Source organism: Camellia sinensis, chromosome 1 (assembly GCF_055761805.1).
Source record: "Camellia sinensis isolate YWXY chromosome 1, ASM5576180v1, whole genome shotgun sequence".
In the NCBI taxonomy this organism is placed as follows: Eukaryota; Viridiplantae; Streptophyta; class Magnoliopsida; order Ericales; family Theaceae; genus Camellia; species Camellia sinensis.
This window is the reverse complement of record NC_138961.1, coordinates 49,054,555-49,126,643: the sequence shown is the minus strand read 5'-3', so window position 1 is coordinate 49,126,643 and position 72,089 is coordinate 49,054,555. Positions and strand designations below refer to the sequence as shown.

At 40.1% G+C, this 72,089-nt stretch overlaps 1 protein-coding gene and 1 long non-coding RNA gene across 2 annotated transcripts; one reads left to right on the top strand and one right to left on the bottom strand.

The window, feature by feature from the left end:
* Positions 1–29,495: 29,495 nt before the first annotated feature.
* LOC145795478 (uncharacterized) lies at positions 29,496–32,911 on the top strand. Its single transcript, XM_082880017.1, has 5 exons — positions 29,496–30,447; positions 30,553–30,818; positions 30,904–31,293; positions 31,729–31,955; positions 32,422–32,911. The coding sequence occupies exons 1-5, from the start codon at positions 29,496–29,498 to the stop codon at positions 32,909–32,911; spliced, it is 2,325 nt and encodes a 774-aa protein (XP_082736143.1).
* Positions 32,912–46,705: 13,794 nt separating this feature from the next.
* On the bottom strand, positions 46,706–57,407 carry LOC114290441 (uncharacterized). The gene is made up of 4 exons (XR_003639007.2): positions 56,740–57,407; positions 49,578–49,609; positions 47,547–47,667; positions 46,706–47,006 (listed from the first exon to the last, which is right to left on the bottom strand). It is a non-coding gene; the product is annotated as an uncharacterized LOC114290441 (long non-coding RNA).
* Positions 57,408–72,089: the final 14,682 nt, after the last annotated feature.

Here is a 72,089-nt window from a genome sequence, read left to right as displayed (position 1 = left end):
TATGCCCACTTCATTAAGTGGCAAAATCAAACCCTTTTTTTTGAAAAACAAACATGAAATTGAAATGTTCCAATTCTTGCAATTTTAGTCTATACTTGAGTGCGCACCATATAGTAATGCTAGCTTAATAAACTAGAACAAGAGCATATAATGTAGATAAGAATCATGTCATGATTAGTAGAGGCCGATCTTTGATCGGGCGAGTGGGGTTGCCCAAATATATTCATGACCTTCCCCCCTCATTCCTAAGTTCCTGAGCCGAGACAATCTTGGTGATGACGGACATGTGGCCTTTGGCACAAGTCATGAGTTTCTTAAATTTTCCCAAGATAAAATATTTAGGTGGCGACTCTGTATCTAGCAAAACAGTCCAATTTTGACATTTTTTGATTCAAAACCAATTTTCCAAATGATTTGCCAAATTTGAACTCTTTGGTGTTTATCTATTTCACATTGCGCTTGTGAGATTAGATTTAGAACCGCGGGAGTCCGAACTGTAGGGCTTATTTCAAGTTTCCGAAAGGGGGCGCGAAAAAGGAGAGCTACAGTTTTTTGCAACTCTGCTAAGAAAAAAAGTGAACTTGACTCAAACTCATGATATGAAATTTTATTTACACTTATATGTGTCTTTGCATTGCATTTGCATTGGTGCGCCTTAGTCACTATGTTTGTCGTCTACTATTCCTGGACGGTTGCCAGAGGCTTGCTTGGAAAAGCTTGCCAAAAGGCTGATCGGTCGCAGGCTCTACCACGATGGGAACACAACCCTTAGATCTGGACTACCGTTGAACCGTTTGATCCTCATTTCACTTCTCGGTGTTAGGTGTGAGGGGTATATTAGGTAGTCTTGCTGAGGTACCCTTTTTGACCAATCGGCCTAGTTGCATATCGAAAGCCATAGAGACTGTTCCAAACTAGGACAGGTTGCTCACTTGAATGCAGTATTGTGTGAAACCACTTTGCTTGAATAACCAACCCTAGTTCCTGACAAAACTAGGGCAGGGTTACCCTACCCCCCCAATAGGGGTGTTTTGGCTCTCACTTAGCTGGTATGTGCTTTTTAAGTAGAACTCTACAGGAATGTGCGTACCACTTGCAAGTTTGTGTATCAGATTTTGGGGCAGAAATCAGTGCTGAGTGCAGTTCTACAGCTTTTGATTACAACTGTGTGTTGTTAATATCTGAGCTGAGGTCCTATGCGGTTTTTGATTATTGCTTTCCTTTTTGCTTTATTTCTTTTTGCAAGGTAGTTTATCACAATAGCTTCAGACAGTTTGGACACCCCCTAAGCACCCTGGACCCGTGTAAGGAGACTTTGCAGATCTGGAGATCTTGTTAGGGGACAACCTTTGTTTGCTTCGCTCCCACCGGTTACTAGACGGAGGAGAGTTAGGCACAATTCACCAGTTCAGCAATCACCTGCATCTAGTCGGGCTCAATCTTCTACACCTTGGCCAGCAAGAGATCACTCGCATATTCAGATGACTCAGTACCCTGCAGTTAGTATGGAAGACTTGTTGTCATCTCCAGCAAATAGTGGAAACCATGCAACAAGATACTGCTTGCCAAGCTGAAGTTATAGCCCACCAAGTTGAAGTGATAAACAGGCCGCAACAATAGCAATCACAGCCGGCAGCGGCTTCTACTTCCCATGCACCTCCTACGGTATCCCAACACCCGGAATCACTACTAATGTCCAAGAGAATCTGGGCAATCCGGTGGACCCGATTCCACCGCAATCCTTCAAGGCACCAGTGTACCAAACCGAGCCTCCATTTGAATTCGAAGTTGACCCGACTGTACTTAAGGTCAACTAGCTGGAGAAACTTTTCAAGCAGGCACTGCGCGTGAAGTCTATCCCCGACATCGAAGATGGATATACTAACTTTGTAGTAACCTTGCCAGACCAGTTTAAAATGCTACACATAGATCGATTCGATGGTTCTGGAGAGCCCATGGTTCATCTACAGTTGTTCTCTGATATCTTGTGACCAATGGGCCTCACCAGACTTCAAAAGCTGTCACTTTTAGGCCGGACCTTGTCAGGAATAGCGGCTATGTGGTATGCAAAACTGGAGGATTCAGTAAAGCGGAACTGGGAGGAAATGGCTGAGGCCTTTATTGCACAATACTCATACAATACGTAGATCGAGGTCACAACCCATGATCTTGAGGCCACTCATTAGGAGCCAAAGGAGGGTTTCTTAGACTTGTAATGAGGTGAAGCGCCAAGGCTTCGATGATGACTACTAGGCCGTTAGAGAGAGATCAAATCAGGATGGTGGTCTGCAATCTATAAGGAAAATTATTGCAGAAGATGATCGTCTTACCGTTGTTCACATTCACTGAGCTCCATGAGGTATGGGTTCAGATTGAAGATGCAATGAAACAAGGGTTGATAACCAATGAGAAGGAGCAGGCCAAGAGGCCTTTTGTGCTCAGTTCCAATGTAACCACTAGTGGAAGCACAACTGCGCGGCCGTCTGATGTGAGTGTTTTCACCACCACAGCCAAGACTACCAACCCTTTCGCTAGCACAACTCCATAAACCTTAAACAACAGGCTCGATCCCAAAGGGTCTTTGCCTCACTTTACATGCATTTATCCCAAGCTATGAAGGTGCTGATCAAAAAAGGGCAACTTAAGCCATTAAAGCCTCGCCCACTACCCTATCCTCTCCCACCTAAACACAACCCAGCCAAATACTGCGATTTTCACTAGTAGCATGGTCACGACACCGACCAATGCTTCAGGCTGCATCATGAGATTTAAGATCTCATCGACAACAAGGTGACAGCACCACCCCAAAAGCCAAATGTAACCACTAACCCTCTTCCAGCCCACAATCAAGTCCTTCCACCCTGGCACTTAAATCTAATACATACACTGGCCATCCCTATGACCCCAGCGTATATATTGCCCCGTCCTATCTACCCAAACCGACGCTGTTCATCCCTGAAAGCACGGCCTTGTTCATGATGGGTGTAGACACCCCATTTTTTACCGTCCTCAAGACTTAGACGTCATCGTTTGAATACTCGATGATCATCCATGCTCGTGTCAATTTTGAGTTTCTGAAGGTCTCGGCTACGTGCCTTGCCTTGGAGCCTCTCAACTTGTCTATTTTGTGCTTAGTTGTGGACCAAGAGCTTGTGGCTTTGTTTCTGAGGGAAGGGGGTGGCTTGTTGGCTAACCCTACAACCCATCGGCCAGGCCTCATGCCTATCGGCCTTTCCTTCTTTCAATCGGCCATTAGTGGTGGCCGGTCGGCACCTTTGATGGCCGGTCGGCACCTTTAATGGCCGGTCGGCCATTTTTTTGGCCGAGGCCCCTTTTTCTGCTTTTGCAGATATTTTTCTTCCAGCTGGTGCCAGTTGTTGATCACTTGGTGTGTCCTCCATACTCGTGTATGGAGGGATTTTAACAAGCCCTTAGCTTGTTCGACAAGCTTGGGACTTGATTTTCTATAAGAAGGGAGGTCCCTCTTCCTTTTCAGAGGTTCTGAAAAATGGAGATAAAAGCATATATCTCTCTCTATATTTCTTCCTCTCTCTCTATATTTGTGCTTGTTTGTGCTCAAAAGTGTCATTTCTTCACACTTTTGCACACAAACACCTAGTGAAACACCTTCCTTACGGAGCTGAGGTTCTTGGAGGTTGCATTTTGAGTGGTTTAAGCTTGGTTTTAGCCTCTGAAGTTGCTGTTCTAAAGAGGTTCTTCAAGGGTGAGTCTATTACCTCTTTAAAGCTTTGTTTTCATAGCTTATTTGGACCCTATTTGAATGCTTCTTTTGGCTTAACTTTCAACTGTAAAAAGCTTCATTTTTAAGTGCTTAAAATGTATGTTTGGGACCTCTTTGGTGTTGGGGGTAGTCTACCCCGTTTTGTGCCTTATTTGGCCTTGTTTTGAGCCATCTCTTTTAGGCCTTTGGATCACCCTTGTTTGGCCTCTTCACCACTGAATTCCAGAGGCATTTTAGTGGTGGAAAGTGAGTTTTGAGGCCTCAAATGAGAGGGGGTTGTCTCCTTTCCTCCTCTCTTGTTTGCTTGTGTTGATGGCTCATCAAAGTAGCATGTCTTTCTAGCATGTTTTGGCTCCATCTCAGCATATCTTAGGCCTTATTTCAGTATGCCTTAGCTCTGTTTTGGGTTGGTTTGGTTACCCCTTGCATGCTCCTTGCACTTGTAGTGCAATTCCACTCACTAGCCTAACATGCATCATGCTTTGGACCGTCATTCTAGCATGATTTTGGCTCCACACCAGCAAGCTTTTAATCATATTTTGCCATGCTTAAGCTCTATTTTAAGTGTTTTGAGTCATACATGCCTTGCTTTGTATAGCCATAGTGCAATCTTTCTCACTAGCTTTGAGTTTCCAAGTCACTAGCATGCATTGCTTAGGCTATTTGCATGATTTAGCATCATTTGGTATGTGATTTCAGTGTGTGTAGTGTGGTCATGTTCTCTCATGCTTCACTCTTTCAATGCTTTTGGAGAGTCATGCTTTATGCCCTAAACATAAGCCAATATGTATGCGATCTTGCCTAAGCTTTTGGGCTGCCATTTCAGTGTGCTTTGGGTGTTATTTTGCCATAATACAATTCTGATTTTTGTTGGTGAAGTCATCTCATGCTTGGTTTTGGTAGGTGTAGTGTAATCCTCCTCATTGGCCTTGTATGCTCCATGCTTCATGCCTCTAATTCCAGCATATGTTGGCTATGTTTAAGCAGGTTTCAAGCGTTGTTTTGACCTATCTTGGGACTATTTTGAGTCATCTTGGCTCTTTGGGGTTTGATTGATATGGCCATGGTGCGAGTCCTTCGCCATGCTCATGTTGTTTGCATGTTATTGCATTGCATTGTTGTTTGCATGTTGTTGCATTGCATTGTGTTTTCATGTCATTGCATTGCATTATGTTTGCATGTTATCGCATTGCATTGTGTTAGCATGTTGTCTGTGTTGCATCGTGTTTGGGTTGGACGTCAATCCAAACACGAGGTATGTCGCACGTTTCATACTCAAAGTGATGAAACGTGCCTTGTTCCTTAGGTCACCGACACCTTTGATCATGTGATAAGGTGGAGGTTCATCGCGTCTTATGTGTTATTTGTGTGCATTCATTGACATTGATTTGTGCAACTCGGCCTCTTTGGCCATCATGCATTAAGATGTGTGATTGGTGGCTCGAGAGCCGAGCACTACACTCCTTTAAGCTTAAGACATGATAAGGAGTGTAGTTGCACACACATTTTATTGCAAATACACTGCCATGCCTCTGTTAGTGCTCTGTTGCAGCAAAAGGAGAAGTTGCAGGAAGCAGTGGCCGACCGGCCATCAGAGCTGCCGACCGGCTATCTAATCTGCCGACCGGCTATCACAATTGGCCGATAGCCATTAACTTTGGCCGATGGCCATTCCTCTTGGCCGACTACTCCTTAGAATGTCCATAAGGCGGATCAGAAGCATCTTGGAAGTTGGCACAATTTTCAGAAGTCCAAAACAGTGCAAACAGAGGCATCATGAGGCACGACAGTGGATTTCCGAGCGAAGCCGACCGAGCATCCATCTCTTCCTTGCCCGCAAGGCCATTTCACTGTTTATGATTAGTTTGCGTGATTAGTCATTCAATTTGTTGTGTAATATCTCAACTAGCTCAGTATAGCTATTTCTTTCAATTCGGTTGTGTAATAATTAATTATCTAAGTTAGTTAATTAATTTGGTTTGTAATAATTATTTTAATTAGCATAGCTAGTTAGCTTATTATTCGGACCCTCCGTCGAGAGGGCACATTGTTGTAATAAGTGTGCGTGTGTGTGTGAATGTCTTCCAACCCCACGTCTTTCTCCCTTTTACTTATCCGCTTTCAGTGGTTAGATTAGGGCATATTTCAATTAGCATACTTATGCTTGCATGCGTGCATCGTTCATTTTGTCTTGCATGCACCGGGCTCGGCGCATCAATCAAACTGCATTGTATTTCAGTACACTTACTTGAATACGTGTTTCAAAGCATGTATCAAATGTCGCATTCATATGCCATCTTAGATAGCCAAGCCTATTTTAGTTGCATTTTTGCATGTGTTGCATTAGGCATCTTAACATAGCTAGGATCATGCATGATTACTAACTAGATTTTGTTTTGGCTTGGAGTACACTGTAAGTGTTTACGCTTTAGCATCTTGCATGTGTGTAAGTGTTGCCATGATAGCATGCTTGCCATGAGGCTATTTGCTTAAATGATATAACTGCATGAATGTCTGTGGATGAAGGCTTGATTGCCTGAATTGGAACAATTCATCAAAATGTGTGTTTTAAGCCCACTTGAAGTGGCAAAATCATGCTTTTCTAAGCCCACTTGAGAGTGGCATATCCGCGTCTTAGCCTACTTGCGAGTAGCACTTTCAAACCATTTTCGAAAAGAATAAACATGAGATGTTTTGTTCCAAATTAAGTGATTTAGTCTATACTTGTATGCTGCGTGCATCACATAGTAAGCTAGCTAATAAATCAGAATAAGAACACATGTGTTTTCAAAACAACATATCATGTTAGTAAAGGCCGATCTTTGATCGAGCGAGCGGGGGTACTCATTTCAGGACCTTCCCCTCTCGTACCCAAGTTCCTGAGCCGAGGCAACTTTGGTGATGACGGACACGTGACCTTAGGCACGAGTCAAGGTTTCCTAAATTTCCCAAAAACAAAATATTTAGGTGGCAACTCTGAAATCTGGCAAAACAGTCTATGTTTGGCTCTTTGGTGATTTATCAGTCTTACATTGAACTTTGTGAGATTAGATTCAGAACTGTAGTAGTTAGAACTACAATTCGCGCCCTCGCGCGTAGAGCGCAGTTCGGGCGGTCTACAATGGGCACGTCCACACTCCAACCTGAACCCGTGGTGGTGACAATAGCAGAAAGAGAGAAGTTGGCCTTGGAGGAAAATGCCAGTCCATTGCTTGAGAGCTCTGCGGACTTATCTAAGGGAGTGTATGACCCGTGCTGTTATATTGTGCCGACCGATCAAGCCAAACCAAAAGTGGTATTGCCAACAGCAGTGAAGGTTAATGTGGTTAGAAAGGATGGCCCAAGTCAGGGACTAGATGATCTAGCAGTGCTAAAAGAGGACTTAGACAATCTGTAGTTCTTTGATGAGCAAGATCAGGGAGACGTGCAGATTGACTGGTTTGATCTGAATAGGTCGACAGACAACTCTAGGTGGTTTAGTGACGAGCCTAACATAGAGGAAGAAACAGAAACACAACTAGAGGAACAGGGAGCAAGAATTGCTGCAATGGCCGGAATAGCCAAAGACAAGGGAAAACTACCGGAGAATAACGGTGTGGAACAATCATCTCAGGAACTGGGCATTGTTAGTACCGTGGATACAGAGCAAGAAACTGCACTGAAACAGTTTGAACAAGAAAGGGGTGAAAACAACCAGAAAGCTGGAACAACCCAACTCCAAAAGACGAATTTCCAACACTGGATGGATAGACAAATTCCCAAAAACAATAGCCTGTAGACACCCCATTTTTGACCGACCTCAAGACTTAGACGTCATCGTTTGTGCACTTGATGATTGTGCTTGTTTGAGCACCTGAATTTCTCGGCAGAACGCCTTGTCTCTGGGCCTCTAAATCCTTTTGTTTTGTGCTTGTTTTTGGCCAAACCTTGGTGCCTCTTGCCTGGAAGGGGAAGGGGCCTTGTCGGCCACTTTTTGGCCTTGTCGGCTACTTTTCCCTCTTATTGACCACTTAAAATGGTCGATCGGCTAGTTAAGGTGGCCGGTCAGCCACCTAAAGTGGCCGATGGCCATTTTTCTCTTTTTTCAGATATTTATTTGCCAGCTATGCCGGCTATTGTTCACTGATGCTCATCTCCATACACATGTATGGAGGGATGAATACAAGCCTTTAGCTTGATTTTCTATATATAAAGGGGTCTCTCCCCCATTTTAGAGGGTTAGATAATTTTGAGCAAATTTCTTCCTCTCTCTCTAGAATTCTCTCTCTCTCTCTCTCTCTCTCCTCTTGTTTTATGCTTGATAGTTAGAATTCTCTACACATTTGCACACTAGCCCTTAACCAAATTGGACCACCTTGGAGCTGAGGTCTCTTGGAACCTATTTTAGGCTGTTAGAAGGTTATTTGAGCCAAAAGGAGGGCATGTTTTGTGCTGAGCTTCAAGAGGTATAAGTTTTATCTTGTAGGCTTAGTTTAAATCACTTGCTTGGCCATCTTTTTATACTATCTTGGGCCTAGTTTCAACTACAAAAAGTTTTGATTTTTGGGCCTTAACATGTTGGTTTGAAGCCATTTTGTGCTAAAGGGGTTGTCTACCCTTCTTGTTGCTTATTTGTGTGAGTCTTTATACCATCTTTTAGCATATTAAAGTCACACTTTTTGGGCCTTTAAACTACTGAAATTCAGAGTTATTTTAGTGGTAAAAATCATGTTTTAAAGTCCAAAAATGGAGGGGGTAACCTCCCCTCCTTGTGTCTCACTTCCATGCCTAGTTACCCTCACATGGTAGCATGTTTTTGTAGCCTAACTTAGCTTATTTCCAGCATGTGTTTGCCTCTGATTTGGCATGATTGAACTCTGTTTTGGGCTGCTTTGGTCATATGAGTCTTGTTTTGCATAGTTATAGTGCAAATGGCTTCACTAGTTTAGTGTTTTAGACCTCTAAACATGTTTTCTTTTGAATGATTGCATGTTGTAGTGTCTTTTAACATGTAATTTCAGTGTATATAGCTTTGTCACATGCTCATTTGTTTCACTCTTTCATTGCTTTTGAGAGTTGCTCTTGAGTCTTGTTTGCAAGCTAACATGTGAGCATGTTTTTCAAGCCTTTTGTGCCTTAATTTCAGCATGTTTTAGCCACTGTTTTGGCCTATTTTAAGTCTATTTTGAGTTGGTTTGGTCAGTTGAGGCTTATGTTACATGGCTATAGTGTAATGGTCTTCACTAGCTTAATGAGTTAGGCTCTTAAACATGACTTGCATGTGTTGCTTGCATGATGTAATGTCATTTTACATGCCATGTCTGCACTAAAATATCTGCAACCTCCCTCTATTCTTCACTCTTTACTTTGTTTTGAAAGTGGCTTTGAGCCTCTTGTTGGCTTGAGTGTGGAATTGAAACCCTCATGCCTAACGGTTTAATTCCTTTGGGAGTTCATTACCAACAACATGAGGCCTCTTTCATGCTCAAAGTACTTGTGGTTTAAGCCCTCTTTCCATTAGAGGACATTCACCTTTTGGACTAATCGATTAAAGGACTAATCGGTAATGTAAAATGTGTAAACAAAATGAACAAAGTAAAAGAGGCAAGATAAACATCTTTGTGTTGCATTGCATGTGTTCGGATTGGACGGTAATCCGAACACAAGAAATTTGGGACGTTTCATACTCGAAGTGATGAAATGTGCCACCTTTCTTAGTCACCGTCATCCTTGATCATGCATGATAGGGTGGTGGTCCTTCGAGTCTTATTTGTGCACTCATTAAGCTCGTACAAGCTTGGTTCTCTAGCCATCATGCATTGAAAATGCTTGGTTGGTGGCTTGAGAACCAAGAACTACACTCCTTTGAGCTTGAGAGATGCTAAGGAGGGTAGCAGTACACACATTCCTTGAAAATGTATTGCTTTGCCTCTGTTGCTCTCTGTTGCAGCAAAAGCAGAAGTCCAAAAAAAAGGGTGGCCGATAACCAATTTTTGTGGCCGACCGGCCACAGTCAATTTTTCCACAAATGTGTTCCTGAGTTGGAGCAGAGGCAATCTGGAAGTTGGTATAATGTTCAGTGATCAAATGAATGCAAACGGAGGCATCCGATGGCAAGGCAAGGGCATTTTCGGGTGGAGCAACCGAGCATGCATGCATCGCTCGGCCTTAAGGCCATTTAGTCGCTTTTTTTAACTTAGAATAAGTTAGCTAATTCATTCGTACATGTGTTGTAATTAATTAGCTTAATTTGTTTTGTAATATTTTAGCTAGCTTAGAATAGTTAGTTAATTTATTTCAACTGTGTTGTAATAATTAGCTAGAATAGTTAATTAGTTATGTTGTAATAGTTAGCTTAATTAGCGTAACTAGTTAGCTTATTCATTCGGACCCTCCTTCGCGAGGGCATAATGTTGCAATAAGTGTGCGTGCGTGTGTGCATGTCTTCCAACCCCACGTCTTTCTCCATTTTATTTATCTGCTTTCGATGGTTAGATTAGGGACATTTTCGATTAGCATATCTTATGCTTGCATCATTCATTTGTCTTGCATGCACCGAGGCTCGGCGCATCATTCAAATTGCATCATAATTTCAATACTTATTTGAATACATGTTTCAAAGCATGCTATCAAGGTGTTGCATATACCATGATTAGATAGCCGAGCCTGTTTAATTACATCATTGCATGTGTTGTATTAGTCATTTAACATAGTTAGGAATCATGTATTTTTCAAACTTTGTTTGCTTTCTTGGCTTGGAGTACTCGGTAAGCTTTTACGCTTTAGCATACTTGCATAAGTGTGAATGTTGCCATGTTATCGCATGCTTGTCATGAGGCTATGTGCTTAAATGCTAAATTGCATGAATGCCTATGGATGAAGGCTTTGTTGCTTGAATTGGAATAATTCAACAAGTGTGAGTTTTAAGCCCACTTTGCGAAGTGGCAAATCATGTTTTAAACCCATCATGTTTGATGGAAAATCCGCGTTTTCGCCCACTTGAGGGTGGCAAATTCAAACCATTTTCAAAAGCAAACATGAGTTGAATTCGTTCCAAATCTTGCAACTTAGTCTATACTTGCTTGTGTGTGCCACATAGTAAAGTTAGCTAATAACCGGAACAAGAACACGTAATGTTTATAAAAGAACATATCATGATTAGTAGAGGCCGATTTTTGATCGGGTGAGCGGGGTTGCTCATTTCAGGACCTTCCCCTCTCGTACCCAAGTTCCTGAGCCGAGGCAACTTTAGTGATGATGGACACGTGGCCTTTGGCATGAGTCACGGTTTCCTAAATTTTCCAAAAATAAAATATTTAGGGGGCGACTCTATAATCTGGCAAAGTAGTCCAATTTTGGCATTATTTGATTCAAAATCTGATTTTTCAAAATGATTTTCCGGATTGGACTCTTTGGTGTTTATCAATTTCACATTGCACTTGTGAGACTAGATTCAGAACCGTGACAGGAGTCTAAACTGTAGGACCAATTCAAGCTCTCCGAAAGGGGGGCGCGAAAAAGTCGAGCTACATAGCCACTTCCTTCCCATGAGGGTATTTCAGCATTTGGTAGAGGGTAGAAGAGACAGTTGGGTGTGAACCCATCTAGCAGCATTTTGGATACATCTGAAACACCATCTCTCATTTGGCAGTTGGAGGAGGGCTACCTGTCTAGTAGTTTTGAGTCGGGTAGTTAACCAGAATCTGATTCCACAGCGTCTGTGGAGTCGGAATCAGATTCCAGTTCTTTTGAGTCTGAGTTCGGTATTCCTAGGGGTGATGACCCGGATGCCAAAGTCTTTTCCAGGTCCTCTTCTTCTTTTGCATTCGAGTCAGTTATAACCGAAGAGTTGGATGAGTTGGACCTTATGAATGAGAATGATGCTGTTGATTCAGAGTGTTTCTCTATGCCGCTTGTTTATTGCATTGACCAAGATTTTAAGAATTTTAATGAAAACGATGAGGAAGAAATTTCTCTAGTTTTGAAATTTTTGATTAATCGAGAGAATGAGAGGTTTGCCAAACCCCTTGCTGATAAAATCATTGCTTTTAATGTGGGTATTGAGAAGGATGCACGTATGGTCCAGATCGGGTCCACGTTGTCTTCGGAGGAGCGCAAGTGCTTAGTCGCTTTATTAAAAGATTTCAAAGATCTTTTCGCGTGGTCCTACGTAGACATGCCTGGAATCGATCTTGATATTGTACAACATCGGATCCCTCTTGACCCCGAGGCCCGACCCATCAAACAGAAGCTGCGAAGAATACGCTCGAATTGGGCTTTGAAGATCAAGGAAGAAGTTACCAAATAGATTAAGGCAAGATTCTTGCTTGTATCTGAGTATCCAAAGTGGTTGGCTAGCATTGTTCTAGTCCCAAAGCAGGATGGCAAAATCAGAGTTTGTGTCGACTTCAGGGATCTGAATAAGGCTAGTCCGAATGATGATTTTCCCCTACCACATATTGATGAGTTGGTAGACTTCACCCCGTGTCATGCATTGCTCTCCTTTATGGATGGATTTTCCGAGTATAACTAGATTCTGATGGCGCCCGAGGATAGAGAGAAAACTGCATTTACTACGTCATGGGGAACATACTCTATCGGGTGATGTCGTTTGGGCCGAAGAATGCTGGGGCTACCTATCAAAGGGCTGCAACCACTATTCTGCATGATATGGTCCACAAAAAGGTCAAGGTATACGTGGACGACATGATTGTCAAGTCCAAAGAAAGAGAGGGCCACTATACCGCCTTGAAGAAATTCTTTCAACGGATTAGAGAATACAGACTGAGGTTGAATATGCAAAAATGTACTTTCGGCTTAACAGTAGGGAAAATACTGGGCTTCTTGATCACACAGAGGGGTATCGAGGTAGATCCTTCCAAAATCAAGGCCATCCTAGAAATGCCACTACCAAGGACTGAAAAGGAGGTGCGAGGCTTTCTGGGTAAAGTGCAATTCATAAAACAGTTTATCCCCAAATTAGCATTGACTTGTGAACCACTATTTGGTCTTCTAAAGAAAGGAAAGAAATTCTGATGGGATGATCGACGTCAATTCGCTTTTGAGCAGGTCAAGCAGTATCTTTAGAATCCGCCTGTGTTGTCGCCGCCAAAGCCGGGGAAGCCTTTGATTCTGTATCTGTTAGTAACAGACACAACCATGAGATGCATGCTTGTTCAGGAATCTGAGGATAAGGTGGAGAAGGCCATCTACTATTTGAGCAAGAAAATGCCGGATTACGAGGCCCGTTACACTCCGTTGGAGAAAGCTTGCTTAGCCTTGGTATAGGCTACCCGGAAGTTGAGGCACTATTTGTTAGCTCACTCCGTAATTCTGGTTTCGAGATTAGATCCTATCAAATATCTTTTTGAGAAACCAGCGCTTACAGGTAGGCTAGCTCGTTGGTTGCTTCTTCTCTCTGAATTTGATCTGAAGTATGTTACTCGCAAATCGGTCAAAGGAAGAATTGTAGAAGAATTCCTGGCAGGTCACCCAGTGAAAGGGGATGAAGCAATAGAATACATGTTCCCAAATAAAGCCATTCTGCAAGTTGAGGAGGAGATTTGGACAATGTACTTTGACGGAGCGTCTAACCAATATGGTTATGGGATAGGTGTGTTGCTGATAGTACCCGACTACTCCCATATACCTCTAACCTTCAAACTCGGGTTCAAGGTGTCCAACAACGAAGCAGAGTATGAAGCATGCATCGTTGGTTTAGAAGTTTCCCTAGAACTAGGGGCAAAAAGGTTGGATGTCATCGGGGACTCGAACCTAGTTGTTTCTTAAGCAAATAGAGATTGGAAGGTCAAAGAAAAAAAGATAAAGATTTATCACCAAAACCCTGGACGTTCTGATTCCTAGGTTTGAGAAATTGACTTTCACGCATCTACTGAGAAAGAACAACAGGTTTGCTGATACTTTATCAACTCTATCTTCTATGATAGACATCCCACTAGGAGTCCATATGTGTCCAATTATCATTGAGCAGTGATACATGCCAACTTATGAAACCCTTGCCGCAATGGATGAACTGCAAGACAAGAACCCTTGGTACCACGATATCTGGAACTTCTTAGACAAAGAGGTTTATCCACCAGGGACAAATGCCAAGGACAAAATGGGCATACGGCGAATAGCCATTCAATTTATCATCTACAGAGGTAAATTGTACAAGAGAGGTCATCTGGGAATGCACAAGTTGTGTATCGAAAAAGAGGAGTCAAAGCGTCTGATGGAGGCCATCCGTGGGGGAGAGTACGGAGTGCACATGAACAGAGTAATGTTAGCCCGAAAGATTCTCAAGTAAGGTTACTACTGGTCTATCATGGAGAAGGATTGTATTGGTTTTGTTCGGTGATACCACAAATGCCAAATTCATGCCAATCACATAAATATCCCGCCGTCGAAGCTATACAACATGACTTCACCATAGCCTTTCTCAGTCTGGGGAATTGACGTCATTGGAGCAGTCACACCGAAAGGATCGAATGGGCATGAATACATTCTGGTGGCAATTGATTACTTCACAAAGTGGGTGGAGGCTCAATCTTATGCATTGTTGAAAGCAGCGCATGTGGCTAAGTTCGTCTGAAACAACATCATTTGCCAATATAGAGTCCCAAACGAGATCATTTCAGATAATGGCTCCCACTTCAAGAAAGAGGTGATCGACTTGTTAGAGAAATACAATATGGCTTTTCACAAGTTATCTGCATACCGGTCACAAACCAACGAAGTTGTTGAAGCTGCCAACAAGAACATCAAGAATATTTTGCAAAAGATGGTTGAGACCTACAGGGACAGTCCAGACAAAATGCCATTCACACTCTAGGGTTATAGAACTTTAATCCGGACGTCTACAGGGACAACTCCTTATTCTCTTGTCTACGATGTGGAGGTTGTTCTGCCAATTGAAATAGAAGTTTCGTTGCTGTGAGTTATGGCTGAGTGTCAGATAGCAGAGGCGGACTGGCAACATAGTAGGTTTGAAGAATTGATGTTGTTTGATGAAAGAAGGCTGAAAGCATTGTACCATGTTTAGGGTTATCAGCGCAGGATTGTTAGGGCTTTTAACAAGAAGGTTAAGTCCCGGAATCTCAAAGAGGGGGATTTGGTGTTGAAAGACAACCAAGCTCCCATCCATGATCCCAAGGGCAAGTTCAGACCCAATTGGACTGGTCCTTATATCATCAAAACTATCTGGTCGGGTGGAGTTGTTATTCTCATGCACCTAGATGGCCTAGAATTTTTCCAACCGATCAACATGGACAAGTTAAAGAATTACTATCCCTGAGAGGCTTGCTAGGCCGAAAACCCGGAAGGGTGACCTAGGCAAAAGTTAGAGCACAAAAAATTAAAAACAAAGAAAAAATGAGCTCGCAAGGTTGAAAAGCCTAAAGAGCGTCCTTGGCAAAAGTTAGAGCGCAAAAGGAGAGAGTTAATACTCAAGTGAACCTGAACCGAACTACGTAAGGCCTGATTCCCATCTTCGGGATACATAGGTAACTTCATCCTGAAGTCCGATTGTAATCACCTCCAACTCAACTATCCTGTCCATGTGTTTGATCAGGTCATCTTTGTCTATGTTATACCTGAGGGTTTGGTTATGATCTTTACTCCAAGAGAAGAGGTGGTTACAATGTTGAACAGTGATATTCAATCAAGGGGCAATTTGTGATCTTTAGATTCAGGGTTATACATCTTGAGGATTGATTCTGTGTGTGTCCGGTGGTGATCCTTTTCGAAAATGGTTTTGGAAAGTTTAAATAAAAGTTGATTTTGTTCAAATTTTACCTTTTACAACTTAGACCATTTTTGGACCAAAAAGGAAAAATTTCAGGGCACACAACTTTAATTTCATTGATTTCAACATGAAGTTCTCTAACTATCTGATATAAATCAAAGTTATTTTTATTACATCATAAAAACTTGAAAAGTAAGGTCAAAGTCATAAACTAGGGGCATAGATAAATCAGGTGATCCAGCGTCCCCTACTTGTGCTTGTGGAAGCTCCTAATGCCAAAGTGGGCCCGAATTATGCCTCATCCTCGAGCCAAGCCAAACACTTGCCAGAAAAGGCACAATTGAAACTAGGGGAAGGGGCCAGAAGCTCTCTCGTCCTCCAAGCAGTGAGGTACCTAGCCAAGTGTGAACCTCGGATGGGGAATGAAACTAGGTACTCTACCCCTTCATCTGGGCAGGTCTGGTCATGCCCGAACTAATGTCTGAACCGGAAAGGGAAATAGAATACACAGTGTGTAAGGCCGATCAGCTGTATGCCAGGTTGCCGAATCATGCTGTAGGTCATTTTGGTCAGGTTAAGCTAGGGGCAACACCAAGTAATATCAACAGTAGACCTATTGCATATCTAGTGGAACCACCATCCCTTGTTAGGGAAATCTACTAGCTATTGGCGAAAGAAGTACGCTGAAGCTGAGCATGCAGGGCAAGAGTCCACTACCTTCAGCTCATCCATTAGCCACACTTGGGGAGGGATGAAAGAAAAGGAAGATTAAAGAATAGAGAGAAGTATGTTGAGAGAAAAGTGAGAAAAGGGCTTTTAAAGAAAAATAGAGCATGGGTGTCGAGTGATGTGAGAAACACATATGAGAAAGGGCCGGAAACATTATCTAAAGAAGTAGAAGACTCCCCGCGAATTTGGTAGTCTCTCGCCGATGGAAGGCGTCTAAGCCCATCAAAGGCTCGGCCAGCACCAAGCCAATGCAACTCTTGTCTTCTTTCAAACTTTTGACCAACCGAATGTTGGAACCACCGAAATTAGGGGTGAGAAGGAAATGAGCCAGCATACATAAGCAAAGGGCGTGTTGCCGAAAACCCCACCAAAAAAGGTTGCCTCGGTCACTGACGTCAGAAAATCGATGAATCAAGCTGGAATGTCCAACTCTCCGTTGTGAACCAAAGAACGAGCCTCATGTGGAGTGAGCCTACACATTCATCCCAAAGCTTGGATGTGGCTGAAATGGGGTTGATGTATGATTTTCTCATCGCGCCGGGATTCCATTAGTGCCTGAAATTTTTCGATTGTTGGGCATATCTCTTGTCCCCCGAAGCTAAAGACATGTGTAAATGGGTTCTAACATCTAGCTGCAACATGAAGGAACGGAAAACAGAGCAAAGAATGGCTCAGCAGGAAAAGTGCATTTATGCTGAAATCCCCAAAATTCACCTTTTCTGATCCGCCTAAAGTCGCAATCCAATCCGAGAGTTTTTAGGTGAAAAATGGCTCCATTTGTGAAGAATTTGCAACTGAAATGAAGAAATCACGAAAGCTCAACCTTTTGTAGAAGATAAGGCAGTGAGTGGAAGCCAGGTGTCAACAATCTAGAGGTCCTTCATATTGATGGCCGGCAGGTAGCCGACAAGCCACGTTGGTGGCCAACAAGAGACACTGGTGGCCAGTAGACCACCTCTTATGGTCGGCATGTGGCCGGCAACCTCTATTTATGGTCGGCACTCTCTCACTCTGACCTGCTGTCCACCTGTGTGTTGGGCAGTGCTGGAAGCATATGTTTTGTTTTGATTTTTGAGTGTTTTAAGGTCTTATTTTGAGTCTTTTCGACTTTAGCAAGTTTGTTATTTTGTATTTAAGTTGTTGTTGCGTTGTTTTTTGCTATATCAAGTTGTATATTGTTTTGTTTATCGAGTTGTATATTACTTATTGTATTTCAGTTGTTGGTCGGTTCATTACCTGATTAAGATTTTGTTTCAATCAAGAGTGTTATCTTGGCCAATTCGTTTCTATGTCCTTTTCATGCTATATGGTGCTCATGATGTAAAATACAACACTTTTTTCAAAAAAAAAAAACTACAAGGTTTTATTCCAATCATGTTTTTAAAAAAGAGGAGTACAGGTTTTTAAAGCAAATAGAACCTATCTAAAGCTATACAGTGTGCTAATGCTACCAACAAAAGAAACTAAGCAAAAGTACAAAAAATTAGCGCCAGTAGCCTCATGCTCTAGAGGCCCTCTTCATCCTCTTCCTCGGGCAAGAGGACTCTGGGGCACAGTTTCCATCAGCGCCGTTATTTAAAGCAGACTCTGAGCCAGAACTAGAACTAGAACTAGAACCAGCATTGTCTCCGCTCTCTGCCCCGGAACCCTCCTCAGCATCGTCGCCTCCACTCTCGGAACTTGAGCCGGTGATATCGTCTCCACTCTCGGACGACTCAGAATGCTGACTCGCTGCCTCCTCCGAGCCACTGGTCTCAACATCGTCGTCCCTCAAAATGGGCTCGGAAGGACTACTCCGGCCTTGAGCACCTCTACCTCTGCCTCTTCTCCCTACTACTGAAGAAGGTACTGTTGGTCTTGGTGCTGCTGCCGTCGCTGGTGCTGCCGATACAGCTGGAATTTGGAAAAGACAGTTGTCAACATATCAGTTATAGCGTGTATATCAGATGCCAGCATGATATGCAGAATGAGTATATGCAGAAATCAGATACAGTATGAGTACAGTATGAATACAATGTGTAAATGCAGTGTATCAAATTAGTGCAGTTTGGAACAGACTACAGTTGAAATGCCAATGTATCGGTGGAAAATTGATAGCATGAAGCTTAAATTGAAGAAAATTACCTGGATACCGTAGAGACTGAGCAGCGCCTCTCTCCTCTATACCATGCCCATCAGGAAGGCTATCAGCGCAAGAGCCCTCCCCATGTACTCTGTGGAGACCTGTAAATGCATTTGGGTGATCAGTGTCTGCAATGAACATATCTAAAATGAAATGTGGGGTGCAAACGTAAAGAATGGTCCATACTTGAGTCGAGTCTCGAACCCCGACAAACTCGTGACCAGCCACTGCAGGCTCAATCGTAACTTGGTAAGCATGTCCAGTATGCCACCAGTATGTTAGCGCGGTCAGAAGCTCTGGCCAACCGGTCCTCTGCCTCACCTGGGAAGCCTCTCTAGCACGGGCCCTAGTCGCCTTGGTCACTCTAGGCATCTCTCTCATAACAGGAGCTCTCGCCTCCTCACCTCCACGAGTACCGGTCAGAAGTGGCATCAGATCTGTCTAAATGAAGGTCGTGTAGTCACCCTCTACTCGGAAGTAGTTAGCATCCAAGTCCATCATAAACTGAGTGACCTCATCAATGGATAGGTTATTTACTGAGCGCATGGACTCTAGCGGAGCCATCGGGACGATTGGGTCAGGTAGGCCCACAGTTTGGTGTATGAACCGCTCGCTCAGGAACCAGGCCCTACAGACTAGGCCCTCAAGTAGAATGTGAAAGCGAGAAATGGCCCAGGCCCCAACATACTGGTCTCGAATCCCCGCTGGCATCATGGCCCATGGCTGTCACAAGATCTGCAAATAGAAATTGTACAGTTAATTAATTGATGTCAGTTTTAATGTATATCAGAACAGTGTTAAAGCAAAAATGACAGTGTTTTGAGTTACCTCATGGACAGCTATCGTGTCAAAGTAATGCCAAAAAAATGTGGAGGTCTCACGGGTCCTACGTTGGAGCTGGCCGTCATACCTCCATAAGTAGGGGACTGCCAGTGGAAGCTCCTCTATGGGCTATGGGGCTAGAGTCAGAAAATATGCATAGACCCACAGCTGTAGAGAAAATGCAGTGATATGTGACCAATACAGGTGTTGAACAAATATAAAAAGTGCAAAGCAGAAAGCACAGGTGTTGAACAGATGTAAAGCAGGAACTATAAAGCAGAAAATGTAAAGTGCTAGGAGGGAACTGAGATGTGTACCTCCCAGGCTCGCCAGTAGCCTCCAATCAAGTCTCCTCACAAACGGGAGGTTGAGCTCATGTAGCCATATAGGGTGGCGAGGCTAGCTCCGCCCCAGTCATAGAAGTGAACCCGAGGAAGGGTCACTAGGGCGCTCAGCAGATATAGGCCTACGATGTTCCACCTATTCGAAAACAAGGTTGTACCCAAGATGAACATCAGAAAGCCCTTGGCGTACTGCTTTATCCCCTTTATCATCTCGGGCTTGGTCCCTTTAAACTGCTCCACAAACTAGGTATATCTGACTGTGTCTATCTAGTATAGAGGTGGATGCGCTCCCAGTAGCTCAATCCAGGCCGCCTTCCACTCTCCTATGTCTGTATCAAGAGGGATCGGATCGCCCCCTACTCCTAAGCCAGTGATCATGGCAAAGTCATAGGGAGTCATCGTCATCTCTCCGGTAGTGGAGAAGTGGAAGGAGTTGGTGGTGTCCCACCACCTCTTCACAAGTGCTCCTAACAGGGGACGGCTAGCGATGACCCACGTTAGTCCGGAGCAAAAGAGGCCGAAGCTAACCTCATCTACAATGTCCCGGACTCCAGCGAGGAGCTCGTCATACCAATCTTGTGCGGTGGTAGCACCGTACCCTCTAAAGGCACGAAACTCGCTCTATGGCAGAGAACAAATGCAATAGATAAAGAACAGATGGATCAGATAAACAGTGATAATAGGATAGTCAAGTAAAAGACCGTACAAGAAATGCAAGTAAAGAAGGGCAGGAATGCATGAAAACAGAGTTCATACCTCAACAACAATGGCTGACAGGTGAGAAGCTGGCTCCCTCAGTAGGAGGTCCTCCAATGCACCGCAAGCAAACTCAGTGAAGCGTCTGATGCCTTCGGCAGGCAAGATATGTGTCTAGGGATGGTATCTCTCTAGATCGAAAGGTCGTACCCTCAACGGTAGCGACTTTGGCTCGGCCTCAGGCTAGAACTCTGCCTCAAGGTCGGCCTCAAGGTCCGCTGCTGGCTCTACTACCTCAGGAATAAGTGGAAATATGGGAGGGAATCTCTGGAAGAGCCCCGTCATATGGTAAATCATCCGCCATCTGAAAATGGGTACGAAGTAGGTGAAAGAGTGAAGAAAATGCTAAAAAGAGGGTAAACTTGCAAAAAGTCAACCCTAAGAGAGAGAAAATGGAAGAAAAAATCAAAGCCTGGGAAAGTTCACCAAACCCGAGAGAAACTCGAGGAGAACAAGCCTAGAAGGGTGAAAATGAGGAAAAAAGGGTCGAAATCAAATTTCAATCGATTCAAAGTGAAGAGAACCAAGAGGGTTTAGCGAATCAACTTCGCGTGGGGTGTTGGAAAACACGTAGAAAGTGCAAATTTAGAGAGAAGGAGCACCTAGAGAGAGAGAGGAAGCAATTTTGACTTTAGGGTTGTGAGGAAATGAAGTGTTGAATTGCATATTTGAAGACCCGTGGTGAAAAGACAAAAAAAGGCCCCGAACTGCCATCGGTGGCCAGGATGGGTCTGGCAAGGCCTATCCGTGGCCGGCACCCTCCTCCTGTGGCCGGTGGCCTCCCTTGGAGTCCTAATGCTATTTTGTGTCCTTGGTTTCCAAGAACTGTAGGGATGGTTCACTGTTGGGTTCAGATTGTCTCTACGGAAGCTCAAAACTGTATTTTCGGTGCACAATGTTCGTCACTTGTCAACATGAACGAGGTGTATCCTTTAAACATATTATAACTCTTTCGAGAGGTAAATCGGAAGTTGTTATTGAATTTGTTTTTGTCAAATTATGCTTTTGTACCTTGCGTAGAATATGCATTTCACTTTGTTGCATAAAACATGCATGTCACTTTGTTGCATAGAATATGCATTTCACATACGTTGTTGCATAAAATATGTGTTTCATGCATATTGCATGCACGTCTTGCATCCGTTATGAATCACGCATAGAATATGCTTTCGCTCTTGTTTCACGCATAGAATATGCTTTTGTTTCTCGCATGGAACATGCCTGCAATTAACATTGTATCTCTGTTGTTTGTCTTCCATAGAACATACATTCTTTTTGTATCGCACTAGTTAAGTTTCTTTCTTACACAGGTAAACGATATTGTATGTACGGTTCATTCAGAGGAGTTCCAGTTGAAGTCTTTGTGCATCTATTGCACTTGTTCACTTTATGTACCTATCACACTTGTTCACTTTGTACATCTATCGCACTTGTTCACTTCGTGCATCTATTTCACACCTCTCTCTTTTACCTCGGGACGTGCGAAGCACGCACCCGAGTGGTTGTTTCTCAAGACGCATGAAACGCGGCCCTAGGCAGGTTTTACCTCGGGACGTACGAAGTACGCACCCGAGTGATTGTTTCTTAGGGCGCATGAAACGCAGCCCTGGGCGGGTTTTACCTCGGGACGTACGAAGTGCGCGCCCGAGTGGTTGTATCTTGGGACGCATGAAACGTGGACCCAAGCGATTTTTGTTCTTGTATTTTGGGATGCATGAAACGTGGACCCGAGCGGTTTTTATCCTTGTATCTTGGGACACGTGAAATGCGGACCCGAGCAATTTTTGTTCATGTTTCTCGGGACGTGTGAAACACAACCCCGAGCGGTTTTGCTTGTTTCTCAAGTTGCATGAAACGCGACCTTGAGTGGTTTCTTGTTCTCTGGACGTGTGAAACACGACCCTGAGCGGCTTTTGTTTCTCGGTTTCTCAGGATGTGTGAAACACAGCCCTGAGCATTGTTTTCTTTCCTCATCCTGTGTTGGCATGGTTAGAGTGTGTTTTGGATCTTTTCGCTTTTAAGCTTGAAGCTACTCATTCATATGTTGTTATCTTATTATTGCTTATTACATCAAAACGCATGATTATGAGTTTTCAAAATAGCTGGCTTCACGAAGCGTGTGAGTCCAGCTTTCAAAGTTGCATTATACATATCATTTTGCATCTTGCTCCAGAACTACGCTGGTTTGATTCCTTACAAAGGGATACGTAGGTAGCCTAGGGGCGCAACCATTTATTTATGTCTTAATTGTTTGTCCAAGTCTTACGGCCTTGTCAAAATGGGTCGTCTTTGGGCTTTGACATTCACTCACGTCATTTCATGACTCCGAGTTCTATCAAAGAGGGGCAACTGTAGACTCCCCATTTTTTACGGCCCTTATGACTTGGATGCCATCACATGCACACCCGATGATGAGTCTTTCTGCTCACCAGGTGCTCGAAGTCCTCAGCGGAACACCACAACTTTGAGCGTTTCAAACTTTGTACACCTGTTGCCTCATTCTTGGACCAACCTTTGGTTTTCGAGCCTGCAGCCTCTAGTGGCCTACCGGCTAGCCCTTTTAGGTTGTCGGTCATCACTTCTTGGTTGCCGGCTTGCTGCCGACCACAAGTGTATTTTGCAGATATTTTATGCTAGTTGTGCCAGTTGTTTGCACAGATGTACCCATCTATCCCCACGTGTAGGGCTGGATCTCCTTGAGGGAATTTCATGTTTTCTATATATAGGAAGCCCCTCTCTCTTGTAGCAAGATTAGAAAATTTTAAACTCAAAAATTTTCCTCTCTCTACAAATTCTCTACACTTTTGCCTACAATTCCTTAACCTTTAGCTATACACCCTTAACCAAATCTTCACATCTTTGAGCTAAGGTGTCTTTGAGCTTGCTTTGAGCTCTAAAGGGTTTTGTTTGCTTGGTTTTGTTTGCTTGGTTTTGTTGCTTGGAGTTGCTCTTCTCTTCAAAGGTATAAGACTTTGCTTATAGCTTTGTTTTATTTTCTTCTATTCCTACTGTTTTTCTATTGTTTTGGGCGGTCAAAAATTTGTATTTTTTGGGCTAAAGCTTGGGTTTAAGCCCATTAAAGATTGGGGGGTTGATAGCCCTTCTTTGTACCTTGTTTTGGAGGCCTTTGCCCTTGTGTTTCCCACCCTTTTACTAGCTTTTTCCAAGCTTTTAAGCATTGATTTTCAGAGTTATTTCAGTGGCCAAAATCATGTTTTGAAGTCCAAATTTAGAGGGGTTAGCCTCCTCTCCTTGTGTCTTGCTTACTAGCCTAGGTTGTGCCATGTTTTAGCATTTTAATCTAGCTTGTTTTAGCTCAATTCCAGCATGTTTTAGGACATATTTTAGCCAGCTTTAGCACTATTTTGGGTTGTAGTTTACATTCGAGCTTTGTTTTGCATGCATCTAGTGTAATAGTCCTCATAAGCTTGATTTTTTATGTCTTAGACATCACTTATTTGAGTTGATAGCACTTATTTTTGGCTTTTCATACTTTATTTCAGCATTAATAATCTCTGCAACCTCCCTCTTTTCTTGGCTTTTAATTTTGGTTTGAAAGTGGTTTCAAGTCACTTGTTTGCCCAAGTATGAAATCGAGGTTTCATACTTAATGGTTTAATCCCTTAGGAGGTTCATTACCAACGGTATGATGCTTCTTTCATACCCAAAGCAGCTTGTGTTTTGAGCCCTCTTTCCATTAGAGGACTTTAATTCACCTTTTGGACTTAATTAGATTAAAGAATGGTTTGTATATTAAAATGAATAACTAAAACTTGGGACTTGAAGTGAGCAAGATAATATTTGGTTGTGTTCAATCGGACGTTAATTGAACACATGGAAGCATGAACCACTTCATACTTGCTTGTGATGAAGTGATCCAAGTCTCTAAGGTTAACTTTTTCCCTTGATCATTCATGAAATGGAGGAGGCTTGTGTCTTATTTTGCATTTATTGAACTTGCACACTTGGTTTCACTAGCCATCATGCAATGAAATTGCATCCATTGATGGTTTGTGAACCAAAGCTTGCTACTCCTTTAATTTTCTCATGAAAATGAGGGATAGGTTGTGCAAACAAACCCTTGAAATACCCTGTATATGCTCCATTTGTCCTCTATTGCAGCAACATGAACCTATGCATCAGTGGCCGGCAGGCCACTTTCCATGGCCAGCAGACCACCATCCATGGCCGGCAACCTTCAACCATGGCCGGCTGGTGGCCGACAACCTTTACCAGTGGCTAGCCAGCCACTGATGCAAAATTCAGTAGAGTGTTGGTAAGGCAGAGCAGAGTGAGTAGCAGAGTTGGTGTTCAACTCTGCAAACAAAGGCATTCAGAAGTAAAACGGTGGTCTTTTCGAGTGGAAACCGAGCATGCGCATGCACATCCCTCGTTTCCCGAGGCGTAGTAGTTAGTTGTTTAGTTTAATCATTAATTACACCTGCGTTGTAATTATTTAATTATTTAATTAGTTGGTTAACTAGTTAGTTAATTCAAGTGTTATAATAATTAGTTAAGTAGCTTAGCTAGTTTATCTATTTCGGTTTGTAATAGTTAGCTTAATTGGCTTAGCTTAGTTAGCTAGTTAGCTTAATTTATTCGAACTCTCCTTCATGAGAGCACAATGTTGTAATAATGTTTATGTCTTCCAACCCCACGTCTTTCTTCCTTTTATTTACCAGCTTATAATGCTTAGATTAAGGACATCACATTTCAATTAGCATATCACATGTTTGCATCCATTTGTATTGCATGCACCGAGGCTCGGTTCATCATTCTAACTGCATTGTTAGTTTCAATACTTCTTTGAATACGTGCTCAGACCGCATGTTATTTACTTGTTTCATATGCCATATTAATAGCCGAGCCTAGTAATTGCATATCACATGTGTTGCATTAGTTATATTGCATAAGTTTGGATCATGCATTTTTTCTAACTTTGTTTTTTTGGCTTAGAGTACTAGGTAAGCTTTTATTAGCTTTAGCATATCACATGAGTGTGATTGTTGCCATATTCAGAATGTTGCCATGAGGCTAACTACTTAAGTGCTATAACTTCTTGAATGCCTATGGATGAAGGCTTATTGCTTGACTTGGAATGATTCAATGAATGTACGTTTAAGCCCACTTTGTCAATTGGCAAATTCACAAACTTTATGCCCACTTTGTTAAGTGGCAAAATCAAACCCCTTTTTTTGAAAAACAAAAATGACATTGAAATGTTCCAATTCTTGTAATTTTAGTATATACTTGTGTGCGCATCACATAGTAATGCTAGCTTAATAAACCAAAACAAGAGCATATAACATAGATAAGAATCATATCATAATTAGTAGAAGCCGATCTTTGATCGGGCGAGTGGGGGTGCTCAAATGTATTCATGACCTTCCCCCCTCGTACCTAAGTTCCCGAGCCAAGACAATCTTGATGACAACGGACACATGGCCTTTAGCACGAGTCATGGGTTTCCTAAATTTTCCCAAAATAAAATATTTAGGTGGTGACTCTGTATCTGGCAAAACAATCCAATTTTGGCATTTTTTGATTCAAAATCAATTTTCCAAATGATTTTCTAAATTTGGACTCTTTGGTGTTTATCTATTTCACATTGCGCTTGTGAGATTAGATTCAGAACCGCAGGAGTCCAAACTGTAGGGCTTATTTCGAGTTTCTGAAAGGGGGCGCAAAAAAGGCAAGCTACACTTTCCTTTATTTTCTATGTACATATTATTATCTGCTGCATTTATTCTCTTAGTTTTTGAAATCTATTTTCTAGCCAAAATTTTTATTACCCAATTCACCCCCTCTCTTGGGTTGCTTTCTTGTATAATATATTTTTTTTCTCAGTAGTTGGTTAGAGCAACCGTCGAGCGTGAAAATCAAGCATCTAGTACTTTTATAGACTTTGCATACCGTTCGAGCGACCAAAGCTTCGCTCGAGCGAATTGCCCTGTTTTCAGAAATTTTGCAGAGTGTTTCAATGTGCATTCTTGCATCCTCAATCCATCTTAGGCATTCTTAAGCCATGATTTTGGCCATATTAATGAGGATAAGAGTTAGAAACACGCGTTAAGGTAGAAGAATGATAAGTTAAGCACTTATGGGACGTGTGTTCAATGTGTATATGTTACGTGTTTGTGTAGGTCACATGTTATCGCCCGCCTGATCAGTTTATTCTATCTAATTAATATGTTCTACTATTGGAGCTATTTGAAAATAATAACTCTGTAAAGCTATGTTTGATTATAAGTGTAATAACTCGACCCTCTCACATGCTTAAATCTCTCATTAAATGTGTGATTATATGCGTGTTTATATGTTTGACATGAAATTCCATGTTTTAATGTGTGAATTATATGATTATGAAATTATATATGTCGATTATGAGAAAATCTGTTGAAATTACAACCTTTGGACTATAAATTGAAAGCCTTAGAGGCGTGATAAACGGAAATTGACTTTACAGTTATGATTAGCGTGATTTTTAGAACATAATATGAAGTTTTGTAAAAATTTTATTTGTAATAAATTAAATTGATTTAATTTGGTCATAACTCTTAATTAAACTATTTGGACCCCAAAACTCAAGTCTTGTAGATATAAGAGATACATATATGAGCTTAGGTTAGCACTTAGATAAATCTCCTGGAGAAAGAGAGAGAAGAAGAGAAGCGAAGGAAAGAGGAGAAAACTCAACCTAAGTGGGAGGATTGAAGGAAATTGAAGAATAAGTCAAGGATTGGCTCAAGGTAAACGCAAATACTCTAAACCTCTCCTTAATTGATTAAAATTAATCCTTAGAATGAAGTTTTTAAACCCATAGAAGTTAAGGTTTATAAGTTACTACCATGGTTGAATTTATATCATGAAATTGAACATGTAATCTTTGGATTTGGTTAAATAAAAGGTTGATCCTTAGGTTTTGAGTTGTTTTGAGTAAGATTGAGAGAAATTACCATCTAATATTTAGTTTCACATGCTTCGAACTCATTTATGTATATGCTTGTATATGTATAACTATAGTTGTTTTGATTAACCATGAAAAGATGAAAAAGTGGCAGAAAGGTAGCAATTTGTGTTGTGTATGTACAATTAAAATGAGCTAGGATCTAATTCAGCTTGAGGTTCACGTGTATTATGATTATATATTATGTTTTTGAAATGGAACTTGCTTGAATTAGAGCCATGAAATACCTTTGGAAAGCTGAAATTGTTGAATTTCGGACTGCTCACATAGAGCCTAGGACTTCACGTGCAGGGCTTATGACCGCATGTGCGGGATGCACAGCTGCACGTGCGGGGCTCACAGTCATACGTACAGAAAACAAGGGAGACAAGTGTTGGCTTTTGAAATAAATGACGTGCAAGGCCGCACGTGCGGCACACCTCTCCGTAGGTACGGTGAAGGACCTCCACACGTGCGGGAAGAGAGGGAAAATTATGTTGCTTTCTAACACCCCTTTTGACCTTCTGAACCTGTTAATCTATATATTTTATACCCCTAAAATATGTAAAAATGAATAGAAAGTGAACGGAAAAAAAAAGAAGGTAAAAAGCTAAGAAAGGAATACATTACTTATCAGTTTATGTGTGGGATGTGTAGTTCATTCGCTAGAAGGGACTACTACACGACCGAATCATTGTGAGTAATAGTACTGTAAAGATGTACTTACATGTATTTATTTTGATACGTTAATGTGCAATTCTCTGAAGTTATGTTATTTGAATGAATGAGCTACAAGAATTGGAATATGGAATGTGGATATGAGATGAGGCTTATTTATGGTATAATATATTGGGCCCGAGGTCGTTCTATTATTATTGGGCCCAAGGCTGTTATGTTATTATTGGGCCTGAGGCCGTTCGGTTATTATGATTGGGCTTGAGGCCGTTTTGTTATTATGATTGGGCCCAAGGCTGTTCTGTTATTATGATGGGGCCCGAGCTTGTTTTGAAATGTATTGATATAAAGGACATACATGTGTTACGTACACGTTTTACGTTTTGCAAGACACATGCTCGTTTATATGCTTTATTACATTATTATTATTCGCTGAGCCTGGCTCATTCTGTATTCATGTATGTTTTGTAAGTGGTCAGCTTGGAGGCCAGCCCTAGGTCAGCTTCAGGCGCTTTTTTGTGGAAATTTTTGGTTAAGCCCAAGTGGAGTCTTTTTGTTTCTTATGGAGTTCAGTGCCACATTTTTGTAATGTTTTTGGTGGCTTTGTTGAACATTTTATGGTCATGTAACTTTTGGGTTGCTAACTATTTGTACATATACTTACCTGGACTGTATTTATATCTAAACAGCGCATGTGAACTTCTCCGTTTAAGGGAAGTTGTGTAATGATCCTAGCATATATGCACGACTCGATAGACGTTGTATTATTTAATTGCTTTCACTTTAGGCCCCTTTGTTGAATAAATTATATTCTTTGATTTTGATTTGAGGCATAAGTATAGGCCGGTCATGTCTCAAAATTTTAGGGGCAGATTTGGGTCATGATAGTTGGTATCAGAGCATGAGTAAATACCTCACAAACTTGTCCATTGGGCTATAAGGAGTCTAGAAAAGACTTAGGTTGCATGCATAATGTTTTCTACGTTGTGAATATCGTATGAAAGATGACTAATGATCATTGCCTATATACACTTGTGTCTCTTCTTGTGTGTATTATAATCCTTTGATATCTAAATCATGGTGAGGACAAGAATGGATGATATGGAAGACTCTACCTCAGCATGGCTGGATCGGTTGGAAATGATGATTGCAGACATGGTAGAAACTATGAGATAGCAACAGGAACAACAACAACAGCAACCGCCGCCACCGCTAGTGCTTGTACCACCACCAGTGGTGCAAGACCATCAAGCTGAGGACTGAACCTTTGCACTGACAAAAGAGTTTAAGAAGATGAAGCCGTCATTGTTGAAAGGGGGCATTGAGTCAATGAAAGCTGAGGCGTGGGTACTGGGTATAGAGAAGTTATTTGAGATCTTTCCGTGCACAGAAGCACAGAAGGTACAGCTTGCAGCTTTTACCCTTGAAGACGAAGCACGAAGGTGGTGGATGCTGACTCGAAATAAACATTAAGGTTTGACTTGGGCTCAATTTTTGGAGCTTTTTATGATAAGTATTTCCCACAGTGCATGCGAGATAAGAAAGTGACAGAATTTGAGACGTTGAGGCAAGGAAACAAGATGGTGGCAGAGTATGAAGCATAATTTTCGGAGTTAGCCCATTACGCACCATACATGGTGGATATAGACTATAAGAAAGCAAGAAAGTTCGAAGGAGGACTCCGGAACTTGATTCTAGATAAGATTAATATTTTGAAATTGCCTACCTATGTCGATGTACTGGAAAGGGCAATAGTGGCTGAAGGTACTATAGCTACTCAAAATTGGGTTTCTAAGTGGAGGGAGAAGAGGCAGAATGCGCAAGCACCAAGGGGATCAGTATTGTCACAGAACAAGAAGCTGAACTTGGGAACTTCTAGTACTTCTGCCTCTACTCGTGAATTAGCACCAACTTGTCCAGATTGTAGGAAGAGGCACCGCCGGACTTGTTATTGGGTAACTGGGGCTTGCTTCAAGTGTGGAAAGACGGGACATTTAGCAAGAGATTGCCCTCAGAGAGACCAGAAAAATGGGAATAGAACTACTACAACTTCAGTCAGCTCAACTCCAGCTTCAACTACAAAGACTACTGCAAAATCCACCAATACCAGAGACAATGCTAGGCAGGGGAGAGTATTTGCTCTTATTCAAAGTGATGCGCAAAATACTGAGGCTATGGTGTCAGGTACATTTCCTATCGATGGTCACTTTGTTCATGTATTATTTGATTCGAGTTCTACCTATTCTTTTGTGTTAGAAACCTTTGCTAGTAAATTGAATAGACCTAAGGAATCGTTACATTATGTTCTATGTGTTTCTTCACTATCGAGGGGCTCCATATTGTGTACATTCATTTATTCTGCTTGTGAGATTGTTATTGGGAATGTTCAGTTATCTGCTGATATGTTGCTGCTGGACATGGCTTATTTTGATATAATTTTGGGGATAGATTTGCTAAGTAAATACCATGTGACTATTGAGTGTATGTCTAAACAAGTCATATTTCGACCCTCGGGGCAATCCAAATTTATGAGTATGGGACATGGGGTGATTCCCCCGCCGTACTTAATCTCCGCCATGAAGGCGTGTAAGCTATTACAAAAGGGTTGTTGAGGGTATTTATGTAGCATTTTGAATGGACAACCAGCAGAGGTGTGTGTTGATAACATTCCAGTGGTACGTGAATTTTCAGACATTTTTCCAGAGGAGTTGCTAGGAGAGTTAGTGGACTGTGAGATTGAATTTGTGATTGATATAGTACTAGGAACCCAACCAATTTCAAAAGCCCCTTATAGAATGTCACTTGTAGAAATGAAAGAGTTGAAGATACAACTGCAAGACTTACTTGATAAAGGATTCATTCGTCCGAGCACTTCTCCTTGGGGCGCACCGGTTCTTTTTGTTAAGAAGAAAGATGGGACACTCCAGTTATGTGTTAACTACCAGGAGCTTAATAAGGTAACTGTAAAGAGCAAGTATCCCTTGCCTAGGATCGATTATCTATTCAATCAACTTCAAGGTGCACAAGTCTTTTTGAAAATAGATTTTCACTGAAGACGTTGAGAAGACTGCTTTCCGCCCTCGATACGGGCATTATGAATTTCTAATTATGCTGTTTGGGGTTACTAATGCACTGGCGACCTTCATGGATTTAATGAACCATGATTTTAAGCTGTACCTGGATGACTTCCTAGTTGTGTTTGTTGATGACATTTTCATTTATTCGACAAACACGGAAGCACATGAGAACCAATTACAAATAATTCTACAGACACTTCGAGATAAGAGGCTATATGCAAAATTGAAGAAGTGCGAGTTTTGGCTACATGAAGTAGTGTTTTTGGGGCACGTAATTAATAAAGAAGGTGTTTCTGTTGACCCGTACAAGATAAAATCCATTGTGAATTGGCCAACTCGTACGAATGCAACAGAGGTATGTAGTTTCATGGGCTTAGTAGGGTACTACCGAAGATTTGTACAAGACTTCTCCAAGATTGCAACACCACTCACCCAACTGACCCAAAAAAGGGGTTATGTTTGAGTGGACAGAACAAAAGGAAATTGCCTTTCAGGAGTTGAAGACAAGGTTAACTACAGCACCAGTTCTTGCCTTACCATCTGGTACCGAGGGGTTTGTGATTTATAACGATGCTTCAAACAAAGGATTGGGCTATGTACTCATGCAGCATGGAAGGGTCATCGCATATGCTTCTCACTAACTCAAGCCACATGAAAAGAATTATCTTACATATGACTTAGAGCTAGCTATAGTGGTCTTTGCTCTGAAAATATGGCGTCACTATTTGTATGGTACGACATGTGAGTTTTACACGGGCCATAAGAGCTTAAAGTATTTCTTTACCCAAAGGTAGTTAAATATGAGACAAAGACGGTGGTTAGAGAGCTTATCAAAGATTATGACCTGCAAATCCATTACCACCCCGGCAAAGCTAATACAGTTGCGGATGCTCTTAGCCGAAAAGGTATGAAGACTTTGGCAAGTTTGCTCACTGGACAGCAAGAGTTTTTACTTGATTTGGAAAGAATGGATATAGAACTTGTGTTACATGGTCAAGACGCAGTATTAGAAACAATGTTAGTATAACCGGCTCTTATTAAAGAAATCAAGCAATGGCAAGTGGAAGATGAGTTTCTGAAGAAAATTTGTGTTGAGATGGAAACAAAGCCAAGGCCCGGGTTCATTCTTGAAAATTCGGTGTTGAAGTTTAAAGACAAATTGTGTGTCCCAAATATTTCACAAATCAAGAGAAGAATTATAGAGGAAGCACATATGTCTAAATTTTCCCTACATCCCAGTAATACAAAAATGTACCAAGATTTGAAGCAAAATTTTTGGTGGCCAAGCATGAACAAAGAAATTGCAGAATTTGTTTTAAAATGTTTGCAATGTCAACAAGTAAAGTAGAGCACCAAAACTGGCAGGTCTACTTCAACCTCTCCCAATTCCAAAATGGAAGTGGGAACATTTGATGATGGATTTTATTGTGGGTTTGCCCCGAACACCGCTAGGTATGAATTCCATATGGGTTATTGTTGATAGATTAACTCAAATTGCCCATTTTCTGTCTATGAAAACTCAATATAATGCGGATAAACTTGCTGCTATATATATGAATGAAATTATCCGGCTATATGGTGTCCCGGTTTCAATTGTATCCGATAGAGATCCAAAATTTGTATCCAGATTTTGGCAGAGTTTACAGAATGCCATGGGAACAGAGTTGAAATTCAGTACGGCATTCCACCCTCAAACAGATGGCCAATTAGAGAGAACAATACAAACGTTGAAGGATATGCTTCGGATGTGCGCCGTGGATTTCCAAGGGAGTTGGGAAATGTACCTACCGTTAGTAGAGTTTGCATACAACAATAGTTTTCGCTCAAGCATAGGGATGGAACCATATGAAACTTTGTACAGAAGAAAATGCCACTCCCCAGTGTGTTGGGCTGAAGTTGGTGATAGATCATTGTTTGGGCTTGAAATTGTACAAATGACGACTGAGAAAATCAAAGTCATTAGGAAAGATTAAAAACTACTCAAAGCAGGCAAAAGAGTTATGTGAATTATCGATGAAGGGATTTGGAATTTGAGGTGGGCAATTATGTTTTTGTGAAAGTCACTCCGATGAAAGGACACACAAGATTTGGCAAGAAGGGTGAATTAGCACCTCGGTATGTAGGTCCGTTTCAAATTCTAGAAAAAGTGGGTCTGGTAGCTTATCATATTGCTCTTCCACTGAGTATGAGACAAGTACATAGCGTCTTTCATGTATCCATGTTACGAGGTTACCTCTAAGATCCGTCCCATATCATAGATTACCATGAACTTACTTTCGATGATAATTTGATCTATGAGGAGAAACCAATTCAAATTCTAGATCATCAAGTGAAACAATTACGAAACAAAACAATTCCGATGGTAAAAGTTGAATGGCAAGAACACTACGGGAAGGAAGCCACTTGGGAGAGAGAAGAGGAAATGAAACAACGGTATCCAGAGTTATTCTCAACTTAAGGTAAAATAAGTTTGAGGGACCAAACTTCTTTAAAGGGGGAAAAGTGTAATAACCCGACCCTCTCACATGCTTAAATCTCTCATTAGATGTGTGATTATGTGTGTGTTTATATGTATTGGGCCCGAGGCCGTTCTGTTATTATGATGGGGCCCGAGGCCATTTTGAAATGTATTGATATAAAGGACATACATGTGTTACATACACGTTTTACGTTTTGCAAGACACATGCTCGTTTATATGCTTTATTACATTATTATTATTCACTGAGCCTGGCTCATTCCGTATTCATGTATGTTTTGTAGGTGGTCAGCTTGGAGGCTAGCCCTCGGTCAACTTCAGGCGCCTTTTTGTGGAAATTTTTGGTTAAGCCCAAGTGGAGTCATTTTGTTTCTTATGGAGCTCAATGCCACATTTTTGTAATGTTTTTGGTGGCTTTGTTGAACATTTTATGGTCATGTAACTTTTGGGTTATTAACTATTTGTACGTATACCTGCCTTGGATTGTATTTATATCTGAATAGCACTTGTAAACTTCTCCGTTTAAAGGAAGTTGTGTAATGATCCTGGCACATACACACGGCTCGACGGACGTTGTATTATTTAATTGCTTTCACTTTAGGCCCTTTTGTTGAATAAATTATATTCTTTGATTTTAATTTGAGGCCTAAGCATAGGTCGGCCATGTCCTAAACTTTTAGGGGTAGATTTGGATCGTGACAATAAGTATTTTCATAATGATACGATATGATCTGTTTTGTGAAATGCTATTTTGTGAAGCATGAATGATTGTCCAGTTTTTTTTAAATGTATTCGTGGTATCCTTAGCATCAAGTGTTCATGTGACTTGGTACCAGGGTTTCAAGTGGGTTCCATCCATGGAACTGGTTATGCATAACCGCTTATATGGTCTGCACGTAGGTCTTTTTGACCATCCCAAGTGAAAGTGAGTCTTTAAGACCATTCCAAGTGAAAGTAGGTCTTTACAACCATTCCAAGTAAAAGTGGATCTTTATGACCAAGTGATTTGTGAGCTAATGGATGTACCACGTATAACTGTTTATGGAATCTGTATAAATATGTGAATCTAAATTTGTATTGATTTGAATTCTAATTTTTTAATCTATTTTGGACATCATTCATAAACTCTTTACTCTGTTGTTATTCACTATGCTCCAGTTCATTGTATTATTTATGTATGTAGGGGATCAGGCGCGAGACTAGGCTTAAATTGCTAGCCTTGAGTTCTGTTTTGTCAAGCCAACCGACGTGCCTCTAGAGGAGGTTCCTAAGTGTTTCAAATGTTCAAGTCAAGTACATGTGGTGTCTATTTTTGTCGTCCTTTTCTTTTGTTTAATCTGTATTTAAGGCAAAGTCCCTTTCTGTTTGTTTCTAAGTAGGTGACATAAGATAATGATGTATATGTATATAAGACATCACTATCTATGTGAATATAAGTTTAAAAATTTTATGTCCCATATACATCTGCACAGCTCTATGGATATTGTATTTTGTATATTTGCTTCCACTAGCCCCTAATAATTTGATTATTGTTATGAGGCCTTTGGTAATCTACGGATTACTGGCCAGTTAAGATGCTAAACCTATAGGGGCAGGTTTAGGTTGTGACACCTTGGTTAAACTTTAATTATCTTTTTCGAATGGAATTTGCTCAATGTAAACAGTTGGTGACTTGTTCAACTTTGAGAAAACCCTAATTATGCAGTGGAGCACAAACCATGGGCAATCAATATAGCTTGGATCACTGCTTTGCCTTTGTAACTTAAGGTAGGAGCCCAGATTGTTTTTGGGAGGGGGGAAGTCGTAAGGTCAATCTCTGACGCCTGATATTTGCCTATGTTTGTACGGCCATAGAGTGGATGTGCTTCTGCCTAGTGCATGGTGAATTTTAGAAGCCTTGCACAGTTTGTGATTCGCTCAGAGGCGAAATGTTGAAAGTGTACCTGGTCAAACCTAGTTCATATTCTACACAGTTGAAGATTGGGCTTGGTTATGTTTCGAAGCCCAAGTTTTGAAAGTGAGGTTGTTGCTGAGCAGTCCAAAAGGCAATGGAATGTCAGCCATGCAAATCAAGAGTGAAGTTTGGTCATATTGGAATCTAGAATTTTTACTTGGAGTTTAATAAGTGTAATCTCAGTCATGCTTAAAGCAATAGACGGAAGTAAGGAGCAATTGAGATTTACATTTCTACCGAACTGGTGAGTCAGGCAAAGCCTATCAAGGCCTGACTCTAGTGACCTTGCAAATGGACTTTGCTAGGCTTAACTCGGGCGTCCTTGCAAACGGACTTTGTTAGGCTTAACTCCGGCGACCTTGCAAACGGACCTTGGTAGGCTTGACTCCGACAACCCCGCAAATGGACTTTGCTAGGCTTAACTATAGCAACCTTTCAAACAGACCTTGCAAATGGATTTTTCTAGGTTTAACAAGTTAGACTGGGCAAACGGTGCTTAGATGTCGCCCGAGCAAATAGAGCTTGGATGTCGACCTTGCAAACAGCATGCGAGTGTCAGCCGGACAAACGATGTATGATGTTGACCGTGCAGAAAGGCATGCTAAGTTCTAGACCGGATTGGAAGGTCATGCTAAGTCTTTGACCGATATGTTTAGCTTGACAAATGTTTTTCGAGTAAGGTTTGCACGGTGTAATGTTTGGCTCGGCATTCTTACTTGGAATTAGTAAGGTTTAACCTATATGGTTATGCAATTAACGTGCAACCGAGCTAATGGTTTTTTTATCTCGGTTATCGGTCTGGGAGTTAGGTCATTTCACTGGGACTTTGGTGATAAGGGTGTTAAAGGATGGGCCTTATCCTTTAAGAGATTGACCCCTGATAAGACTCAACGGAGAGAAATTAGAATCCTACTATGATTCTACCATGCAGAACGCATAAAAACTCAAAGATAACCTAGAACAAGGTAACGCAACTTTACTCATAGAATACTTGAGAGTTATCACCATATTAATCTTAAGAGTCCTAACTTAAATATCGGAGGGGTTTTCCGGCACACACCCGTCAGTAAGCTCATCGAAGTTATGTTTTCACATCATATTATGCCATTCGGAGGAGAGCAAGCTTGAGCTTAAGGAATACACGTGCGAGGTATATTTCTTACTCGTATAGTAGTTATTCAAATAAAAAAAAAAATTACTTTCGTGCTGACCGTGCCATTACAACCATCATAACCAATGCCGCACCACAAACTATTCCAATATTAAGAGCAACTTCAATTGTTCCTTTTACATTGCCCTTACCTTTCTTTTTCATTTGCCAAATTTCATTCCCATTCACAACCTTCAACTTGATGTGTTCACTTTCACAACTTGTTAAACATTGTATTGGTAAACTACTTCTATTCTGGCATCATCATTCTCTCTACCATTGACCTCTTCATTATCATCTTTGTCTCCCCCTCTATAGCCTCCATTGCCCCCTCCATTATCATCATTCTTTTACCCTTCATTGCCTCCATTGTCCATTCCATCATCATCAATCTCTCCCCCTCCATTGCCCTTTCCATCATCATCATTATCTCCCTTACCATTGTCCCCTCCATTATAATCATTATCTCTCTATCTATTGCCTCTATTTCCTCCTCTATCATCATTATTCTCTACCCCTCCATTGCCCCTATTTCCACGTTTATGCTCTTCTTCCATATTCTCTACCCAATTCTTCGCAATTAGAAGAATAAATGCAAAAAAGAAATCTATCCATACTAAACCTTTCCCCCTCCCCCCCTTTTTCATAACTCAATAAAGAAATGCATACTCATATCTAAGAATATTGTACACAAATCTATCACAAAATATGGACAGAAAATTCTACAGATGAAATAAACATAATAAGATAAGGCAGGGGTAACTCCTACACTATACGCATCCACAAGATCACTCAATATTCTCTAGGGTAGGCCACCAAATAAAGTATAACAGAAATCCCAACTAGACAAAGTAATTCAGTGATACTCCTATACACAAACCAACTTTGACTCTGATATTGTATGGACCATGGTATATGAACAATGTCAAGAATCTAGTATGCACGACATAAAATACAATTTGAAACCAAGTTATATCGTATTTGTCCAGTTTGAAATCTTGGTAGAAAACATTATTCGGGAATAGAACTAAGAAAATACAGAGCCGTCGACGCCGCTAGCCAAAACCACAGTAGGCCTTTGCCAAATAATTTTCTATCCCCCCAATCAAATCCCATATAAAACAAATAGTTGAAAATATAAAATGCTTACAAATATTAATGTGAGAACCAATATTTAATTCTTTTTATAAATGCATTATAAGATATGAATAATAAATTAATTTATCTAAAGACAATTTAATAATAATAAATTTGTTAATGTATAAATTAGTTAAAAATATTCGAATTTAGTCTCTAACAAGAATATCACTCAGAATAAATAATTTTGTGGGTATTCAATATTTTTCGTTCGTAACTATTTTTGACAAAGATTCAACCTAATAATTATCCTTACTAAATACATTAGTTGAAAACCTTATTTGATTGATTTTTAAGAAACCCATACAAATACACAATTATATAAATTTATTATTGAATTCAAAAAAAAAAATTGTATTAGGTGGCCTATGGGGGTGAGTCACCCTACCACTTGTGCCTTTGCATTCAAAGTTAAGAGTAAAGTGATGAGTAATCTTGGGTAAAAAAAATTCTGATGGGATATGTCCCATGCATGATGATTGCAAACTTGGCTGCTCAAACTCTCTATATAGGAGTGTTTAGTATTCTTTCCCTTTACTTGGCAGATTGGGTAGAACCAAAGAAACTAAAAAATAAAAAATAATCTGACAATGAAGTGTTACAAAGAAGAAAAAGGATAGAGGAAGAAAAAAGCCAAAGTTTTTCAATCATTTCATCCTCAAACCCTCATTAAAGTTGTGTTTTCAGGTCACATTATAGCAATCTGATGAGAGCAAGCTTGATCACAAGGAATACTCATGCAAGGTATATTTCTTACTCGTACAGTTGCTATTCAAATAAAAAAATAGATTACCTTTGCCCCGATCGTGCCATTGCAACCATCATGACCAATGCTGCACCACAAACTATTCCAATATTGAGAGCAACTTCAAGTGTTCCATTTCCATTTCCCCAACCTTTCTTTTTCCTTTACCTGGTTTCATTCCCATTCACAACCTTCAACTTCATGTGTTCATTTTGCAACTGTGTTGAACGTTGTATTGGCAAACTACTTTTATTCTGGCATCATCTTTCTCTCCACCATTGGCCTCTCCATCATCATCTTTGTCTCCCCATCCATTGCCTCCATTCCCAACTCCATCATCATCATTCTCTTGCCCTTCATTGCCTCTGTTGTCCCTTCCATCATCATCAATCTCTCCCCTTCCATTGCCCTCTTCTTCATCATCATTCTCTCCCCTACCATTGTCCTCATTGCCCCTTCCATCATCATCATTCTCTCTCTCTCTCTATTACCTCCATTGCCCCCTCCTCCATCTCCATTATTCTCTCCTCATCCATTGCCCCTATTTCCCCCTGTATGCTCTTCTTCCATATTCTCTACCAAATTCTTCCCAATTAGAAGAATAAATGCAAACAAAATAAATCTATTCAAACAAAACCTTTTCCCTATTTTTTCCATAACTTAATAGAGAAATGTATACTCATATCTAAAAATATTGTAGGCAAATCAACCTCAAAATATGGATTGAAAATTCTAGAAATGAAATAAGCATAATAGGCTAAGGCAAGGGTAACTCTTACACTATACGTATCCACAAGGTCACCAAATTGTTTGTGAAACTCTCTAGGGTGGGCAACTAGATAAAGTATAACAACAGTCCCAACTAGACAAAGAATTCAACGATACTCTTATATTGAAATCCAAATTTGACTCTGATAATGTATGTGTTACCTAGGTAGGCAACCCAAGAGGGAGGTGAATTGGGTTTAAAAAATTTTAAATACAGAATATTAAATCTAATAAAGCATGTAAATAAATTTTAGCTAGTAATCGATAATACTAAAAATAAAAGAGATATGAAAGAGAGCTCAAACGCAAGGATTTATAGTGGTTCGACACACCAGGCCGACTTCCACTCCTCAAGGTTCCTCCTCGAGATGTTCTTCACTATGAATCAAATCAATACACCACTACAGCCTTACCAAGCTTGTGGATTTTTTTTACAGGGCTTACTTTATCTGTTGAGGACCTCTCAACTAAATGCCTCACTTTACAAGATTTCACTCAGAATAAAGGGAATAAAAACAAGAGGTACAATTGTCCTATTTTACAAGATTTCTCTCTCAGAAGATGTATATAAAAGTGTAAGAGCAGATGGAATTTTGAGATACACTTAGAATAAACTCAAATATGAAAGTGAAAGCACAAGAGTAATATTTAGCAGAGATTGATTAGGAATAGTTCTTGAATGCTCAGAGTAGTTCATCTTTTCAAATCTAGAGAAGTGCTGCCTTTATAGACTTCAATGACTTCTAGTCATTAGAGAAAAGCATAGGTGTGTCTTCTAGCCGTTGGAGCAGAGCATGGGTGATGTCTTCAAGCTATCAGAGCAAAGCATAGGCGTATATAGGCTTGTCAACAAGCCTTTAGAGATGGAGCCTCCTCAAAAGATGCAATGTCCATTAATACAAATCTTGGTAGGTGAAGATAAGATATGTTTCCATAATGATGCTAGCAAAGTCTGCTCAAGGTCTGCTCATAATGAAAACTACAAAGTCTGCTTATAGATCAGAAAATGGCGGCTAGGTTTTAAAACCTAGACATAAGGGTGTTGACCCCTGCAGATTGGGTGTCGACCCTTTGTTCTCTTTTCTTCTCTGCTTTGACTGTCAGGTGTTCTTGCTATCGGCCCTCCCGTAACTGGGTGTCGACCCTTTGTTTGCTAGAACTCTTTTCTATGTCTTTTAGTGTGGACCCTTGTCATGTGCTGGAGTCGACCCTTAGTTCACTGAAATTTGGTGTCGACCATTTCATATCTTGGTGTCGATCCTTTGCTGCTGAAATGTTCAAGCCTTGTATACTGAAATATAATGTCGACCCTCTTCATTCTTGGTGTCGAACTTTGGTATACTAAAATTTGGTGTCGACCCTGGTAAGACTTGGAGTCAACCTTTGGTTGCTGCAACACTTAGGCATTGTGTACTGCTTTCTGATGTCAACCCTTGCTATTTTGGTGTCGACCCTTGGACCTATTTTAAGCAAAAATCGCCTTTTGCGCACATGTACAAATTCAATGTTTTGATGTGCCAATTTTTATGAGATAATGACAAATTTGAAGCATTCAATCTTTTTGAAACAATGAAAAACAACAATATAATATAATTTTGAATACTTTGAAAATTTTTAATGGGTGCAAAATATTTGTCGATTATCAAAATCAATAAGAATTAAAACGTGAATAACCTTGAGGCTAAAAATCCCCCCCTTTTTGATGATGACAAATTTATATGAAAAAATTTCAAAACATGAGTTTCAAAACAAGGTTTTTAAGGGGTAGTTTTCAAAGAGTTTTGTGAATAATGAATTTAAAAACCGAGATCGAAAATTCCGCCTATAAAACGAGCTTTATGGCCAAAACATTTTCAATTCAAAGCTCAATACAAATGCATAAGAATTTGCACAAATAAGATAGCTTAAGTATGGCAATACTTCCCCTGTCAATTTGCACTGGATCAATAGCAAATGAGAACACTTATCGCCTTAATTTCATTGAATAAAATCATAAGCTTTTATACCAAAAAAACAATTTCAATTCTCAAGAATGTCAAATAAACATCAAGCAATGTGTGTGTTGTTGATAGTATATAAAGAACAATCATAAACAAAAACCACTATATTAGTATTTCTTCAAAATCATCCATAATTGTTTATCATCCATCTAATCAAAAATAACTATTGTGCATCCAAAATAATTAATCAAAACATAACATTCTTTTCCCCTTTTGTTAAATAAATTAACAGATTATCATGTGCAAAACTATCAGTCATAAACACCAAAACAACAAAACAACATCTAAAATTCTTCTCCCCTTTTGTCATAAGCAAAAAGAGGGGCAGAGGCTAGTGAAAAGGGTGGAGGATTGCGAGGCTAATGGGGAGCTGCTTCACACCATCCTTGAGCAAAATAGAGCATGAACTTGCAAATTTGTTGTTTGAAGTCGTCATCCCATCACTGCTAGAAAATGTATCGAAATTCTTCATTTGCGTACTTGAGCCCATAAACAGCAATGACCATGCTCTCAACACTCGTTTTGGTCGCTACAATGGCTTGAGACTGTTGAATCTTCATTCGGTCGATGTCATGTTGCATATCCGTCTGTCGAGATAGAAGTTGTTGAACCATGGAGGCCAACTGATCAACTTTTTGAGCCAGGTCAGGTGAGAGTAAAGCAGAGGCTGAGTGGGAGGATGATGGAATATTTGAAGCTTGTGTGGATTGTTGATTGAGATTGAGGTTGTCAAGCCTCGAGTCAACGATTCTGACCAACAAAGGACCTTGAACCAAGGAATCAAGGTGATCAATTTTGTGTGTGTGTGTGTGTGTGTGTGAGAGAGAGAGAGAGAAAGAGAGAGAGAGAAAAAAAATTGCATGTGTGTGTGTGTGTGTGTGTGAGAGAGAGAGAGAGAGAAATAAATAAAGAAAGAAAGAAAGAAAGAAAGAGAGGGGAAAAGATCAGGTGGTGGTGCAGTAAAAGAAGAGAAGAGACCAGGGGTGGAGAATTACAAAGAGAAAAGGCAAGAAATGATGAAGAGAGATGGAGCAGGAGTAGATGGAGTAGGAGAAGAGACAACCTTTTTGGTTTTGGTCCATACCCTATCAATCAAAGAATAGCCCATATGGCTCAGGTTTCAGAACCATAACAGGCTGGGTCTCGGGGGACTCTATCTTCACCATTCAGATTAAATTTGAAATGTTTAAAATTTTTGGTGAAGATCATCCCGTATGGAAGGACTTGGTTATGTCTTTTGTGTGCATCAATGATGACGTGACACACCAAATTGCCAAAATCAATAAGATAGCCAATGGATAAGGCCCAAATAAGAAAGGTGTGGCCAATGGTAACAGCGTCACAACGGCTAGAACAAGGAATGATGTTATGAGTGATAATGTGATGCAAGAGCCTCATCTCAAGAGAGATATCTTTGCCAGAAACAGTGATATGGTGATCTATGGTTATTTGTGAGGAATTTCAAGCCAATAAGATGAGTGTAGTAGGGTGAGTTAATGACTAAAGATGGAGAGACTTTTTGACCATCATTGGAGGTTTTCGAAATAGAGTTTACAATAGAGGGTTTTAAAGTGAAAAACACACCCCTTACAAAACAATCTAAAGAACCAAGGGCAGATTCTTCATTGTAAGAAAGATAAGAAAAAAAAATTCTTTAACAATATAGAGGTAGACATCATAGTCAAGTTTAAGAAAAGAGGACCACTTTTGGTTTTCAAACCAAGTTTTAACAAGGATGTTTTGCTCCTCAAAGAAATTAATATCAATGGTGCACCCAGAGAGTACTTTTCGTAGGTTGAAGTCTTTGTTAAAGGCGGCCTTGGCTTCGTTCGACGCAATAGAGGACTGGATGGAACAGGGGCAGCGGTAGAAGTGATGGATGAGCGAAGTCGTTTCCTCGAAGGGGCCGAAGGGGAGGCTTAAGGATCCATGGAGATTGAACGTAAGAGTATGCGAAAGAGGAGGATGGAGATCGGAAGGGAAAACGACAGTTGAGTCGCCAAAAAAGTGTAAGGGGCTAGGGCTAGGGCTTTGAGTGGTGTCGCAAAGGAATAGGAAAGGGTTGCTGGGTATATATATACCCTTAAGAAAGTGTCGACCCTCGCGAAGAGAGGTGTCGACCCTAAAAAACAATATGCCAAAAACATTTTGGTGTCGACACTCGTGAAGGTAGGTGTTGACCTTTATAAATAAAAGCACAAAAAGGGTCCACACGGTGTCGACCCTATATAGCGGGGTTCAACCTTTAAAGGTCTGGACAGAGTACAAGCAGAGTTTTTCAAGACAAATTTCACGCGAAAGCATATAAATCTTAATTAAACCGTCACATAGGAATATTCATCATTCCAAGCTCAGTTCGAATAAAGTAAAATTGTTCCTCATTGAGTGGCTTAGTAAAAATATCCGCCAATTGACAGTTTGTTGGCACAAATTTGAGTTCAATGTCACCTTTAAGTACATGATCTTATAGAAAATGATGCCTTATTTCAAAGTGTTTATTGCGTGAGTGCTGAATAGGATTTTTGAAAGATTAATGGCACTAGTGTTGTCGCATTTTATAGAAATGTGATCAAAATGAAGTCCGAAATCGTGAAGTTATTTTCTTATCCAAAGCATTTGTGCACAACAACTTGCGGCGACAATGTATTCTGCTTCAACAATTAACAAAGCTACTAAATTTTCTTTTTTACAAAACCATGATGTGAGAGAGTTTCCAAAAAAATGACAAATGCCACTAGTGCTTTTTCGATCAAGTTTACATCCCGCAAAGTCGGCATCTGAGTAACCATAAAGGTCAAAAACATTACTTTTAGGATACCACAAACCCAAATTTGGAGTGCCAACTAGACATCGAAAAATACATTTAACTACAATGACATGTGATTATTTTGGAGCAGATTGAAAACATGTACACATACAAACACTAAACATTATGTCGAGTTTACTAGCAGTTAGATAAACTAAGGAACCAATCATGCCTCGATATGTCTTTTCATCTACCGGTTTACCTTACTCATCTTTGTTGATTTGAATCGATGTGCTCATTGTAGTTGTTTCTAGCTTTGATAAATCCATTTCAAACCTTTTGAGGAGATCTTTGATATATTTAGCTTGACTTAGATAGATTTCATCTTTGGTTTGTTTTATTTGTAGTCTGAGGAAGTAAGTTAACTCTCCCATCATACTCATTTCAAATTCAGGTATATCCTTAGCAAGTTCCATGTACAAATTTTCATTAATAGCACCAAATATAATATCATCGATATAAATTTGAACAATGAGAATGTCTTCCTTTTATTTTTATTTTTATGAGAGTGGTATCTATTTTACCGCGAGAAAAACCTTTATCAAGAAGAAAATTACTCAGTCATTCATATCATGCTCGAGGTACTTGTTTTAAACCATATAAAGCTTTTGAAAGTTTAAAAACATGGTCCGGGTATTTGCAATTTTCAAAATCGGGAGGTTGTTCAACATAAACTTCCTCTGAAATGTATCCATTTAAAAAAGCACTTTTCACATCCATTTGATAAAGCTTAAAATCTTTAAAACATGCAAATGTAAGCAACATACGGATAGCTTCAAGACAAGCAACGGGAGCAAAAGTCTCATCAAAATCAGTGCTCTCTTCTTAATTATAACCTTGGGCTACTAATCTAGCTTTGTTTCGAGTAACAATACCGGATTCATCCATTTTGTTTCGAAAAACTCATTTTGTTCCAATAACAAAATGATCTTAGGTCGAGGAGTTAAAAACTAAACTTCATTTCTTTCAAAATGATTTAATGCTTCTTGCATAGCGAAAATCCAATTTTCATCATGTCAGCTTCAGGAAAAAAAAAAAAAAAAAAAAAAAAATTGGCTCTATTTGGGAAACGAAAGCTAAGTTGCCACAAACATTATGAATAGAAGAGCGAGTCCTTACATCTTGTGTTGTATCTCCTATGATGAGATCCTTTGGATGTCCATAAGCATATTTCCATTTTTTAGGTAGATCATTTTCCTTATCTGAACGAGTGTATTCTTTTTGAAGATCTTCTATAGAGACTCCATCATTGGGTTTCGAAGAATGATTTTCTTTATTTTCTGATATGTAAATGTTCCATTCTTGGATTATATTCTGCAACATCTTCACTTTCAACATTCTTTGAAACAAAGGAGTTAGATTCATCAAAAGCAGCGTGTACAGACTCTTCAACAAGTAAAGTTCTTTTATTAAATATACGGTAAGCTTTACTAGAATTAGAGTAGCTAAGAAACATAGCTTCATCAAATTTCATATCAAATTTTCCTAAATTATCTTTATTATTATTAAGCACAAAACATTTACAACCAAAGGCACACAAATGACTAATGTTAGGTTTTCTACCTTTCAAGAATTCATATGGGGTTTTCTTGAGAATACGTCTAATCATGGCACGATTTACAACATAGCATGCAGTATTAACCGCTTCAGCCCAAAAATATCTAGGCAAATCATTTTCACAAAACATAGTGCGAGCCATTTCCTCGAGAGTTCTGTTTTTTTTCTTTCAACAACACCATTTTGTTGAGTTCTAGGAGCAAAAAAATTATGATCAATACCATGCTCATTACAAAATAGAATAAAGTCATCATTATCAAATTCTTTACCATGATTACTTCTAATACAACAAATAACAAGATTAATCATATTCTGGATACGTTTACACAATGCAGAGAAAGTATCACTTTTATGTGCCAAGAATAGCACCCATGTAAATCTAGTATAATCATCCACACAAATAAGACAATATGATTTTCCACCCAGACTTAAAGTCCTAGATGGTCCAAACAAATCAATATGCAGCAATTGAAGAGGTCTAGATGTAAAAATAATATTTTTGGATTTGAAATAAACTTATATTTGTTTACCTTTGTTGACGAGCATCACAAAACCTATCCTTTTCAAAAGCAATTTTTGATAAACCAACAACTAACTCATATTGTGAAAGCTTTGAAAGCAAATCCATATGAGCATGTTCCAATCTTCTATACCATAACCAACCAGATTCATCTATGGCAGATAAGCACTTAACATCATGATTGGAAGATAAACTATGCAAATTAAACACATACACATTTTCATGTCTGACCTACAAAAAGCACTTTGTTATCAACAATTTCAATAATGCAATGAGATTTTTCGAAAGTAACTCTATTACCTTTATCACACAACTGACTAATATTAAGCAAGTTATGTTTCAAACATTCAACAAGTAATGCTACTAAAAAATGCACTTTTTGCGACCGCTACAAGCCGTCGCAAATAATAAAAATACAATCGCAAAAAACCTTTTATGATGGTCCATGCGACGGTAAATGGGGGTCGCGAATGTGGGGTGGCAAATACTTTTTGCGACGACAAAACAACGGTCGCAAATTATTCATGACTACTATTTTGCCGTCACAAAAAACAAAGAAAAATGCTAACATGTTTTTTGGTGACCATCTTGTTACCGTCACACAAAAAAAAAAAAAAAAAAAAAAAAAAAAAAAGTGTAACGTTAAGCATTTTAGGAATATCAATGACAAGAATTCAGACAATATAACATCGTAGTTTAATCAGGCATTCCTTTTGCGCCTCAAAATTGGAGCCATAAGTAAAAGTTATTACAACTAAAAACCTGGAAAAAGTTCTTTTATGACCAAAACACAATCTAGATAAAATGTTAGTAAAGCCAAAATCTACAATGCTGATGTTCACCACTGTACAAGGTTCTGATCGAGTTCCAATTTGTTACCAACTTCATTGTTGATCCTATGAGTCTCTCACCACAATGATAGAAAACATGAAAACTGGTGCATAACCCCAAACTCTGAAAAGAACAGCACAAAAGGTATAGAATTAGAAATTATTCAAAGTACCAAGAAAAACCTATATCCTGTTTTAAGAAAGATATTGCATGTTTAGAACCATCTTCATATTAAAAGCCAGAATAGAAACTACGTGCAATTTAATGATAATCAATTCAACAATTGCTCACCAATACAAGAAGTTAAGTTTAAAAAGGATAGACCAAACTCTGGTCAAGTAAAAGTGCAATATACATTAACAGAGCTAAACAAATGCATACCAGTAATCTACCTGCCTAGCCTCATATACAACAACATTCAAAGCATTAGATGAATGTGGTGTATTAGTCTTGTGATTGATAAAAATATTTCAAATTCATAAGTGTTTAATTTCAATCCCCACTACAACTGTAGAGGATTCATAAAACTATTATCCACAATCTAAGTGCAAGTTTAATATTTAAGGACCAAGCGTTGTGGGGTATTAACCATTCTACGATATTTCTTCACCAGATATACAACATGAACCCTGAAAAACAAGCAATGTAAATATGAAAATTCACCTTCTAGATATTCCAGCAAAACAATGAACCATCGCACCGCCATGCATTCTTTTAGCTCCATCGATGAAATTGAAACACTCATCAAAATACTATGTTATATTCATGTATGCTTTGTCTGGGACTACATCAATCCACAAAAAATGACATAGATTATTAAAAACTTTGGTCGTAAAGCTCAAGGTGTCTTCAACCATTAAACAACATCATAAATTTCTATATGACTAGAACATGAGAAACTCTGCATAAACAGTAACAATATAACCATAAGCTACAATAAATTGAAGAAGAAAAGAAAACTAGCAGAACAAAATTTATGAAAGTGAAACTAAAACAACTTTAAGGAAACATATGGTTGAACCCCAGCTTCCTAGTGAGATTGAATATGAGATGAAGGACTTCCTCAAAAGTAATTTAAACATGCAATATAGATATAACTTAACAACTAATTTCAGTAAGACAAAATAATTCATTATATTCAAGGATCATATATCTTAAGAAGATGTCAGTTCAAAAGAAGAACACTAATCCACAGATCGATCTCAAAACTTCCCTACTATTTATCCTTGGAAAAGAAAACCAAAAAACCAAAAATGCTTACTACTAACTATTTTGTATACGAAGTCATGAGGATGAGCATGTCATAATGAATTAGCCACAGTTAAAATGTAAGTAACATTCAAGCTTTTCAACGTAAAAAATTAACTGTAGTCCCAATTTGATTCATTGCTACTAAGGAAACTTTACAAATACATCTTATTTTGAAACTTGTTGGATCAATTTCATCAATTCAAGTTCTACAATAGCAAAATACATGTTCATCTTCTTTTGAAGTTTTTTAATTTGTATGGTTTGTTTATCCGATTCAAACCGTCGCAAAATGAACCAGCCAGATTGCAAACGATATTTATTCACAACGGTATATGAAGAAGTATTTGTACCATAAGGCCAAAATACAAGTACAAATCGGCCAATAATCATAACCATGGTATGGGCCCTAGATAATAACTTTTGCTTCAACTCTTACATGGGATCTAAAGAGCTCTTAAAAATTTATGAACAACATTCTTACTATCATTCAAGTGACCTATTATGCGGGATCAACAAGGGTCTATTCAGCTACCCAAATTTATAATATACAATTCCCATGTAATAATAAAAAGCCATGAAATTAATATAAATAAATTAAAAATTGGACCACAGAATAGAAAGGGTAAGTTTTCCACCAACTATTTACAAATCAAGGTAACAACAAGATCATCACCTACACATACCTTATATGCAAGAAATTTCAGTTTGATCATCAAATTTGCATCTTCATCTACTAAATCATCTTTTGCTAATGTTCCATTGCTACTGTTGACATGTTTAAGCAAATCATTGGTGTTTTTTGCAGTTTGAGCAACTTTCACCCTGTTTTCCTTGAATAAATTTAAGTCAACAAAAAATCCTAGCAAAAACAAAAAGAAAAAGAAAAGAAGCATCACCAACTGATTTATGCCAATCTGGCGTATCTTTTGGCAGAGACTGTGCATGCACATATGCATCAAAATTTTGCATAAAAATACTTCCAAATATATCATTCTTACTGTAGGAAGTGTTATTATATTTTCTAGTATCACTACCTAACACATTCGTTTAGCCTTCATTTCTCAACAACATATACTCCTCATTATCCTAATTCCTTACATGGTTGTAAGAGTACCAAACCATTAATAGTCAATGTCACTTTGAACAATACCAAATCTTTTTACCACAGCTGTGTAAGGGATCTGAATCTTGTAATCCCTATTTCAACTTTCGAGTCTCACCACATTATGGAGAAGTACTTTGATTACAGAAGTAGCCATACAGACATGGAGAAATATGTGGCAGACAACATTCAGCTATGGTTGAACGTTAAATATCTTCCTTTAAGGTGGTTGGGGGTAAATAAATGTCCTTAAGGCTATCCAGAAGCGACAAATTCTTCGGGTTGTAAAATTTAAACTTTTAAATAGGAACTAAAACAAGATCAACAAGAAAGACAGTTACCTCGATATAAAGGCCACAATCCTGGTTTGTTCCTGAAACATACCAAAGGTTTTTCAATCAGAAAATTCAAGGAACATGCATAACAAAAAAATGACAAGGAATAACATAAACCATAATATACATCGACCAAAGTACCAGATGAATCACTACATTGTTGGGAAAAACTACTCACATTACATAATTGCACATTGCATATCGCAAAATTATGAGATGAACAAAACAAACCTTCAATCCCAGGAAAAATAACATGCTGAATAAAATACAGATAAAATATAAAATGGTTAAAGGATGCAAACCGAAGCCTGTGTGATACCACAGTCTCCTTAAAATAGATTCGCCGCCTCACCATTGGGTGCTGGAGGTACGCCGGCGTCTACTTCCCAAGATACGACGGTTTTTACCAACCGCAACAGAAGCACCTTCTGATTAGCTTAGCAAACGGACAACGGTAGCACTCTCTCTCAGGAAGAAAATTATAAGAGAAGTAGACTGACAGTGTATGGATGTCAAGGAAAAATTCTATATCTCTTTTCAAGGAATATGGCCTCCTTTTATACACCATGGGGGAGAGGGGAGGAGCCTCTAGCCATCAAGGCTGGAAACTAATGCTAGCAAAACTGTCCAATCAATTTTGTAAAACTAATGAGCCTTAAATGTGTGAGTTATATACACATTTATGAGGCAATTTCTTTTTCAACCATTTTTCTCCAACAATCCCCCACATGAATAAAAATTGGCCGAATACAGCAAACGCCCAACGTTTATCAACAAAGACTCGGAAAGAGAGAGAGCACATAGACTAACCCTGCATCAGAAAAGGTAGTTGTTGGCCTTGAACCTTTCGTAGTGAAAGCCTATCGGATTTACTGGCTGATCAGTGAACGTGATGTCTTGAACTGTTCTGCCGTTTATGTAAACCGAGACAATAGACCTCACGTAGGAGTTAGTCCAACTATTGTTCTTGTTCTCACGGGTGTGTCCAGTATGGCCCTGGAACACTAGCCTGGTTCTGTGAGTCGTTACACGAAGTTAGGTTGTCCCTTTGAACCTGGATCTTGGGATCTCCAGTCAACTAGGTTGGGTTTTCCGTTCCGATAACCTTTACTAAAGGCCTTAACCCCATTCCTCTTGACGACTTTTCTACTAACTCTCGAGTTAACCCTTTGGTTAGCGGATCCGCAATGTTGTCCTTAGACTTGACATAGTCTAGAGAGACAACTCCATTTGAGAGTAGTTGTCGTATGGAATTATGTCTACGACGACTTTCCATTATACATATTACTCTGTGCCCAACCAATCGCTGATTGGCTATCGCAATGAATACTGATAGCTGGCACAGGTTTCGGCCAACGTGGAATATCCTCAACAAACTGGCGAAGCCATTTAGCTTCTTCAGTTGATTTATCTAAAGTAATAAACTCAGATTCCATCGTTGATCTCGAGATACACGTTTGCTTGGCAGATTTCCAAGACACGGTTGTCCCTCCGAGGGTAAACACATAACCACTAGTAGATTTGGAATCTTTTATATCAGATATCCAATTTGCGTCACTATACCCTTCTAGTACTGCTGGGTATCTGGTATAATGCAGCCCATAATCCAGGATGTAACGGATATACCCCAACACCCGCATAATGCCCTTCCAATGAGTAGCATTAGGATTACTCGTGTATCTACTCAGCCTACTAACAGCGTAGGCGATATCCGGCGTTGCACAACTCATCAGATACATCAAACTCCCAATGACCCGAGAATATTCTAATTGAGAGACACTCTCACCATCATTCTTGGTCAAATATAGACTTAAGTCTACCGGTGTCCTAAACATACTTGTATCTGACTTTCCAAATTTCTCAAGTATCTTATTAACATAATGAGCTTGAGAAAGTACAATACCACCAGATGTTCTGGTGATCTTAACACCCAGAATGACATTTGCAAGGCCCATATCCTTCATGTCAAACTTAGAGTTTAACAATCTTTTGGTAACTTTAATCATTTCATCATTGCTACCAACAATGAGTATGTCATCAACGTATAGACACAAAATGACATAACCTTTGTCAGTATCTTTAACATATACGCACTTATCACACTCATTGATTCGAAACCCATTTGACAACATAGCATTGTTAAACTTCTCATGCCATTGTTTGGGAGCTTGCTTCAAACCATACAATGACTTGACAAGCTTACAGACTTTCTTACTTTTTCCTGAAGCTGAAAACCCCTCGGGTTGCTCCAAGTAGATTTCTTTATCTAAATCTCCATTTAAGAAAGCCGTCTTTACATCTATCTGATGTATTTCTAAACCACATAAATCTACTATTGCAATCACCATGCGAATGGATGTAATCCTTGTCACAGGTGAATACGTATCAAAGTAATCCAGGCTTTCTCGCTGTATGTATCCTTTGATAACTAGCCGAGCTTTTTATTTGTCAATTGACCCATCCGCTTTCATCTTTCTTCGAAAGATCCACTTACTCCCTAAGGCCTTACTGCCTAGGGGTAGATCAACCAACTCCCAAGTATGGTTCTGTAAGATGGAGTCAATCTATTTCTTAATTGCTTCTTTCCATAAAGGACTTTCAGGTGAAGTCACAGCTTCATGGAACGTTCGAGGTTCTCCCTCTAACATATAAGTCAAGAAGTCTGGACCAAAAGACTTTGTGGTTCTAGCCCTTTTACTCCTTCTTGGCTCATCTACTTCATCAGCTTGATCATCTACTTGATCAGTTATTTGATCAGCTGTTTGATCATCCATGTGATCATCCATGTGATTGTCTTCGTGATCATCTATTTCTTTCATGGAACTCAAAACCCTGTCTTGGGGACGACACGGAAATACATCTTCAAAGAAAGATGCACTTCTAGATTCCATGATAGTATTCTTGTGTATATCTGAAATAGCAGACTTGTGCACAAGAAATCTATATGCACTACTATTTTGTGCATAACCAATGAAAATACAATTCACGATTTTCGGACCTATCCTAACCCTCTTGGGTGTAGGTACTGCCACTTTTGCAAGACACCCACACATTCGTAGGTATTTATATGAAGGCTTGTGACCTTTCCACAACTCATATGGAGTCTTGTCCACTTTCTTCCATGGTATTCTATTAAGAATATAATTCGCAGAGAGAATTGCTTCCCCCCATAAGTTCTGTGGCAACCCAAAACTTATCAACATTGCATTCATCATCTCTTTCAGCGTCCTGTTCTTCCGCTCAGCAACACCATTTGACTGAGGTGAATAAGGCGCTGTGGTTTGGTGAATAATCCCAAATTGAGCACAAGTCTTGGCAAACGGGGATTCATACTCACAACCACGATCACTTCTCAATGCCTTAATTTTTCGGCTTAATTGATTCTCAACTTCATTCTTAAAAAGAATAAATTTATCAATAGCCTCGTCTTTGCTTTTAAGCAAATACACATAACAGTATTTAGTGCAATCATCAACAAAAGTGATGAAGTACTTGTTACCACCACGTGATTATACAACTTTCAAGTCACACGCATCACTATGCACTAAACCCAAAGGCTGGGTACTTCTTTCAATAGAATGAAAAGAAGACCTTGTCAATTTTGCTTCTACACAAGTTTTACACTTGTGTTGTGGATTAATCTTGAAAGATGGTATGTGATCTAACTTGATTAATCTACGTAAAGAGTCAAAATTTACATGACCCAATCTACCATGCCATAAATTAGGAGACTCAAGCATATAAGCAGAAGAAGAAGCTTTCTCATTAATCTTAGGGATAAGTGTCATTACATTCAATTTAAACATACCACCCGACATATATCCCTTCCCCACATAGACCCCGCCCTTGGTCAACACGACCTTGTCTGATTCAAACACCATGCGGAAGCCATGTTTGCTTAGGAGAGACCCTGAGACAAGGGTCTTACGAATGTCCGGCACAAAAAGGACATCGTTCAAAGTTAGTTTTTTTTCCTGAAGTCATCTTCAGGATCACCTTGCCTTTACCCTCAACAGCTGAGGTTGCAGAGTTTCCCATAAACAACTTCTCCCCGTTTGAAACCGGTTCGAAAGTTGTGAACATTCTCTTCTCTGCACAAATATGGCGAGTGGCCCCAGTGTCCACCCACCACTCCATCGGGTTTTACCCCACCATGTTCATTTCTGACACGACGGCTAATAGATGCATGTCGTCCACATCGTGTGACAATTCCTCCATTTCAGCCATAGGTGCCCGGTTTTTGTGTTAGGGAGGGTTTTTCCTGTAGGGCTTCTTCTTCAGACAATCAACTGCCCGATGCCCGTCACTTCCACAGTTGAAGCATTTGCCATCGAACCTAAAAGTAGGCTCCTTTGGCTTGTAGGCTGGCCTTTCGAAGATTCCTCCTCTAGCCCCCAACTTTGAGCTTTTGTCTGTTGGTGGTTTTTTCCTAGCCCCCGAGGACTCGCCATGCTCAACCATGTTGGCTTTGACAGTGGAGGTACTCCCTCCTTTCTTCCTGTTGTCCTCTTCAATCCAGAGCCTGACAACGAGCTCCTCGACTGTCATCTCCTTTCGTTTGTGCTTCAAGTAGTTCTTGAAGTCTTTCCAGTCGTTAGGTAGCTTCTCAATCAAAGTAGCTGCTTGGAATGACTCACTTAGGACCATCCATTCTGCATGTATCTCATGCAGAATCACTTAGAACTCTTGGACTTGACTCAGGACAGTTTTAGAGTCCACCATCTTGAAGTCCAGGAACCGGCTGACGTTAAATTTCTTTACCCCAGCATCCTCGATCTTGTACTTTTTGTCCAAGGCATCCCACAACTCCTTAGCCGATTTCTTGGAATAGAACACGTTGAAAAGCGAATCCGCCAAGCCGTTCAGAATGTAATTCCGGCATAAGAAGTCTGCTTGTTTCCAAGCGTCCAGAGCCATGAGCTTTTGTTTATCTTGCTCATTCTCCTCTACAGCTGGTACATCTTCACTCAGAAACCTCGCAAGGCTTAGAGTAGTCAAATAAAACAGCATCTTCTGCTGCCATCTCTTGAAATTCACTCCCGTGAACTTCTCCGGGCGCTCGTGATGATTGAGCGGTCCTCCCGAAACAGGCGGAGTAACAACAGGAGGATTGACCACAGAGGTCACAACAGGGGTTGGCAAGCCAGTCGCCCCGGGGTTCGGATCCCCACCAACATTAGCAGCAGCAGTAGCAGCATCAGACACAGTTGCCATTTCTGAAAAATTACAGCCGAATTTTCGCTATTCTGTATTTCCAGAAATCAAACTTAACACTAGAAAATCCCACAATTGGAAATTTAATTCAAAACTAGTCTCACCACGCAACCTAGAATCAAACATGGTCAGGAAAGTTTCCAGGAAGACTGGAGGGGTCACACCGGTCCCACTTAAAACCCAGTTAACCTTAGACAAAACTTTCAAGAGCATGTTGACTCCTAGTCCATGGGAAACAACTTTAAGAATTAAATTTTCCAATGGATGAACTAGGTTAAACACACCAAGTTCCAAACTGTACAAGCAATTACAACAAAATTGCTACAATAATTACAAGCAAATAAAACGTGCTTTACATATTGGTGAATAACCACAAATGAACACTCAAGCAAATAATTGCTTCAAATATTTAGTCCAAATTAATCATTTTTCCTATTTCCATAGGTATTCCTGCAATAAAGAGTTAGCAGCACAATACAACAAAACCTCCCTCAGCTTTTCTTTGCTTTTGGCAAAGTAGTGATTGAAGGGGAGGGTACTAGCAAACAAACTAATAAATAACTGTAAATAAAGATTAAAACCAACCCTTAAGTTACACATCTAGAATTTAAATTAAAAAAAACTGTAAAAAATTAATTACATAATAAACTTGTAATTAACTATATAAGTTACAGACCTAAATTAAATATAATTAAACCATATTTTAAATTGGTAAAGGTTACATATGAGCTTATGGTACACTAAACATGTAATTAATTGAGGCAAGTTACAAACATTTTATAACTCCTAAATACTTAAATCACAATACTAGGCAAGAATTGCAAATGACATGATTAACATGCAAATAATTCTAGAGAAATTAACATGAATTTAAATATAGGCAAGTTATAAACTTTACAACTCCACACCTAAATTAAAGATTAATAGGTACAAGTTACATGAAAAATTTACTACCTAATAGACATGCTAGAAATGTAAATTACACTAAAAATTAAACCCGAATGAACATGTAATTTATATTGTAAACTAGAAGCATGTGTACTAGAAGCATGTAAATCTAGAAATACAAGGCATGAACCGGTACACCATAAATTAATAAATTAATTAGAAAATACAGTGAATTAACGTTGCACCAATGGAACTCTTCTTCCCTATTGATAACAGTGGCCTATTCCATGCCATGGGAAGACCAAACAGTAGCATACACAAAATGGCAAAATCAAAAGCTTAACCCTGTGTAAATACATCTAATAAACCAATTAACTCGCTAGTACTACCAGTGGCCAATAACATGCAAAATTATTACACACACCTATGAATCTATTAATCTAATTCTATGATAAACGTCGAATCTATTTTAAGCTTGTTGGGAAAAACTACTCACATTACATAATTTCACATTGCATATCGCAAAATTATGAGATGAACAAAACAAACCTTCAATCCCAGGAAAAATAACATGCTGAATAAAATACAGATAAAATATAAAATGGTTAAAGGATGCAAACCGAAGCCTGTGTGATACCACAGTCTTCTTAAAATAGATTCGCCGCCTCACCGTTGGGTGCTGGAGGTACTCCGGCGTCTACTTCCCAGGATACGACGGTTTTTACCAGCTACAACAGAAGCACCTTCTGATTAGCTTAGCAAACAGACAACGGCAGCACTCTCTCTCAGGAAGAAAATTATAGAAGAAGTAGACTGACAGTGTATGGATGTCAAGGAAAATTTCTATATCTCTTTTCAAGGAATTGAGCCTCCTTTTATACACCATGGGGGAGAGGAGAGGAGCCTCTAGCTATCAAGGCTGGCAACTAATGTTAGCAAAACTGCCCAATCAATTTTGTAAAACTGATGAGCCTTAAAAGTGTAAGTTATATACACATTTATGAGGTAATTTCTTATTCAACCATTTTTTTCCAACATACATTACAAGCTTAAGTTTAAATAGGACCTCATCTCTTTCTGATATCGTCGAAATGCTGAATCGCTGTGGACATGGATGACCATTTTGAAGAACAGGTTGTCACTAGATACAGAACCAATTTTGTGAAAGTTATGGTAACACTTAAAAGCAGCAGGAAAATGCCTCTCTCTCATCAAATGAATCATTTCCTGGCTTGAACAAAAAATTAAGGTTAATATTAAAGGAAATGAAGAATTCTAAGTCAGAAACGAATTCTACAATATTAGATGCATCATACCCAAAGACAACCACAAAATATACAAACACCAAATGCAAATATTAGACATCAATCAAATCTTAAAAGCAATATTAAACAATAATGTCTGATAAGCTCAATAAAATTGTTGTAACTCAATAGACAATCACTTCAAGAACCAACAGACCAAATAACCGATAACATTACAAAGCCATAAAGATCAAGCAGTTTATGAAACAGATATAACATTATCTAAGCAGATTATGAAACTATTATAGGAAAAGTAAATTCATACTTCAGAAAAATCTGCAAAAAGTACGGCCTAACCTGCAATTTAGTGGTAGAAAAATCAGCAGGATGTGCTTATAAAAATTTTGAAAGAACAAATTGATCAGCATTTCTGGAATGTGAATCAGTTGCACCATTTCCAAATCAGTTTAAATAATTAGGGCAAAAAGAAGTCATGTACACCTACCTATAAGCTCCACCTAAGAAGAACCTATGGCAATGGGGATTAATGGGGTGGATATTAATTCCCCATCCCCATTCCCCTATAATAAATTTTTCCCATTTCCCATTCCCCATTCTCCATGGATACCACCCTCCCCATTTCTTAATGGGTATGGATTTTCCCCAACCCACTTTAATCCCCATTTTTATTTTTTATATTTAATGTTAACAACCACTTTTTTTTTTTTTAAGGTTCACAATAAAAGCTAAATATACCTTCAATCTTTTTTCTTTCTTTTTTAATATATTTAATGTTAACAACTTTTTTTTTTTTGAAGGTTCACAACAAAAGCTAAATATACCTTCAATCTTTTTTCTTTCTTTTTTAATATATTTAATGTTTACAACCCAATTTTTTTTTAAAGGTTTTAACTAAATATACCTTCAATCTTTTTTCTTTCTTTTTTAATATATTTAATGTTAATAACTTATTTTTTTTATTTTTTTTTACTTTTTTTTAAGGTTCACAACAAAAGTTAAATATACATTCAATCTTATTTTATTTATTTGATTCAACAACAAAATCAAATACACATTAATTAATTAATTAAAAAGTTTGTTTTATAATAATCAAATATATAATTTTGAGACAATCAAATAAGTTTTAGTAATTGAAAAAAAAAATGTGGAAGAACGTGGAACATTCAAAAAAAAATTACAACCATCTCTCTCTCTCTCACTCTCACTCTCACTCTCACTCTCTCCCTTTCATGTTATAAGAACCTGATTACAATGTTATAAAAGGCTGTTTGAAGAAATAAAATGTGAAAGAACCTGTTTGAAGAAAGTGTTATAAGACCCATATTAAATTGCATCAGAGCATAAATAAGAAATTGTTTGTTGATCTCTTAGCCACAGACATTTTAGACATTAAACCATCTTTCTCTTAGCAAATTTGAACCATTCATTTTAATTTATCCAAAATCTAATTATACATTTTAACAAATCTGAACCACTCATTTTAAGATATTTATGCCTTACCACACCCAATTCATCCTCCATCTTCTTCCTTTAGTCCTCCACGAATTTTGTTGCTTGTTACTTTTAAAAAACAAAAAACGTTTTTTCAATTAAATTTTTACTAATTACGCAACACCATCACCACTATTCTCACCTTCACTGTCACACTACCATCACCATAGCCACTACCATCATCACTGCCACCATCACCCCACCACTATGTCACAATCTTTACTTTCACCTTCGTTCCATCACCACCACCACCAAATATAAAAAAATATATATTTTTAATTTTTTTATAAAAAATATTTTTCATTAAAAAATATTTTCTATCTAAATAAATGAAGCATAACATTGGGAAACAAGCTGATTTCAGTTAAATCTGTTCATAACTAAGAAAAAATCTTTTATTTTAAAAAAAATTATTTAGTATGACTTTGTATCCCCTTTTTGTTTTTCCAGCAAATAAATCTTTGTACCCATCATTTCTAACCAATCACGACTCATGCTTGTTTTGATTCTCTACAATTTTCTTATTTTCAAATACATTCATATATATATATATATATATATATGTTGTATAAATTGTGTGATAACATAAAAAAAATAGATTCATACTCGTTAATTGAAATTTCAGAACAAGCAAACCATTCTGAAAATTACAATACATAACAAAATAAAATAACATAGAAAAGCAAACCGAAACCTGCACTAGACAGTGTCCTTAATTTTTTTAAATAAATTTAAAAAATTCTAGATATGCATAAAATTTGACAAGAATAATGTGACAATGTTAATTAATGTGTATTTAATTTTATTGTTGAGCCAAATAGAATAAAATAAGATTGAATGTATATTTAGCTTTAGTTGTGAATCTTAAAAAATAAATAAATAAAAAAAAAATTGTTTGTGAACCTTAAAAAAAATTAAAAAAAGAAAAAAAAAAGATTGGATGTATATTTAGCTTTGGTTGTGAATCGTAAACATTAAAAAAAAAATGGTTGTGAACCTTAAAAATAATAAAATAATAATAATAATAATAATAATAATAATAATAATAATAATAATAATGATAATAATAATAATAATAAAAAAAAAGAAAGATTGGATGTATATTTAGCTTTGGTTGTGGATCTTTAAAAAATAAATAAATAAATAAAATAAAAAAGTTGGTTGTGAACCTGAAAAAATAAATAAATAAATAAAAAGATTGAATATATATTTAGTTTTGGTTGTGAAAAAAAAAAAAAAAAAAAAAAAAAAAAAAAAAAAAAACATATGGGGAAATTAGTGGGTACCCATCCCCAATCCATCTCCTGTGGATATTTAAAAAATATCACTTACCCTACCAAATGGATAAGAAAAAAAGGGAAAAACCCATGTATTTGGGTTGGGTTTCCATGGACACCACCCACAGGGTAGGCTATCCATTGCCATCCCTACTTTCTAGAGCCTTCAATTTTTAAAATACTACTCACTTTCCCTTTCTAAGACCTTCAATTATTAAGATACTACTCATTTTCAATTATTATTTTTGCTTGTTATGTTTTCAACACAATTATTGTTATTTTACTTGATCAAAACTACAAGCAAACAAACAATTAATCAACTGTCCATGATCACAAGAAAGAAGACCTAGATTTTAATATTGCATCATCTACACACAAGACAGAGGCCACAAACGTCATGTCTTTTTCGGATAAAGACTTGGAACGGATATATTGCCCTCACAATGATGCCCTGGTCGTCACTCTCCGGGTCAAGGATTTTGACGTCAAGCGGATTCTGATTGACCAGGGTAGTTCATGTGAAATCATGTACTACGAAACATTCAAACAATTGAAGCTACAAGACAAAGACTTGGCCCCAGCCGTATCTCCCCTAATTGGATTCAACTCTATGCCAGAATGGCCCGTCGGCAAAATAATTCTTCCAGTCAGAGCAGGAAGCGTGACGAAGCAAGTGGAGTTCTGGGTATTGAAGGTCCCCTCCACTTACAACATCATCTTGGGCAGAACATGGCTGCATGCCATGCAATCGGTGGCGTCATCCTACCACCAAGTAATACGGTTCCCCAACGATACCGGGGTAATTGAAGAAGTCTATGGAGATCAGATCATGTCGAAGCAATACTTCGTCACGGTGAATGGCAGCCGCGCTGCCAAAGGATACGTTCATTCGGTGGAAGAACCTGAGAGCAATGAGCTGTTCGCAGATGTCGGTAAAGCGGCTGATCAGAAAGCAGTGGAGGACTTGGTAGAGGTAAGAATAGATGAAAAGAACCCGAATAAGTTCTTTTTGCTCGGTTCGTCGTTGTCCAGCACTGAGAGATTAGAGGTCTTGGAATTCTTAACCTCTAACATCGAAGTGTTCGCCTGGACGCCCTACGACATGCCAGGCATTGATCCAAACTTCAACTGTCACCAACTCAATGTCCACCCATCCGCCAGACCAGTCATCCAGCGCACACGTAGATCAGCACTCCACCATGCCGAGATAGTAGCGGAAGAAGTAGGTAACCTGCTGGAGGTAGGAGCAATTAGAGAAGTGCACTACCCAAGATGGATCTCCAACACAGTCGTAGTGCCAAAGAAGAATGGCAAGTGGCGTGTCTGCGTCGACTATAAAACAGTCAACAAGGCATGTCCAAAAGACAGCTTTCCTCTACCGCAGATAGATCAACTGGTCGACCTAACGGCGGGGCACAACCGACTTAGCTTTCTGGATGCATACAGAGGCTACCACCAAATCGCCATGCATAAATCAGACCAGGAGGTCACATCCTTTACAACTCCAAGAGGACTGTACTGTTACAAGGTCATGCCCTTTGGCCTAAAGAACGCAGGGGCGACATTCTAACGGATGGTCACCAAGATGTTTGAACCATTGTTAGGCAGAACAATGAAAGCTTACATCGACGACATGGTGGTCAAGAGCAAGGATGAGAATGACCATCTCAAGGACCTAGGCGAGATGTTTGAGATCCTGAAGAAGCACAAGTTGCGCCTCAATGCGTCCAAGTGTGCATTCAGAGTAGGATCTGGCAAATTCCTAGGTTTCCTGGTAACCAACCGGGGTATAGAGGCAGACCCCTCCCAGATCAAAGCAATCCAGGATCTGGAGAGGCCTAACGCGGTGAACAAAGTACATCATCTCACCGGCATGGCGGCTGCACTCAACTGATTTATCAGCCGGTCGTCAGACAGACTACGACCATTTTTTCAAGCATTAAAAGTCAAGTTCGAGTGGGACGAAGAATGCGATCGAGCTCTGGAAAGCTTGAAGGAATATATGTCTTCCCCACCACTGCTTGTCACCCCAATACCTGGAGAAGAACTCTTCCTGTACCTGGCAGTCTTTCAGCACGCAATTAGCGCAGTGTTGGTCCGTGCGGAAGGAATTCAACATTTGCCCATCTATTATGTCAGCAAGACATTGCTGGGAGCCGAAACAAGGTATTTGCCACTGGAAAAACTGGCATTAGCCTTAATGATGGCCTCCAGGAAATTTGTACACTACTTTCACGCCCACACCATAGTCGTCCTCACAGCTTTCCCACTAAAAGCTTTGTTTGAGAGGGCGAACTTTTCTGGGCGAATCTTGAAGTGGGCAGTAGAGTTGGGACAATTCGACATCAAGTTCCAACCTAGAACCGTAGTAAAGGCCCAATCTTTGGCAGACTTCGTCGCAGAATTTACTCCTGGAAGTCATCATATCTGCCCAGTCGACCTAACTGACACAACCAAACTAGGAATGGAAGTTGACGCCGGAATAGCGCAACCCCTAGCAGAAAGTGCTCAGTCAGACTCCAAGGCAGACCAGACTAAAGACAGCAAGGAAGAAGCAAACCAAGACTCACCAACAAATAAAGGCTTGGTACAATCAGATAGCGAGGGGCAGATAGCAAGCATGGACCTTAAAGAAAACACCAGCAACATTCTTGACCCCACGACATCATCCGATCCCTCCACTTGTTGGAAGTTGTTCGTTGGTGAGATGTAGAAGCTCTTTGCGGATGGAGCATCCAACCGGCATGGTGCAGGACTTGGCATAGTCCTCATCTCACCAGACGACCTGGTTGTGGAACAAGCAATCAACCTTGGCTTCCCAGCATCAAACAACGAAGAGGAATATGAAGCACTTCTTGCAGGACTCATATCAGCATACTACATGAAGGCCACCGAATTAATGGTCTACAACGACTCACAGCTGGTGGTAAACCAAATTTCTGGCGACTATGAAGCAAAGGATGATAGGATGGCCAAGTACCAAGAATTGGTCAGAATAGAGATCAAGAAATTTGAAGTAGTAAGGATAGAACAGATTGGCAGGGAGGAAAACAGCAGAGCAGACGAACTAGCAGGCTTCGTTTCAATGGCAGATACTTCCATCCCTCATCCGTTGCTCATCGACTTCTTACCAAGACCAAGCATTGAAGACCCCGAAGCAGAAGAGGTATGTTGCGCTGAATTAGGCCCCTCATGGATGGATCCCATTATACTGTTCTTAAAAGACGGCATCTTACCGGAAGAAAAGAAAGAAGCCAACAAAATACGAGCAAAGTCGCAGCGATTCTGGCTTCTCCATCCAAGGCATTGTACAAAAAATCGTTCTCAAGACCCTATCTAAAGTGTGTTCACCCCAGCAAGGTGGAAGCATTCTTGTTCGAAATACATGAAGGAGTGTGCGGAAGCCACCAAGGTAGAAGATCGTTAGCTTACAGAGCCATTTCGCAAGGATACTGGTGGCCATACATGCAAGCTGACTCAGAAAAATATGTGAAGAAATGCGAGAAATGTCAGAAGTTCACACATCAAGTACATCAGCCGGCCAGAGAACTCCTACCATTGACTAGCCCATGGCCTTTCACAATGTGGGGCTTGGACATAGTAGGACCACTTCCAACAGCACCCGGCAACAGGAAGTTCTTTCTCGCAGCAACAGACTACTTCACAAAGTGGGTGGAAGCAGAAGCATTGGCATCAATCAAGGAAAAGGATGTGAAGAAGTTCGTCTGACAAAATATCATTACTAGATTTGGCATACCTAAAGCTCTCATATCAGACAACGGTACCCAGTTTGATGGCAAAATCTTTAGAAGCTTTTGTGAAGAATACAAGATAGAGTTCTACAATTCTACACCAGCATATCCTCAAGCAAATGGCCAAGCAGAAGCATCAAATAAGGTTGTCTTGGATGGACTGAAGAAAAAGTTAGAGAAGACAAAGGGCAAATGGGCGGAAGAACTTCCTCATGTTTTATGGGCTTACCGCACCACACCTCGACGATCAACAGGAGAAACACCATTCTCCTTAGCCTACGGAATGGAAGCAGTAATCCCACTGGAAGTTGGCCTCCCCACAATTCGAAGCGAAAATTTTGATCCCGACTTGAATAGAGAAGCCATAACATTAGAGCTCGACCTCGCCGAAGAAAGAAGAGAAAGAGAACCAGTCCACATTGCATCATATCAACAAGAGTTGTCCAGGAAATATAACAAAACAGTACATCCAATGCAATTCAAGATCGGAGATTGGGTGCTGCGCAAAGTGATGGGAAACACCCTGGTGCTAGGAGATAGCAAGCTAGGGCCTAATTGGGAAGGTCCTTACAAAGTGGTTGGGTTAGCAGGCAAAGGGGCATACCACCTAGAAGACAAGGACGGCAAACCAATCCCTAGGCCATGGAACACTGCCAATCTCAAGTTATTTTATTTTTAGCTTTCCTCCTTCAAATATGTGTAATTTTTTCTTTCCTCAATAAAACAAATCAATTCTTTTCAGCATAAGTTGTTCTCTGTAAAAGTTAGTTTTAGCGAAGTTAGGTACATTGCAAACATTTTATTCTAAGTTGGCTGGAAAAACTAACTTAGAGGTTGGCTGGATTAAACCAACACCCCTCCTAAGCCCAGGATAAGGATCCAGGCTGCAGGACGTTTGGTCGGAATAACCAAACATTTTATTCTAAGTTGACTGGAAAAACTAACTTAGAGGTTGGCTGGATTAAACCAACACCCCTCCTAAGCCCAGGATAAGGATCCAGGCTGCAGGACGTTTGGTCGGAATAACCAAACATTTTATTCTAAGTTGGCTGGAAAAACTAACTTAGAGGTTGGCTGGATTAAACCAACACCCTTCCTAAGCCCAGGAAAAGAATCCAGGCTGCAGGACGTTTGGTCGAAATAACCAAACATTTTATTCTAAGTTAGCTGGAAAAACTAACTTAGAGGTTGGCTGGATTAAACCAACTCTTAGTACCCTTTAGCCGAAGTTAGGACATCGGCTAAAAGAGTGGTTGGCTGGATTAAACCAACTCTTAGTACTCTTTAGCCGAAGTAAGGACATCAGCTAAAAGAGTGGTTGGCTGGATTAAACCAACTCTTAGTACTCTTTAGCCAAAATAAAGACATCGGCTAAAAGAGTGGTTGGCTGGATTAAACCAACTTTTAGTACTCTTTAGCCGAAGTTAGGACATCGGCTAAAAGAGTGGTTGGCTGGATTAAACCAACTCTTAGCACTCTTTAGCCGAAGTTAGGACATCGGCTAAAGAGTGGTTGGCTGGATTAAACCAACTCTTAGCACTCTTTAGCCGAAGTTAGGACATCGGCTAAAAGAGTGGTTGGCTGGATTAAACCAACTCTTAGCACTCTTTAGCCGAAATTAGGACATCGGCTAAAGAGTGGTTGGCTGGATTAAACCAACTCTTAGTACTCTTTAGCCGAAGTAAGGACAAAGGCTAAAGAGTGGTTGGCTGGATTAAACCAACTCTTAGTACTCTTTAGCCGAAGTAAGGACATCGGCTAAAAAGTGGTTGGCTGGATTAAACCAACTCTTAGCACTTTTTAGCCGAAGCAAGGACATCGGCTAAAGAGTGGTTGGCTAGTAAGCTCAGTTAGATTGCTCGGCTGAGACCAGAATAAAGTATCTCGGCCACACTACTGTTAGAAAGCAAGCTCAAACAGGAATTTAAACCGAGATAACAGTTGGAAGTGAAAAGATCATGGAAAAGTCATTACAAGTACAAACATGCAGATCAACTGAAGTAAGAGTTCAAAACAAGAAAATTTTCATTCATCAAAGAGCAAATACAAAGGAGGGGCCGCAGCCCGGTTACAAGTCCAAAACAAAAGGCAAAAGAAAAATACAAGAATCAGTTGAACAAATCATCTATCTCGGCATCCAAACCAGCATCACCATCATCCCGAAGCACGGTCTCTGGCTAGAGCTCGGTCTCGGTCGCAAGTATGGTCTCGGTCGGAAGCACGGTCTCGGTTGGTTGCTCAATGATCAGGTCTTCCACCGTGTGCTCCGCCCGAGCTGATTGATTTGTTGGAACATTGCCGACTGAGGTATTAGTTGCCTCTTCTTCATCGTCGTCAGAACTCTCAAGGAACTTCTGCTGAATGGATGCAGCATACTGAGTTAGTGAGGCCGGAATAAAATACTGCGGAGCATTGTAGACCTCGATTTTGGACCCACAACCGAGCTGCTCCACAACACTTCTCCAGCCGCACTTGAAAAATAAGTCCTTTGCTGCCTCACATTGTTGGACATAAGCAGCCTCGCCTTCTTTGTAGCCCTTTTGCTCGGCGTCATCAGCTTTCTTCTTCAATTCATTTATTTCGGCGTCTTTGGTACTTTCAAGCTTTGCGAGCTCCCACAAATGCTTGTCTTTCATTTCGGTTAGAGCTCGTTGTTTATCAGAATTAGCCGAGGTAACCAGTCCGGTTAAGCGAGTTACCTAGGCCTCCAGCTCGGCCATCTTTGCTTGTGATTGTTTGAGCTCAGTGGTCTTGGCTTCAGCTTCTGCCGTGGCATCCCTTGTAGTTCTCCTGAGCTCCAACACTCGCTTGTGTGCGATGTTGTTTTTCTGAATGGCCTGCAATAGTGTAGAAACTTTCTTTTTTAACCGAACTAAAAGATGGAAAAAATTATAAAGATGAAAAAGCAAAGAAGAGAATTGCCTACCAGGGTTGAAGATCGGATGGCCTTCAACTCGGTGTTCAATTGATCGTGGTGCTCCATGTCTTTTGGAAGGCACACACTTTTGGCAAGGTTGAAAGCCAGTATGTGATCCTTCTCAGCAACCACCGAGTCAGTATCTTGGATATCTCGGTTCTGAAACATGAGCTTGGGAACCCACTTGGAGGTAGATCGGTCAGATGGCTCCGGTTAAGGGATTGGTGGGGGGCTCAGCGGAAGGATGGTTTCATCCTCATCTACTAAGCGTGGCTCAGTTTGGTTAGTCCGGGCACGCTTCTTTGACCGAGATGAAGAAGGTTGTTGCGTTGGCAGCGCCACCACGGTCTCTTGGGTTTGGCTCGGTGGCGGTACTTCGGGTCTGTTGGTTTCGATCAAGAGGGCCCTGACTCTATTTCTCTTGGCCATTTCTTGTTCGACTGTGAGTAGGATTAGTCTAATTTCTGGCAAGGTTGGGTCCGGTTCTGGGGCCTCCTCTAGCAGAAAGTCGGTCACTCTCGCTTTTCGGCGGCCGCTATATCTATAGGTCGGTTTGAACTTTAGCAGCTTGGCCCAACTACGTTCAGGATAACGTAGTGCGGCGCGTAAGGTCGCTAGATTTGGGTAGCTGTATAGAGACTGGAGGTAGGCAAAATCTACGAAAGAAGACAACTGTTAGTTCGGCTGAAAAATTGAAAACCGAAATATAGTAAAGCACACAAGAAAACCGAAGTAATTATTGTAGACGTCCCCGAACGCCCCGGGAGGGACGAGCTCCCGTTCCGTTCATTTGGGGTTCACTACAACTCAAGACTCTCAAATTGTCACGGTTCGTAATCTGAACCAAAGAGTCCAAATCCGGCAAATCGTTTTGAGAAAATAGATTTTGAAAGAAGTGCCAAACATAGACTGCTTTGCCAGATACAGAGTCGCTACCTAAATATTTTATTTTGGGGAAATTTAGGAAACCCTGACTCGTTTGCCTAAGGCCACGTGTCCATCATCACCAAAGTTGCCTCGGCTCGGGAACTTGGGTACGATTGGGGAAGGTCACTTCGTGAGCACCCCCGCTCCCCCGATCAAAGATCGGCCTCTACTAACCATGATATCTATTTTTGAAAACATTGTGTATTCTTATTCCGGTTATTAGCCTAGGTTACTATGTGATGCGCACAGCATACAAGTATAGACTGGATCGCTTGAATTTGAACAAAACATTTCATGTTTGTTTGTTTGAAAATGGTTTGAAGGTGCTACCCGCAAGTAGGCTAAGACATGGATTTGCCACCCTCAGGTGGGCTTAGAAAAACATGATTTTGCCACTATCTAGTGGGCTTAAAACACACATTTGATGAATTGTTCCAATTCAAATAACCCAACCTTCACCCACAGGCATTCAGGCAGTTTATATCACATAAGCACATAGCCTCATGGTAAGCATGCTATTCATGGCAGTCACTCACACACATGCAAGGATGCTAAAGCATAAAACTTATCGAGTACTCCAAGCCAAAATAGAAGCTTGTTAGAAATCCATGCATGATCCTAACTATACAGAAATGCCTAATGCAACACATGAAAAAGTGCAACTATAGCAGGCTCGGCTATTCTAAACATGGCATATGAAATGCTACAGCTAACATGTATTCAACTTGGAATTGAAAATACAATGCAGTTAGCATGATGCGTCGAGCCCAGTGCATGCAAAACAGGTGAATGAATGCAAACATGCTATCATACTGTATGCTAATTGAAACATGCCCTAATCTAACCATCATAAGCGGGTAAATAAAAGGGAGAAAGACGTGGGGTTGGAAGACATACATCACACACACGCACACTTATTACAACATTGCCCTCGCTCGGAGGGTCCGAATAATATACAGTCCCAAATGAATAAATAATACAGTCCCGAATAAATACAAAAATCCTAATTAATTTACAAATTAATCTAGGAAAGCTATAAACTGGCATGCAAGCCAGGGACTGCCTTGACTCTGATGAATGATGTATGTTTGGGCTGCCTTGCGCGGAAATCCACTGGGATGCCCCAATTAGCCCCTGTTTTGCAATTATTCTTGGAAAGCGCGCCAATCTCTGGAAGGTTGCTAATTCTTGATTTGCTACAACAGAGAGCAGGAAAGGGGCATAGCAATGTATTTTCACATATGTATGCATGTCTCGATCCTCGTTCCACCAATCACGCATCTCGATGCATGATGGCCGAGGGGTCGAATTGCACAACTCAATATAGAATGAATGCATATGAAAACACAACAAGACCTAACTCCATCATGGACAATCCGGAGTGTCGGTGACTGGGAATTGAGACACGTTCCGTCACTCGGAGTACGAAACGTACCTCGTTTCCCGTGCCTAGGCTAATTCCTATCCCAAGCACAATGCAATATGCATGATATGCATGACATGCAACTAAGATACAACCTAACATACACAATGCTATGAAATGGCATACACGATGCACGAGGTAACATGGCATACACAATGTGCTAACATACAACCTAGCATACGCAATGCTATGAAATAAAATGGCATACACAATGCATAAATGGACTTACACTAACACAAGTGGACCTCAGCCACACTCGCATAAGAGGCCATGAGATGAAAATGAGACAACTCGGAATGCGTGCACATATGCACGCAAACCGAGGACCGAACCTAAGGCACGAAATGCCACTCTAACAAGATATAGCAAGGCATGGAATATGGCATACAAGCATGCAAATTTCAGCGCTAAAATATGACCCAAAACAGTCCCGAATCATGGCGATATAGTACCCGATGCATGAAATGAAACCGAAATGCAAAATTAGGCCTATGCATTGGCCTGTAGCTATACAAAACATGCATTATTTGAACATTAAATGTGAAGACAGATTCAAGGAAGCCCCAAAACAAGCATGTTTTCAGTTTTAAACAAGACCAAACAATGAACACAAATAGGGCTAAACCAATATGCAAAAATGGCCCTAAATGTGAGATAAAGAAGTAAGTCACAGCTTCTGGCCCCAAACAAGAGAGGGTCCTTCAACAATGTTGAAGAGGGACCCAAAATATGGCATTTTTCAGTTTATGATCAAACCCAAAACAATGCACAAGTGTGCTCAAAATGCTATACAAAACAAGGCCAAAAAGAGAGCTATAACACAAAGTACAAAAAGGATGGCTCAAAAAATAAAATACCCTCAATGAAACATGAATAGGGGGTCAAAATAAGGTCACTTATAGTTCGGACCAGAACCCAAAAACAGAAGCATAAGAGGCTAACAAATCATGCAAAAATGGAGCCAAAAGAGAGATATATAAAGGCAAGTGGTAAATGGAGGCCTCAAATAGTGATGAGCCCTTCAACAATGTTGAAGAAGGGCTCAAAATAAGAAACATTACAGTTTATGACATACCTCAAAACAATTTATACATAGGCCAAAAATATTACACAAGAAAATGGCATACAAGAGAGGCAATGAAGCAAGTGCAACAAGGAGGCCTCAAACAGTGAGAGGCCCTTAAACAAACATTTAATATAGCTCAAAATAAGTCTAGTTCCAGTTAGGGTCGGAGCCCAAAACATCAAGAAAGTATGGCTAATGTATTGAACAAAATAAAGCACAAAAAAAGAGAATAGGGACTCACCCTTGAAGACCAATCCTTGACAGCCTCTTGGCTTGAGTTTGGTGGTTCCTTAGCTCTGGAAAATAGCTTCAAGTGGCTGCAATGGAGGTTGGAGGTATGGTGCTAGGTGGTGGTGTAGAAAGGGGTGTAGGAACTTAAAGGTTTGGAGGGTTGAAGTGTAGAGAGAGGGAGATGCAATGCAAGGGGCTTAAGGCAAAATTTTGTAACCCTAATAACAAAGCTGGAGCTGATGTTATATAGACAAAAGAGGGGGGAAAAGGGGGGAAAAATGGAGGGAAAACAATCCAAGTTTCCCCCCAAAAATGCACCCCCCCGGATGCACAATCTGGGGGGAAAAGAGATGCATATTTGGAATGTGCCTGCAGCAAGGAGCATGGCCGGCCGGTTATCTAGGGTTTAGGTGGCCGGCCGGCTACCTCCCATGGCCGGACGGCCAAGGGTCAAAAGGTTCAATGAGAATTAGTGGCCGGCCATACCAAAAAGGTAGCCTCTCAGGTGTGCACAACACAATCCTGTGCTCAAAAATTGGAGACAGTGAACCAGGAGAGAGAACAACCCACCTTTAGGAGGAGTTCAAAAGGTTCAAAAGCAATTACTGGCCGGCCACCAAATATTGGTGGCCTCCCAGATGTGTACATCACAAATGTGGGATTTAGGGTTCAAGAAAATGGCCCAAAGGTGGTCAACATTGGCTTTGAAGTGAGAAAAAACGGGCGACGGAGGGCGATGAAGGGATAAAGTTGGCTGACAGAACAATTACTGGCCTCCCACCCTTCTGCGACCTTCTTACCAATGAAACAGAGGTCCCTACAAAAAATAAACTCAAACCGATGCAAAACGAAGATTCGGGGGCCGAAACGCGCAACTCGAGGCCCCGAAAACTGACTGTTAGGCACCGGGAGTGATGTTCGACCACGAAGTTGGTCTCTCGGACCGCAGTGTCCCTCAAAAGGGAGCAAATAAGATGTATGCCAAAAACCGGGGCAAACGGAGGTGGTTAAGCGGTCCCGAACCGAGGCACACGGCCAACGGCTCCGAAAAACCAGAAACCGGGCTCCAAACGAGCAAAATGGCCTACGGCCACTGAGAGATGATCTACGAGACCTCTCCCTCCCTTTGGAAAGAGAAAACAAAGAAAACGGAGCCTGGTTCGCAAACCGAGGCAAGACACGAAAGAGCTCGGAAGTCTGGAGGCAAGGCTCGCGACCGAAACTCTGAAACTTCTGAACGAGTACAATATGCACCATCACCGAGCACTCAATCGGTGACATCTGAGTCTTAAGGTCGGTCAAAAATGGGGTGTCTACAGTTGCCCCTCTTTGACAAAACTCGAAAGTCACACGTGACAGGAGTGAATGTCAAAGCCCAAAGACGACCCATTTTTTACAAGGCCGAAGACTTAGACAAACAGGCAAGATAACAAAGATGTGCCCTCAGGCATGCCCGCAGGCAGGGGGCAAGATGCAAAATGATATGCAGGAAGATTTTGATAATTGGACTTATACGCTACGCGAAGCCGGTTTGAAAATTGGACTTATACGCTACGCGAAGCCGATTCGATAATTGATTTATACGCTACGCGAAGCCGGTTCGAAAATTGAGGATTCATGCAATGCACTGTAATGTAGTGGCTAAAATGCAATGTAATAGCTAAGAGGTAAAGGTACCTTACAGGGGCAATTAGCAATGACTTACCTCATGCTGCTGGGGATCTTTCACTTCTTCTTGGTTGAACTGCAGGTACTACTTTTCTCCCTGACTATGGTCGCAGCTTTCCCTATTCTCCAACAGGGTGACAGACTAGGTTGGATCAGTATCCAGAATTGAGGTGCATACAGATGCTATCTCAATCTATGGGGCTGCCATACAGATTTCAAGCCGAGGATACACCCCTGGGTATTTAAACCAGACTTTAGTCTCAGAAATCCCGAACCTTTGCATTCTAGGCATAAGCCATTCGAACTCTAGTTTCCACCGTCTCAGTTGGTCTCCTAGGAACTCACCGCAAACACATGCAGGTGGCTATACCAGACCACCAGAAGTCGTTCGGGCACGAC

Coding starts and splice junctions, on each gene's coding strand:
- LOC145795478 (XM_082880017.1), top strand. CDS start 29,496: ATGGTGGATATAGACTATAAGAAAGCAAGAAAGTTCGAAGGAGGACTC. Junction 30,448..30,552: donor AATCTCCGCCATGAAGGCGT/GTAAGCTATTAC, acceptor GTGAATTTTCAG/ACATTTTTCCAGAGGAGTTG. Junction 31,294..31,728: donor CTCGTACGAATGCAACAGAG/GTATGTAGTTTC, acceptor CTTTACCCAAAG/GTAGTTAAATATGAGACAAA.